Raw genomic sequence first — 72,089 nt, forward strand, 5'->3', positions numbered from 1 at the left:
GGTGAGCAGTCATTGAGAATAATACACTTCTACAATACATGTAGCGATGATATGTATAACTTCAAATGGCCTAATATAATGTTATTATTATTGGAAATGTTCTCTATACACATTGGAGCCACCATATAATATCCCTGTGGTAGGATTGTAATAAAGGATCAGATTCACAGATATCATTATTCACAATGTTCTATTCAGTGATCACCAAAGACCAAAACTCCAGCATTAAAAGACGCATTGCACAAACATTGACATATTTCGGTTGGAAACCTATTGGTATCTGAACTGTGGGGCTTTTAATCCGTGTGATCTGCAATGAAGACATATTATTTCACTTGTCCCAATGAAGTATGGGAGAATTTTTAGCTCCACAATTCTCATGCTGTCAAGAACACAGTTGAGAAAAAAGGATTGTAGACCTAAAAACTTCTTTTACGCTTTGAATGTGTCTATGATGATTTACAATAAATGTGAATTATAATTATTGTTTATTTCTATAGCACCATTAATTCCATGGTGCTTTACATTTGGGGGTTTACATACAGTACACAAAATATACAGATATAATACTAACAATGAATGACTGGTACAGTGGGATAGAGGGCCCTGCCCACAAGGGCTTACACTCTATGAGGTACAGTAATTGTAATATTTCATCACTTCCAAATAGGTTGAAGGACTACCGTATATATCACTATCACACCATAGTCCATTACTGTGAGTTATATGGAAAAAAGATGTCTAGCAATTGAAATTGTAAAAAGATGGTTTCTGGCAGGATTTTTGCTTTACAGCTTTGCTGTAAAATATTCTTGTTTATGTGGAAAGAAGCTTTTCTGCTCTGTCACAAATCCTTTACATTGTTAAAGGCCACATATTGGGAATGTAGATTAGTGTTTTGTGGCAAGTCATTGTTATTACACATTTCGCCAAGTAGAGAGTACATCCCCTTTTCATAACTAGTGTATATAGAAAGAATAACCTGGTACGCAAATAGGTAATAGTCAATCATAATTCTGGGAAACCATACGGTATGGAGATATCTGCGCTCCACGTGACAATAATGTAAAAAATATTGTCTTAGAAGCATAGATGCTAATTGTCACAACTGACTGTGATCATATGACTCCATACTTATTACCCCAAGGAAATATATTACTCCAAATGTATTCAAGGAAAAAATAACTGATGGAGACACTTTTTGTCTCGATCAGAATAATAAGGAAAACCGAAAAACTCTGCCCATTACCCTTGTTGACATGATCATTTAAGTGTCTATTCAGTTCCTTGCCCTTGTCATAACTTGAGAAGCTCTTAGTAGTTAATCCTTACAATGCAAGGCTTGTAAGGTGGAATCTACAACAGAAGAACCACTCAACCAATAAGATGAATAGAACAATTAAGGAGTCTTTAGTGTTGGATTTCCATAGATTCACTTGGGATCTATGCACACATTTATGTAAAAGATAAAAATATAAACTTCTTATGCTTTTTCTACTTGAACCTTTCCCAAACCTTTACATGACTTCACCCAATACTTGGCATTGTGATGTAAGGGTGGCATGCAGCTAGCAGCTGGTTAGCCTTGGAATCCCATGCTATACCCATGGTATATTTGTGCTGATGTTAACACCACACCGGAGTTCAGTGAACTCTTTAGACTGACCCATTCCCTCAGAAATGTTGGTAAAGGGAGGTTGCATGGCTATAGGTTCTGGGCTTTATACACCTGTGGTAATGGGTATGAATGAAACACCTGAATTCAATGATAACAGCCGGGGGCCAATACTTTTCTCCATATATTGTACAATCCATTGAAATACACAGACTGTCCAAATAATGCACAGACATGAGTGCTGGAAACTAGACAATCCTTTTGTTAACTTTTACATAGTAAAAATGGAGTGCGGACTGAATCTACTGGTCCAACCTGATCTTATTCCATTGAGAACACTAATTGTAGATTTTCTTGACTGAAGAAAAGGGCTACACTTAAAGGATTTGTGCCAAGTATAAAGCTTATCACCTATCTTATGGAAGTGTCTGATGGGTTGGGGTCTGACCCCTGGGGACCTCCACCAATAACAAGAACTGGGGTCCACTGTACCTCCCTATCAATGGAAAAGCGATCACACTGCTGCTCCATTCATCTTCATATGACTGAAAAAGACAAGACTTGTACAGTGCTTGGCTATCTAAGGCATTCCTATAGACTGAATGACTGTGTGACCTCTGCTCCATCCAAGGGACTGCCCCTCTCATGATCTTTAGGGGTTGTAGTGGCCAGATACTCAGTGGTCAGGCACACATCAAAGGCTACCTTTAATACATATTATATATTTGTATATTTTATGTACTTTTACGTTGTTGTCTTTTTTTCTATATATGAAATATTGGAGCAGATTCAAATAAGTACGGCTTAGAGATCCCCCCCCCCCTCATAAATCCTTGAGTAGTTCTATGGTTTATGAGATCAATGAATGGGGTGAAGTCTCTTTATGACAGACCACACATTGTGTTACTAATTCAGAACAGTAGATCTTTTCTATGGGTTCACACAATTGGGTTCATAGTCTTCAGAATCACTGTAAGATATTTGGTCATTGCAAAATCCCTAGCGGACAAAGTGACATATTTCTTAATACAACCTTTAAGCAGATATGAAAAGACAGACCTACAGGCTAAGGAAGACAGATAAACCTGTTTTGCCACTTTTCGTAACATTACAGTTTACTCATGCAGTAATTTATCTTACTTGTACTATGTACTATGGTAGATGAATACTGATCCTAAGAGGACGGAGGTGTCTACAGTCTGCATAGAGGAAGATGTACAAACCACAAACATGCTTCATTTACCTGAGTGCACATAACTGTTTGTCCAACACATTACAAGGTACATGTGCATTGCATTGTCCTTGTAACTTGTCTTGTACAAATTTTCCACCTGAATTTTCCCAATGCGTATGATATGAGGTGTGCTCCTCAATAATAAACTGGACTGGGCTGATCACCTGGATGTGCTGCATAGAAAGGGTCACAGCAGGCTCTACCTGCTCAGGAGGCTGAGGGCCTTTGGAGTCCAGGAGCCACTTCTTAGGGCCTTTTTCAACTCTGTGGTAGCATCAGCAATCTTCTTCGGAGTGGCCTGCTGGGGGAGTAGTATACCAGCCAGGGATAGAAATAGACTTGACAGGGTGGTTAGAAGGACCATCTCTGTCCTGGTGAGCCCCCTGGACCCAGTACAGGTGGTGGGTGACAGATGGATACTGTCCGTGGTGAGCTCCATGTTGGAGAACAACTCCTATCCCATGTATGAGACTGTCATAACACTGGGCAGTACCGTCAGTGAACGACTACTTCACCCCACAAGTGTGAGAAGGAGCACTATCAGAGGTTCTTCTTCCCAACTGTGGTCAGGCTGTATAATCAACATCAGGGCAAACGAAGATCACTCCGCACAGAGAACTAAATGAACAAAAGGAATTATATATGTACTTCTACTTCTCCCTTCTTCTCAATCCACTGCTGGTTTTGGCTTAAAAAACCACAGCAAAATGTGAAACAAAAAAAAAAGCTGCGTGTCCGCAACATAGGGTTTTAGCCATGGGGTTTTTGAAAACTGTGCCTACTTGGGGCATTTGGCCAGCTCATGCCCGTATCTCAGCTGCATGGCAGCCGCTACCTGGGATGTCACTGTGACTTCTGTGGCACAAAAATAAGTCCGCAGGTTGCTCTGTGACGCCTTCCCTAATGTTAGTGACTGGGGTAAAATTGTAATTCCCAACCTTAAGGCTAAACCCCACGTTGCATGAACACAGCTTTTATTGTTGCAGATTTTGTTGCATTTTTTTTTTGAGCCGAAGCCAAAAATGGCTACAAAAGGAATGGGAAGCCTATAAAAAGAATTTATATTTCTACCTTGTGCTCAATCCACTCTTAGCTTTGGCTCAAAAAAACCACAGCAAAATCTGCAACAACAAAAAAAGCTGCGTTTCCAGAACGTGGGACCTAAAGGTAAGTTTTGCAGCAAGCTGAGCACCTGTGTAAGCATCACAAGACCAGGACTGATTTTTTTAAGCATATGGAAGGACACAATAAGGATTCCTATTGAATGACAGCAAACAGAGGTCTTGAAAACAGTGAGAAATGGATTCAGAAAATATATGGGGAAAATTTTCATTATACAAATAGTGACCTTTACTGAACCCATGAGATGAATTCCTCATTCTCACCATAACTAGAGGAATTGATGGGACTACTTTACTTTGTACATTTCATTCTTGCATTCAACGCGAGTAAACTGCATATCATAAATGGCCTGCGCCCACCATCCCCCTCACCCCACCTCACTGGTAGAACGGGGGCAATTACTTACAACCTCATATAAAACAATCCTGAATATAGACTCTTACATATAACACAATGAAATCCGTAAGTAACCTCCTACACTACTTTATTCCATTTGTTAGGAAAGTGAAAAAGTAAGCTGCTAAGTGGGAAGAATGAAAAATCAATATTTTAATTTGTGAAAATGGCAAAGAAGCCTTGGATTCCGCAGCAAGACTCCGAGCTTATTACTAAGCACACTGTACCACAACAAACCTTTTAGCAGCTGCTACTTGTGCTGGTGACAGCCCATCTGTGTGTCCAGCAAAGCGCACACAATTCTGCTGTGCCCCTTAGCAATAGCAATGTGCAGTACTAATAGAACATGCTGCTTGTCTATGAGGACATATTGTACATGGAAAATCTATTTTCTAGCATTATATTCTATTTCATCGTACATAGAGACGATGCATTGTTTAGTCTCAGAAATTTCACAGAATTCCGCTGTAAAATAATTCTCATTTCCTTTCTGTGATCTGTTGTTCATTGGTGACATTTATGCACAATGATAGCGATTGTCAATGACCTCATAAGTAATATTTCATGCCATTGGCAGCAGGCAGGGGTCAGTTCCAAATTCACTGCTAAATGAATTTAGTTTTTGTACTTTGAAACATAGTATGAAAATAAAGCAATCCATCGTGGTTTTTACATCTTTTAACAGATCAGACTACTGGATGCAAATAATGGATGGAATTGGAAGCAAGTGGTTAGTCATTTGTTTACACAAAAAACTCAAATCCGTTTCTGCCTATTTATCAGATTTAACCCCTACATTAATGACTGAGTATTGACGAAGAAGTTGCTCATGGCTTGTTAGAACCAACAGCTAGTAAACTGTAGTACTTACCTCCAATCTTACGTCTATGAGGAATGAAATAGATTATCTTGGATCCCTATAACACAGACATTAGGTAAATAATAACCTTTATCGTTTCTGTTTAAGTGTCCTGAGCTGGTATATACCCTGTGTGCTATATACAGAATCCACCAGTGACCTTGTGTGTATGTGGACCTGCCAATTGTATAAAAAAGAGGGTTCAATATGTTAAATTTTAAAGCATCAGGGGGGACCACATGGTGGCTCAGTTGTTAGCACTGCAGCCTTGCAGTCCTGGTGTTCAAATCCCGCCAAGGGCAAAAAACCATCTGCAAGGAGTTTGTATGTTGTCCCCGTGTTTGCATGGATTTCCATCCCATATTCCAAAGACATACTGATAGGGAAAAATGTACATTGTGAGCTCTATGTGGGACTCTCAATCTACATTTAAATAAATAAAAAATGTAAAGCATCTAGTATTTTGTTCTTGTGGGAGATGAGCTGCTGACATAGGAGCCAGGCAGTGACGTATTCCTTCCTGCTTATTGAAATAAACATGCACGCTTGGTAAAGCCAAGCGTGCATGTTTACAGTCAAGTCACTAGAGACAGCTGTGGACCGAACAAGCTCATGTGTATGACCAGCAGTATACACAATATGGGTCCAGTCACCATAACAGAAAACATTGAATATCTGATTGAAATAATTTGAAATTTTTCAGTCAATGTGAATTTGTAAATGAACAAATACATGGTATATAGAGTAGTTCCCATTCATTCTGTCCCCTGACTGTAGTGCATTCAGCAGGGTCCACAGGCACTGACAGACGCTTACTTTTGTTTCATGAATTGTCCAAACGTTAAATGAGTCCATAGAAACAAAGAGATGAAAGACATTAGCAGACATCATTTCAATAGGCAGGATTCTGTTCTGAACCCTTCTGTTCTGCCTTTTTTCTGCAGTGTGCGGAGGCGACACAAGAAGCAAGTGCATTGACCTGTGCGGTGACTCCAGCAGCTGCACCAGGTTAAGTTTGTACAACTTCAGTTTTTCCTTCTCTGCAGGGGGTATAGAGCTGTATGGGTCATATTACACATGTAGTACTTCCATCTGCGAGACTATATTACCTGTAGTTAGCAGAACACCTCATTGACAGAAGCACTACATCCAAAATTATCAGAACTTCCTAAAATATTTTCTTATATTTTTCAGCGTGACTGAGTCTTTGGTAAAGAATATATTAGTGGGATTTCTGAACAATAAACATAACAATGTATAGCTGGGTTTATATATGTGTGGAAATCCAGCTTAGTTTCCATCTGGTGTGGTACAGAAACATTGGAGGGAATATACCTGCCAGAACTGATCCTGTTCTATTCTCAGGGACAGTTTCTAGCATCCACTACACTTGCTGTAATGGGGTATTTCTCCCTACACTGGAAAGAATACTCTGCATGCAACAAGCGGTTAGACACAACTGATATATCTGCCCTGGTATTATTACATGGCTGTGTCAAGCAGTTCCCTAGAGATGAATGGAGCACAATGGACTTGCGCCTCTGTCGCTCCATTCTTACAGTGATTCAGGTGACTCTAACATATCGATCATGTGGGTCTGGTTTCATTTGCTTGACACTGGTGACAGGCTTCCTTTAACATAGACGATACATTTTAGATTGTGAGATCTGACTTTCTGGACCACACATTTCAGCTCTTTGGCTGGGACAAAGCTGCATGCAATTTTTACATGCTTGGTGCTGCACTGCTCATTCACCATATTCTAAATAGTATATAGGGTATTGCAGTAGGGTCGCATACAAGTTGAAGGGACATTGCTGCAGTATGCACAACCTCCACTATCTGGAATACGATAAGTAAGCAGTGTATCAACCAGCATGTAAACAATGTCAGAAGCTGCTTATCTGGGAGAACAGCTGGTTTCTGGAGGATCCAAAAGTTGGACCCCCGCTGACCTAATATTGAAAGTTTATCTCTTTCACACAACACCAGAAGCATTATTCTACATTATATAGTGCCCTAGATGTAACTGTTTGAAGTAACCCCTCTCATTTTGTCTTCATTACACACCAGCCCGTACACCATACACACTGACAAGCAGGGGACAGTTCTCAATAAAGAAACAAGAGAAAGAATGAAAAAAAATCGAGATTTCACAGAAAAGAGCCATAATATGTTAATAACGTATATCACAAAATTTGTTAACAACCCAAATACAAAAAGTTGTCCAAAAGTTAGTTACACTTCAATGATAGGCCAACACTTTCAAACCATGGTTAACCCATTTAACAAATCATGGAAAGTTTGCTGAAATGAAATGTGCTGCAGATTTATACCACAAAATTACACTATTGCAATGCAGAGGCTGAAATCTGTGTCAAACCTGCAACATTTCCACTATGTAGTCCCAAAAGGGCACCATTTGGTGTTGTAGAATTCAGGCTAATCTGCTGATAATTTTCTATGACAGAAAAGACTCTAATCTTACAAAAAAGTAGAGCAACTTTAGAGCCAAGTATATTTATACTCATTATTACCAGTCTCTTTCACAAATTTAGCAAAGTTTTAACCTTTCTTTCCAAACTCATACAGCCTTCAAAATTATTGACAAATCTCACCTCAATATTGTCAAATGATACAAAGGAACACAGGGAGACATTCTGTACTCCTAAACATGACAGATAACCCACTCTATAAACTACTGGTGCCTCAAGGATGATATACCATGATAATCCAGAATTGCAGGTGCCTCAAGGATGGTACATCATAAACCAAGATTACAGGTGCCTCATGGATGATACATCATAAACCAAGATTACAGGCGCCTCATGGATGATACATCATAAACCAAGATTACAGGCGCCTCATGGATGATACATCATAAACCAGAATCACAGGTGCCTCAAGGATGATATACCATGATAACCCAGAATTACAGGTGCCTTATGGATGATACACCATGATAACCCAGAATTACTGGTGCCTCAAGGATGATACATCATAACCCAGGATTACAGGTGCCTCAAGGATGATACACCATCATTACCTAGAATTACTGTTGCCTCAAGGATGATACACCATGATATCCAGAATTACAGGTTCCTCAAGGATGATACATCATAACCCAGGATTACAGGTGCCTCAAGGATGATACACCATGATAACTCAGAATTACAGGTGCCTTATGGATGATATACCATGATAACCTAGAATTACAGGCGCCTTATGGATGATACACCCTGATAACCTAGAATTACAGATACCTTATGGATGATACACCATGATAACCAGAATTACAGGCGCCTTATGGATGATACACCATGATATCCAGAATTACAGGTGCCTTATGGATGATACATCATGATATCCAGAATTACAGGTGCCTTATGGATGATACACCATGATATCCAGAATTACAGGTGCCTTATGGATGATACACCATGATAACCAGAATTACAGGCGCCTTATGGATGATACATCATGATATCCAGAATTACAGGTGCCTTATGGATGATACACCATGATATCCAGAATTACAGATACCTTATGGATGATATACCATGATAACCTAGAATTACAGGCGCCTTATGGATGATACATCATGATATCCAGAATTACAGGTGCCTTATGGATGATACACCATGATATCCAGAATTACAGATACCTTATGGATGATATACCATGATAACCTAGAATTACAGGCGCCTTATGGATGATACACCCTGATAACCTAGAATTACAGATACCTTATGGATGATACACCATGATAACCAGAATTACAGGCGCCTTATGGATGATACACCATGATATCCAGAATTACAGGTGCCTTATGGATGATACACCATGATATCCAGAATTACAGGAGCCTTATGGATGATACACCATGATATCCAGAATTACAGGTGCCTTATGGATGATACACCATGATATCCAGAATTACAGGTGCCTTATGGATGATACACCATGATATCCAGAATTACAGGTGCCTTATGGATGATACACCATGATATCCAGAATTACAGGAGCCTTATGGATGATACACCATGATATCCAGAATTACAGGTGCCTTATGGATGGTACATGACATATCACACCATTATAGGTTCCTCACCATACATAGGCTTTAGGATTTCACATTACCTGGTAATGGGGTTACACTGTAGTTATCTCTACTGATGTCCTGCAGCTTATTCTCCTCTTTCTATGGTGACTGCCACAGATTAACTTGCTCAAGAACAAAAATGTCTCCTTGTTTTATGGAGCACCATCATAGAAAACAACTACACCACAGTCTATGTGTGCAATACAATTAATAGCATTGTGTGTCACCACAGCTGAGAAAGTAGAGCTCGCAGTACAGAGCTGGGAGGGGGCGGGGCGCAGGAGGGAGGAGAGCGCGCAGCAGCTTCTCGCCTGCTCTTAGTACATAGCTCAATCACATCACACACTGCTAAGGAGAGACTGGGGACTGCTGAGAGACTCCTAGCATCCTGGAGACTGGCAGGGGATGGAGCTGCTGCTGGAATAGACCCGGAATCTTACTTTCTGCCCTATGTGATAGAAGATTCAGCTGCTCTTCTCATCATGAGGCGTTTGGGGGTCATCCTGCTCTTTGTGAACACTGGTAAACGTCTTTTACAGTATTCCTAGTATGTATTCCTAGGGACAGAGTGGTTATAGCTAGTGGGTCCCATATACTGTATATACTGTATTAAGAAGTACTTAGTGCTGTACAGGTATTATGTGTTATGACAGCAGACATACAAAGGAGTCTATGGTGACAATGTGAAGACTAGATTATTGCACTTACTAGCATTGCTCCATAGACCTGCCAGTCATCACCTGCAGACTAGTGTCAGGGCACTCACCCAGCACATGGCTCCCTGTCACTCACTATTTGTCCAGGACTGACTACTGATGGACAGCTCCTTACATTAGCAGCTGCACTGGGAATACAATGGATTCTCCAACCAATACCCATCACCCATCTCCCACACGTTGCACTGGTTGTACTGGGGATCACTGGTTGGCAGGTCACTATCATCAGCACTAAGAACAAATGATGAAGTTTTTATAAAAGTAATTCTCTACTCTACAGATTCTTGCTCCGTCCAGCCCATATATTTAAGGCTAGCATTAGCTATTCTGTGGACTTGTCTTGTGTTTCATATATTCAGTGCTCTTGGAGTGAATAGGTGAATATAGAGCAGACTCTGGTGTAATTGGGAATTTTATAGGGGTCACAGACGCCATTGGTGTCTCTGTTATCTCATCAAATATGTCCCTGACAATGATTAACCTCCTTTTTATTATATTTCTGACTCTGTTTCAATAGACGATAGGTAGCAATCTGTTACTTGAAGTATTGGGAAGGGGCTACCAGCTGAAATCTAGTCCTGTAAAACCTCTGAGACAACAGAAAATTGCATTAAAAAGTGGTTTTCAAGGCTATGGGCCTCTGTAAAAGATATCCAGTCTGCATGCTAGATTGGACGAGGTTGAACTAAAGACTGTTATAGGAAACAAGGTCTCGGTAAGGGGTGATTTTCTTAAAGAGGTAGACTTTTGGAGTGGTTACATTGTATCATGCTTGTTTTGGGAAATCGAGGTGTCAGCTGGTAGCCAGTGTCAGCTGGTTGTCCATCATTACATTTGTCTAATCGGATTACAAACACGTACTGACAAAGTTGTCATAAAAAAATGGAACAACTCACAGATCATGATGCAGCTGTTCATAGCATAAGCTATAAAATCCTACATGGAAAACAGACCTACAGGCTGGTGATTGTTTCATGACTATAGCCAGATTCAGACTCGCTGTATACTATCTTAAGAGTTTCGCTCTTTACTGAATTCCTGCCTGAACCTTTGTTTCCCTAATGAAAAACATTGGGAACTACTTATCCCCTATAAACTTGAATGCTTGGCTGTTCTAAGCGAGCATATTGAGTCAACGGAGATTTGTCTGACAGCTGTCTTATGTGTATGATCTGCTTTAGAGACATACATTTGTTGGCTGGTATTATTAGTGTAATAGTAACTAGAGTATCATATTCATGAAACAGCATCAATACAATAGGAGAATGTATTGGAAAAACAATAAGTGGTCTTTTGATACTTATGTTTATTTTTGTGTAAATGTTGATTATATATTTTTGTTGTTTTAAAAATTGTTACGTAATATAATATCAAGATGTAACAAGTGTAAACTGGATTGTGCAAACAAAATATAGAGCAAACCACAATCTAAAATATATATATATATATATATATATATATATATATATATATATGCAGTTTAAACTGAACTGACATGCTTGTGTTTCTGCAAAGAGTAGGGTATAGGGGATCATAGCAAAAATGGAGTACTCCTTGTATTGGTCCATATACAGTACTTGCTCCATGTCCTTTTTGGGGTGTTTCATAATATACAATCTGTGTCACATATGTGACGTCTGACATATTATCTATAATACTGCTTTGTTGACAATGCTATGTTTGAAGTACTGAATGAAAGGGATCTGCTTGACCTTTATGGCAAATCAGGATGTGCCCCGGCTAGTTACTACAGAGTAGCAAACACATGCACGGTCAGCCTATCGTGGATCAGGTTACAATGGAGTAAGCATGCTTGGCTTTTTTCCATCTCACTCATTATTTTGTAATAGACGGCATACACTGGCAATTCTTTGCTTGGGATTGGGGTTAGGAACCTTTATTCTCAGTATTATTTGGGTCACTAAAATTTTCTTCATTGGAAAATTCTTTGGAAAAATGTGCAGAAGGGGCTTAGAATCTGTACAGAGCTCTTTGTCCTTTGTTGGGTTGGTGAGGGTTTAAGCAGATACATTTATACATGTTTGTATTAGATGAACATATCAGTGGAAAGATGAGTACTGATGGGAAATACAAGCCCCCCACTCCCTGACATTGTATTGCTACATTATGAAGGAAGAATTCATTTCACATAGTAAATGACATCACCAGCAATTAAATATGAAGGGCAGAGTGAATTCTACTTGGAAAAACCACTTTCCTTGCTCATAATGCTATATCATGTATTATTGATAGATCTCTCCAGTATATGAAGAAGCTGTGAACACACTACACAGGACAATGTTCACCTGTATTCATGGCAATATATCAGAGGTGTAATACAACTATTCCATAACCTTGTTATGTAATAGAATAATTAATGGTACCAATGTTAAGACTGTGTCCTTCCATTACTCCTTGTTGTAGCTGACAGTATATAGGAGCTTTTTGGATTTCTAAAATAAAGAGTTACATAAGATTATAGTTTTGTTAAAGAGGATCTTTAACAAAGAGGATTTGTTAAAGAGTTATCAGTGATATAAAGTTACTTGGATTGGAGATAACTGTTAGATTGTTAGGGGTTCGACCACTGGGCCTCCACCCATTGTATCCCTCGTCCTCCCACCAGCAAGACAATGGCTAGTAGAAGGTGAATGGAACGGTGGCTTTCGTCATTCCTCGAGATTTGAGCGAGCATATGTAACCATCACTCTATTCTACTCCTCCTGACCTTAGTCTTGCTACTGGTGGAAAACGAGGTTCCCTGTTGTGGCAATGAGTAGGGATCTCAGTGGTCAGACTAGCACAAATCTAGCAATTATTACCTATCCAGTGGAGTTATTGACTTGATGTCGCTTGACTGGCTTTCCTAGTCTCTAGTTAGATCCATGAAACATCAGAGGGGAAGACTTTTAAGAAAGACTCTACAGCCATCCTGCCATGTATACCAGCCTCATGAGGTGTAAGAGATCTGCTTAATAACGTATGCAGTTTATTCTCTTGCATTTAATTCTGTTCACATTGTGGGATTGAAATGAATAGAGATGTATTTTTGTTTTTTCCAACATTTCCTTTCTGGAAAATAGAGGAACACAACTTGAATAACCTGTGCCGCAGGTTTCCCAAAGCTGATCCTACCACTGCACAGGCTATTATGAAACTAGCTATAAAATTCCTTTTCCCCTCATGTTGTGGAATTTATAGCCAATACATAACTAAGACATCGTCTACAGAAAGGATATATAATTGAAGACTAGAGTGGTAATAGCCAGAGGTCATGTTGAACATGCCACGTGCAATGAAGACTAATTAAAGATTACAGTGATATGACATATAGATGGTGCTTTACATTATATCAGCAGGTACCCCCCCCCCCCCCCATTCTACTGGCATATTAATAGGCTGATTCTAACAAAATTATTATTCTATCATTTTTCCCTTAAATAGTTGAACAACAATCTTTGCATAAATGAACAAAACAATCCTTCCCTATCCTACTGAAACAACTTTCATTGTGAAAAATCCAGATCACACACTGACCTAGCACACGGTTGTCTGCAAGGGGGCTTAGACTGATGGTAGAGATGAATAGTTTCTATCACAACCAAATCACTTTCCTCATATCACGTCATGCCAGTACTTTCCTATGTATGTCTTGCATGGTCCTGGGCTGTTTGTGTGTGATACAGAGAGAGTTGCACAGCAGATTCTCAATTTTGTGTATGGCACCTCAGAAGCGACTTCAAACTCCAGAAACTGCTAAAAACTGCAGAATATAAGTAAAAAAACATGTCAGTTATAGTGTTACTTCTTACGTACACACATACAGCCGCTTATTCTGAATGTCAAATGAAATAACAGATACACTTTAAGGCCAAGGCCCCATGTAGCAGGCCACTTCAAAAAGGCACTGCGGGATAAAGAACAGCAAAAACGTGTCACGTTTTTTCCGGCAGTGCATCTCACAGAAACCGCCAGTGTCTCCTTAGATATAATTGACATGCTGTGCTGTAACGCTTTTTGAAAATTGCAGTGTTTCCATTGCGCATATTTTTCTGCAATGTGTTGATGGAATTTTCTAGAATCCCATCCACCTTGCAATGACTGAAAATCTCCACTTTTTGCGTTTACATCAAATGGGGTCCCAGGCTAAGCCAGCTGTAGTCTATGGAGGACTAAAACAAATGCTTAAAGAGGTTACTCAGTTTCTAACATTGACGGCATAACCTTAACATAGATCTGGGGTCTGACACCCCTGCAGATCACCGGTACCCAGACTGCGCGGCCCTCGGTATAGTTTACATGTCATGAACTGCGCTGCGCACTCACTGTGCAAACTGTAGTGGTGAGTATAGGCACTGCAATACTGACCCAATGAAATCTATGGGACAGCACTGCAATACTTACACTCACTGCTACAGTTTATATAGCAAGTAAGAACGTGTGGCTCATGGTTTGTAACCAATACTAAGAGGTTACCAGTGATCTGTGGGGTTCCCATGTGTTGGACCCAGGAGATCCAGTATTGATGGCCTTTCCTAAGAGTAGGATTTCACATCAATGTTAGAAACCAGGTAACCCCTTTACACTGCAGGTAAAATGGCAGCAGTCCCTGAAATGAATGGGAATTCAATGGACTGACTCACCACAGTACACAATTCTTTATTGGCTGTAGGTTTCAATGCAATAACACAATACACATACAAACATATAGAACATCATTTTACCACAATATAAATGTGTAGTTGTAAAATATGTACAGCTGACATTGTTACCTGCAGCATGGCCTTATCATGGTAACGCTTGTCCTCCAACCCAGGAACCGGCCACTATCCCAGAAGTCAGCATGATCAGGTTATTGTTACGGTTCTGTGTGTGTATATATTATATATATATATATAAATAATAATTAACACAAACAGAACCGCTAAACTGCAAAACACTGCAACGAGGTCCACAAGCCCAGATGGGCAGCCGTATGTCTGAACAAGGCCCAAGTCACAACTGCCAGTTGGCTGCACTGGACAGTCCGGAAGATTCAGTGTGAACAGACAGCAGACAAACATACACCAGTTAATAGCACTGGGAAGCAGAGTCTTGTGCCACAGTGTGAACATACTGCAAACAAACATACACCAGTTAGTTGCACTGGATAAACGCACCTATGAGTAGATGCTACATGTGCAGGCTGCCAGGGGTTAAATGTCACTCCTGGTCAGCCACACAAACAGAGGTCAACGGCTAACAGACCCCCAGTATTAGATCTTGGCAGGGTTAGAGGGCCAGGGCACAGGCTAACCTGAGACCAAACCTGCTGACAGCGCCACGGGCTGGAACAGAGACCACGGCTCCAAGCCCTAGTGTAGAGCTGCCAGTTCAGGAATTTACAGGTCTTATTAACAGAGGAACATAGCCTAGAACTACTGTCATAAACAATTCTAGATAAAGTGTGAGCACCAGGCGGGCGTCGGCTCACACAATTTAAAGGCAAGTCCCCGCCCAATAGGGCGGTGGTGATAACCTCACCACTCATGCTCAGTCTGGGCAACAAGGGACTTAGCTTCTGAGCGGTTCCAAAAAGTCTGAGCATGCTCAGTAGGCTGAAAGCTGGACTTACACTCCAGACACCTCACTTCCCGAGGCCGAGCGTTAGATTGACCCACAGGTGGCGCTGTGCGCTGGGAGAGAACCCTGTGGGACCCAATCCTAACAGTGATATACTGTATCAACACACAAAATAGATAGCTGACTAGAAAAGATTTATTGAGAGGGGATTGTTGATCAGTTGCCAAATCCAGACCATGGGTGTATTTTGCCAATGTAACAGATGTAAAACTTTAGCAATAGAAGTGTCACAGCGGATCACGACTCTTTATAACTAGAGATGAGCGAACACTGTTCGGATCAGCCGATGCGAACAGCACGCTCTCATAGAAATGAATGGAAGCAGCTGGCACGCAGACTTTGCCGGCGGCCGGCCGCTTAACCCCCCGCGAGCCGGCCACTTCCATTCATTTCTATGGGAGCGTGCTGTGAGCGTGCTCTTCGGAACAGCTGTTCCGAACAGTGTTCGCTCATCTCTATTTATAACACTTTGGTGAAAGAGAAATTATTTTACGTAATGAACACAGATATTGTGCAATACAAATAGTGGAATTAAAGTATATGCCAGATTACAGATAAATGCTAAAATATCTCATGTACCCTGTGTTACCACCAGAATTGTGTAGTCGGGAAAAAAAGTTACCCATTCTGAATCCAGCTTCAAAATAAAATTTTATATATACATTGTAAGCCGATGGCTGGTCAGGTAATGGAGGGGGTGTACATCTCACCCAGACTACTAAAGTGGGTGAGATGAGAAAACTCCAGAAGGAATGTTTATTCTATGTATTTTATGTGTGCTAAGCACACACATTCAGCACTGCTTCATCACGCCAATACAATGCATTAGCCAGTGCTGATTGGCCAGAGTACGGAATTCGGCCAATCAGCGCTGGCTCTGCTGGAGGAGGCGGAGTCTAAGATCGCTCCACACCAGTCTCCATTCAGGTCCGACCTTAGACTCCGCCTCCTCCGGCAGAGCCAGCGCTGATTGGCCGAAGGCTGGCCAATGCATTCCTATGCGAATGCAGACTTAGCAGTGCTGAGTCAGTTTTGCTCAACTACACATCTGATGCACACTCGGCACTGCTACATCAGATGTAGCAATCTGATGTAGCAGAGCCGAGGGTGCACTAGAACCCCTGTGCAAACTCAGTTCACGCTAATAGAATGCATTGGCCAGCGCTGATTGGCCAATGCATTCTATTAGCCCGATGAAGTAGAGCTGAATGTGTGTGCTAAGCACACTCATTCAGCACTGCTTCATCACGCCAATACAATGCATTAGCCAGTGCTGATTGGCCAGAGTACGGAATTCGGCCAATCAGCGCTGGCCAATGCATTCTATTAGCCCGATGAAGTAGAGCTGAATGTGTGTGCTAAGCACACACATTCAGCACTGCTTCATCACGCCAATACAATGCATTAGCCAGTGCTGATTGGCCAGAGTACGGAATTCGGCCAATCAGCGCTGGCTCTGCTGGAGGAGGCGGAGTCTAAGGTCGGACCTGAATGGAGACTGGTGTGGAGCGATCTTAGACTCCGCCTCCTCCAGCAGAGCCAGCGCTGATTGGCCGAATTCCGTACTCTGGCCAATCAGCGCTGGCCAATGCATTCTATTAGCCCGATGAAGTAGAGCTGAATGTGTGTGCTAAGCACACACATTCAGCACTGCTTCATCACGCCAATACAATGCATTAGCCAGTGCTGATTGGCCAGAGTACGGAATTCGGCCAATCAGCGCTGGCTCTGCTGGAGGAGGCGGAGTCTAAGATCGCTCCACACCAGTCTCCATTCAGGTCCGACCTTAGACTCCGCCTCCTCCGGCAGAGCCAGCGCTGATTGGCCGAAGGCTGGCCAATGCATTCCTATGCGAATGCAGACTTAGCAGTGCTGAGTCAGTTTTGCTCAACTACACATCTGATGCACACTCGGCACTGCTACATCAGATGTAGCAATCTGATGTAGCAGAGCCGAGGGTGCACTAGAACCCCTGTGCAAACTCAGTTCACGCTAATAGAATGCATTGGCCAGCGCTGATTGGCCAATGCATTCTATTAGCCCGATGAAGTAGAGCTGAATGTGTGTGCTAAGCACACACATTCAGCACTGCTTCATCACGCCAATACAATGCATTAGCCAGTGCTGATTGGCCAGAGTACGGAATTCGGCCAATCAGCGCTGGCTCTGCTGGAGGAGGCGGAGTCTAAGGTCGGACCTGAATGGAGACTGGTGTGGAGCGATCTTAGACTCCGCCTCCTCCAGCAGAGCCAGCGCTGATTGGCCGAATTCCGTACTCTGGCCAATCAGCGCTGGCCAATGCATTCTATTAGCTTGATGAAGCAGAGTGTGCACAAGGGTTCAAGCGCACCCTCGGCTCTGATGTAGCAGAGCTGAGGCTGCACAAGGGTTCAAGCGCACCCTCGGCTCTCCTACATCAGAGCCGAGGGTGCGCTTGAACCCTTGTGCACCCTCAGCTCTGCTACATCAGAGCCGAGGGTGCGCTTGAACCCTTGTGCACACTCTGCTTCATCAAGCTAATAGAATGCATTGGCCAGCGCTGATTGGCCAATGTATTCTATTAGCCTGATGAAGTAGAGCTGAATGTGTGTGCTAAGCACACACATTCAGCTCTACTTCATCGGGCTAATAGAATGCATTGGCCAGCGCTGATTGGCCAGAGTACGGAACTCGACCAATCAGCGCTGGCTCTGCTGGAGGAGGCGGAGTCTAAGATCGCTCCACACCAGTCTCCATTCAGGTCCGACATTAGACTCCGCCTCCTCCAGCAGAGCCAGCGCTGATTGGCCGAATTCCGTACTCTGGCCAATCAGCACTGGCTAATGCATTGTATTGGCGTGATGAAGCAGTGCTGAATGTGTGTGCTTAGCACACACATTCAGCTCTACTTCATCGGGCTAATAGAATGCATTGGCCAATCAGCGCTGGCCAATGAATTCTATTAGCGTGAACTGAGTTTGCACAGGGGTTCTAGTGCACCCTCGGCTCTGCTACATCAGATTGCTACATCTGATGTAGCAGTGCCGAGTGTGCATCAGATGTGTAGTTGAGCAAAACTGACTCAGCACTGCTAAGTCTGCATTCGCATAGGAATGCATTGGCCAGCCTTCGGCCAATCAGCGCTGGCTCTGCCGGAGGAGGCGGAGTCTAAGGTCGGACCTGAATGGAGACTGGTGTGGAGCGATCTTAGACTCCGCCTCCTCCAGCAGAGCCAGCGCTGATTGGTCGAGTTCCGTACTCTGGCCAATCAGCGCTGGCCAATGCATTCTATTAGCCCGATGAAGTAGAGCTGAATGTGTGTGCTTAGCACACACATTCAGCTCTACTTCATCAGGCTAATAGAATACATTGGCCAATCAGCGCTGGCCAATGCATTCTATTAGCTTGATGAAGCAGAGTGTGCACAAGGGTTCAAGCGCACCCTCGGCTCTGATGTAGCAGAGCTGAGGGTGCACAAGGGTTCAAGTGCACCCTCGGCTCTCCTACATCAGAGCCGAGGGTGCGCTTGAACCCTTGTGCAGCCTCGGCTCTGCTACATCAGAGCCGAGGGTGCGCTTGAACCCTTGTGCACACTCTGCTTCATCAAGCTAATAGAATGCATTGGCCAGCACTGATTGGCCAGAGTACGGAATTCGGCCAATCAGCGCTGGCCAATGCATCCCTATGGGAAAAAGTTTATCTCACAAAAATCACAATTACACACCCGATAGAGCCCCAAAAAGTTATTTTTAATAACATTCCCCCCTAAATAAAGGTTATCCCTAGCTATCCCTGCCTGTACAGCTATCCCTGTCTCATAGTCACAAAGTTCACATTCTCATATGACCCGGATTTGAAATCCACTATTCGTCTAAAATGGAGGTCATCTGATTTCGGCAGCCAATGACTTTTTCCAATTTTTTTCAATGCCCCCGGTGTCGTAGTTCCTGTCCCACCTCCCCTGCGCTGTTATTGGTGCAAAAAAGGCGCCAGGGAAGGTGGGAGGGGAATCGAATTTTGGCGCACTTTACCACGTGGTGTTCGATTCGATTCGAACATGGCGAACACCCTGATATCCGATCGAACATGTGTTCGATAGAACACTGTTCGCTCATCTCTAATGAATAATGACCTCTTGTATCTGGTTGCAAAAAGTAATGGGGAAATTGTGGAGCAGCTTCTTGTACCAAAGCCATACCGCCGTATGATACTTGATATGGCTCATAATCATGTGCTTGGGGGACACCTAGGGACGGAGAAAACACAGGAGAGGATTCTTCAAAGATTTTAATGGCCAGGTGTGTATAGGGAACTGAAGGACTACTGTGCGTCCTGTCCTACGTGTCAGGTACATGCTCCAGCCCCACATTTCCGTAGTCCCTTGGTTCCCCTGCCCATCATTGAAGTGCTTTTTAAAAGGATTGGTATAGACTTAGTCGGTCCAATAGTCAAGTCAGCTAGAGGTCACCAATATATTCTGGTTGTCTTAGATTACGCTACTCGCTATCCTGAGGCGGTACCCTTGCGTAATACGACATCAAAGAGTATTGCCCATGAGTTATTCTATATGTTTTCAAGAACAGGCATACCTAAAGAGATACTGACTGACCAAGACACACCGTTCATGTCAAAGGTGATGAAAGAGCTGGGTTAGTGGAGCGCTTTAATACGCTTTAAGCGTGTGCTTAAAAAGATGGTAGAAAAAGATGGTCGTGACAGGGATTGCCTGTTGACATTCCTGATGTTTCATATTAGAGAGGTTCCGCAAGCGTCTATAGGTTTTTCCCCTCTTGAATTAGTCTATGGTAGACACCCTAGGGCAGTGATGGCGAACCTATGGCACGCGTGCCAGAGAGGGCACGCAGAGCCCTCCATGCTGGCACGCGTGCGGTCGCCCGGATCGCTCACCAACAGGGAATCCGGTACAGGATTCCCCGTTGATGAGCGATCACTGCCTTCAGTTGTATGTGCAAATGCACATACAGCTGAAAGCTGTCAGGGTAGGCCGTGGATCGCGCGACCGCGGCCTACACTGGCTGCAGAGTTTGACCTCTGCCCCGACGCGGGCGCGATGACGTCATCAGCGCCGCCAGTGACAAGAAGGTGGATGCCGGCGGCTCTTCAGGGGTGAGTATGAGAGTGGCTCACTGTGTATATGATGTTGGGGGGAGCGCTTATAATACTTGGTGGGGTGTATGATACTGGGGGGGAGTGTATAATACTGGGGGGGCTTATAATACTGGGTGGGGTGTATAATACTGGGGGGAGTGTATAATACTGGGGGGAGTGTATAATACTGAGGGGGCTTATAATACTGGGGGGAGTGTATAATACTGGGGGGCTTATAATACTGGGTGGGGTGTATAATACTGGGGGGAGTGTATAATACTGAGGGGGCTTATAATACTGGGGGGAGTGTATAATACTGGCGGGGCTTATAATACTGGGGTGGCTTATAATACTGGGGGGTGTACTAAAGAGCATATAATACTGGGGGGGGGGGGCCTATTTATAAGCACACAATACCGTGTGTGGATGCCACTGTGGAGCATATAATCCTGTGGGGGGGGGGGGGACACCTACTGCGGAGCATATAACACTGGGGGGCTACTGTGGTACTGTGGAGAATATAATATTGTGTGGTGTGCCCACTGCAGAGCATATAATACTGTCTGGGGTCCCCTCACTATTTATATCACACAGTATCTGTTTTATAGCAGACGTGATATTAGTACAGGATGTAAGAATATTACACGGTAACTATAAAACAGATCCTGTGCGATGTAAATAGTGAAAATTAATTGTTCAAAGTACCAAATGCCGAGACCTTTACATTTCAGTACAACGTTGTTTGTATTATTGAAAGCTCTGTAAAGCCCCACATGACTGTAATTTTTGGTCAGTAACTGTCCGCAATTGTGGATCCGCATAGTATTAAGTCTATATTGTCGTGTTGGCACTCCGCAAAAATTTTGTGGGTTTTGGGTTGCAGTTTGGGCACTCGGTCTCTAAAAGGTTCGCCATCACTGCCCTAGGGGCTTACTTGATATAGCCAAAGAAACCTGGGAAATGGCGGCTTCCCCATACTCTAGTGTCATAGAGCATGTAGCTCAAATGCAGGACCGCATTTCAACAGTCATGCCAATTGTAAAAATAACATCTGCAAAGAGCACAAGAGGCCCAAAGCAGAATTTATAATCGTTCTGCCAGAGTCCGAGAATTTAACCCAGGGGACAGAGTCCTTATTTTGGTGCTTACTGTGGAGAGCAAGTTCTTAGCGAAATGGCAAGGCCCATATGAAATCGTGGAAAAAGTAGGGCCAGTCAACTATAAGGTTCATCAACCAGGGAAAACGAAGCCTTTTCAAATCTACCAAGTGAATTTGATTAAGCCCTGGAACCAGAGGGAATCCTTGGTGGCCTCAAATACAGAGCTGTGTGATTCGTTGCCACCAATCCCTCCAGTCCGTGTGAATGAGACCCTCTTAGTGCCCCAACAACAGGAGGCAAAAGAGTTCCTGCAGAAAATTAGACGCAAGTTCTCTAATCTACCAGGGCGTACACACCTGATAGAGCACCATGTAGAGACAGAACCTGGGAGGAAAGTAAACCTCAAACCCTACAGAATACCGGAGACACGTAGGGAGGTAGTGTCAGCTGAGGTTAAGCACATGCTGGAGTTGGGAGTGATTGATGAATCCAAAAGTGAGTGGTCTAACCCAATTGTATTGATACCAAAGCCCAATGTGGTCATTCATAGCCCAGACTGGGGAAGTCATCTCTGTAAGGTGCAGGCAGTACTGGACTCCATAAGTGAGGCAGGCCTTACTATCAACAGTGAGAAATGTGCTTTAGGGCTGGAGGAAGCCAAGTACCTGGGATATGTAATTGGAAAAGGGTAATAAAGCCCCAAATCAATAAGGTGGAGGTGATACAAAACTGGCTAAGACCACTGACCAAGAAGCAAGTCAGGGCATTTCTTGGCATTGCTGGCTACTACTGGAGGTTTGTGCCAAACTTTGCCTCTATTGCAGCTCCTCTCACTGACCTGACGAAAGGTGGGAAGTCAGTGATGATCCACTGGACACCAGAGGCAGATGAGGCGTTCCAGAGGCTAAAGCAAGCTCTATGCCAGCAGCCAGTGCTGATAGCCTCTGGCATTAGGAAGGAGTTGCTGGTGCAGACAGATGTTTCAAATGTATCCAGTAATGTACCTGAGCAGGAAGCTGTCCCCTGCAGAGAAAAACTACGCCATTGTGGAAAGGGAATGCTTGGCCATTAAGTGGACATTGGATGCCCTGAGGTATTACCACCTGGGCAGAAAATTTAAGTTAATAACTGACCATGCTCCTGTTACATTTGTGAAAATGAATAAAGACAGAAATGCTAGGGTTACCAGATGGTTCCTATCCTTGAAAATTTTGAGTTTGATGTAGAACACAGGCCAGGGAAATTATTGGGAAACGCTGATGCCCTGTCAAGGGTGCATTGTATGATGGCCACAAATGCCCAGCCCTCCGGTCTGGAGAAGAGGGGGGGGATATGTAAGCCGATGGCTGGTCAGGTAATGGAGGGGGTGTACATCTCACCCAGACTACTAAGGTGGGTGAGATGAGAAAACTCCAGAAGGAATGTTTGTTCTCAGCAGACAACTTTCATCTGCTGAATATTTTGGTAAATGCTCAGTATTGGGCTGGATTTGGTGTCATTTCACCCCCCTCCAGTCCACACTTTGGGGATATTCCAGCAGCGACTCAGCTGCAGAGAGTCTGCTCATCAAGGGAGCTTAAGAAGTCAGCTCCAACAGCAGACTCTGGGCAGAGCTTGGCTGGAGAGCCAAACAGAGAGGTGATATTTTTGGAGCTGTGTCCTGAATGATTCTACTGGCTGTTAGTTTCTGTTATTCTAAGTGAGGTAACCTATTCTATGTTTAGTTAGAGCCTAGACGGGCAGGTATTTATTTCTGTATTGTTTCCTTTAGTTGCTGCATTACCCTTTTGAGTGAAAATAAACTCTACCCTTCTTTTGAACTAAAGAAACTGGACTTTGTGTCTACGCCACCCCACATAGCAACCCCAGACCCTGACAACAATATATATATATATATATATATATATATATATATATATATATATATATATATTCATATGATATAATTAATTAGATGCATAGCTTTTTAAAAACCACAGCATTTTACAGTCCCTGTGGATCCCATCCACACATTGCAGAAAAATAGCCTCTGCCGTAGATGTGAACATAGTTTTAATACTTTTTTACTTTTTTTAATACATGTTTAATACCTATTACATTAGAGGTGCACACCTATGGTATTGACACTCCTATGATAAAAAGTGCTCTCTAGTCAGTGATCCTTTTTTGTGGTCATGTAGTGAGCGCTGCAGGAGCGGCGACATTAACCGGTTAAGGACCGCCGTACGTAAATTTACGGCCTGCGGTCCAGGTACCTAAAGACCGGACTATTGTAAAAATACGTCCTGTCTTTAGGTACCTATTTCGCGGGGGGAGGGGTGCGGGGAGGACGGGGGTTAGGTGTTACTAACACCTAACCCCTTCCTCAATAACGTCCAGTCGGAACTGAGTCCGACTGGACGTTTTAACCCTTTCGATCGCGCCGTGAAACATCACGGTGCGATCGAAAGGCATCCGCCGACAATTGAAGCTGATCGGCACCCCCCGCGGCGAGATCGGAGGGTGCCGATAGCAGTAAAAGGTAGTCTGGGGTCTGGCCAGTGACCCCAGACTGCCCGGAGCCCCCACATACCTGGTGATCCTGCCAGGACCTTCTGATGTCAGGCTGTGCGTCTACACAGCCTGACATCCTGCTACGGAATGCCATGTGGGACACCTGCATGCTGTGTCTCACATGGCATTCTATATCAGCAAAGTATTGCTGATTGAAGTGTCCTAAATGGACACATGAAAAAGTAAAAAAAAATGTAAAAAAAATAAAATGAAGTGTATGAAAAAAATTAATAAAGTTATAAAGCCCAAAAATCCCTTTTTCTCAATAGAAAATGAATTATATAAAAAAAGAACTAAAAAGACCCTAAAATTGCCCCTACAAAATGGGGTCACTTCTTGGTGAATTCCAGTTTACTGGAACCTCCAGGGCTCTGCAAAAACATCATGGCGCCCAGAGGGTCCCTCTAAATCTGTATCCCAAAAGCTAAAACGCACAGTGGTCCTTCCCTTCTGAGCCCTGCTGTGTGCCCAAGCAGCAGTTTACACCCACATATATAATTTTTTGACCCCCGGGATGGCCCACTTAATAGTTTTAGGAGTGCAGGTCTCTGACAACACAAAGTGGGTGCAACGTATTGGGCACCGAAATGGCATATTTTTAAAAATTTCAATTTTCATTTTGTACATTAATTTTTGGGAAGCATTTTAGGCTCAAAATGATAATACCCCTTGATACATTCCTTGACAGGTGTAGTTTCTAAAATGGGGTCACTTTTGAGGGGTTTCCATTGTATTGATACTTTAGGGGCTCTGCAAATGCGACATGGCACCTGAAAACTATTCCAGCAACATCTGCCCTCCAAAATCCAAATAGCGCTCTTTCCATTCTGAGCCCCAGCATGTACCCATACAGCAGATTTTGGCCACATATGGGGTATTGCCGTGTTCAGAAGAAATTGTGTAACAAACTGTGGGGGGCTTTTAATTCTTAAACTATTTGCAAAATTAAAACTATGGCGCTAAATGGACGATTTATTGGGAAAAAAAGTAATTTTTCATTTTCACGTCCCAATGTTAATAAAATCTGTGAAACACCTGTGAGCCCCAAATACTCACTCTACCCCTAGACAAATTCTATGAGGGGTGTAGTTTCCAAAATGGGGTCATTTATAGGGGGTTTCCACTGTATTGGTACTTTAGGGGCTCTGCAAATGCGACATGGGACCTGAAAAATATTCCAGCAAAATCTGCCCTCCAAAAGCCAAATAGCCCTCTTTCCATTCTGAGCCCCGCCATGTTCCCATACAGCAGATTATGACCACATATGGGGCATTTCTGTGTTCAGCAGAATTTGTGTAACGAACTTTATGGAGCTTTTTCTCCTTTATCCTCTTGTGAAAATTAAAAATTTGGGGCTAAATTGACAGTTTGTTGGAAAAAAAGTAATTTTTCATTTTCATGGCCCAATGTTAATAAAATCTGTGAAACAGCTGTAGGGTCAAAATGCTCACTCTACCCTTTAATATGTTCTGTGGGGGGTATAGTTTCCCAAATGGGGTCACTTTTAGGGGGTTTCCACTGTATTGGTATTCTAGGGGCTCTGCTAATGCGACATGGCACCTAAAATTATTCCAGCAAAATCTGCCATCCAAAAGCCAAATAGCGCTCCTTCCATTCTGAGCCCCGCCATGTTCCCATACAGCAGATTATAGCCACATATGGGGTATTGCCGTGTTCAGTAGAAATTGTTTAACAAACTGTGGGGGGCTTTTACTCCTTTAACCCCTTGTGAAAATGAAAACTTTGGAGATAAAGTGACATTTTAGTAATTTTTCATTTACACATCCCAATGTTAGTAAAATCTGTGAAACAACTGTAGGGTCTAAATGCTGACTATACCCCTTGATGAATTCTGTGAGGGGTGTGGATTCTAAAATGGGGTCACTTTTGGGGGGTTTCCATTGTTTTGGTACTCTAGGGTCTCTGCAAATAAGGCATGGCGCTGAAAATTATTCCAGCAAAATCTGCTGTTCAAACACCCAGTGTCGCTCCTTCCCTTCCATGCACTGCCGTGTGCCCAAAAATCAGTTTACACCCACATGTGGGGTATTTCTGTGCACGGGAGAAATTGCACAATAAACTGTCAGATGCATTTTCTCCTTCAACCCTTTGTGAATGTGTTAATTTTGGGTCTAAATGAATGTATTAGTGAAAAAAAATGAAATGTCTAAATTCCACTGCCATATTATTTTTATTCTTATGAAATGCTTAAAGGGTTAACAAACATCCCAAATGCTGTTTTGAATAATTTGAGGGGTGCAGTTTTGAAAATGGGGTAATTTATGGGGGTTTCTATTATACAGGCCTTTATAATTACTTTCAGAACTGAAGTGGTCCCTAAAAAATTGGTTTGGAGAATTTTCTTGTAAATCTGGAAAATTGCTGTTACACTTGTAAGCCTTGTGACGTCCAAAATAAATTAAAAGACAATCAAAAGATGATGCCAATATAAAGCAGAGATATGGGAGATAATATTTATTCATGTATTTGGATGGTATGACTATCCGCCTGAAAAGCAGAGAATTTCACATTTTGAAAATTGCAATTTTTTTCAAATTTCCTAGTTTTTTTATAAATAAATGCAAAAATATTGATTAGTGTTTACCACTAACATGAAGTATAATGTGTTACGAGAAAACCATCTCAAATTCATTTGTGTAAGTTAAAGCGTCTCAAAGTTATTGCCATTTAAAGTGACACATGTCAGTTTTGAAAAAAGAGGCCTGGTCTTTAACATACTTTTGGGCCTGGTCCTTAACCGGTTAATAGGGGATTGTTTTGTGATTGCATCTTATACTATACCGTATATAGCCCCATTTTTCACATTGTGAGAAAGCCCTCTGGAATTTTGGTTTCTCCAGGTCTTTTACCTTCATCACCCCTTTAGCACATACTAATATTATTTGGTAATATTATATGATAAAATAACTGGAATAAGTATGGTGGCTATTCTGTGACTATTGTCACGAGACCCATATAATTGCATGACATTACTTGCTGCAATGTGTCTGTCCCTATAATGGTGATTTTATTCCTAATATTTGGTGTTGTGTATACAGCAGTGACATCCGTCCTCTGTTCTTTCGTTCAGCATTACCCACACATATAGTGAGCAATGAAAGCACACAAATCCTATTATAGTCTACTTCAAGAACTACTTTCTTCTCTTCATGACTCGTGTGGACACTGCGTGGAAAACACACAGACCTCATTATAGTCTATGGGGTCCATGTGCTTTCATTGCTCACTGCTTTTTAATGCATTTGGCAATTCATTTGTGTGTGTGTGTGGGGGGGGGGGGTCCCAAGCGGACTCCCCAAACGGAATACCGAACGCAGATGTGAACCAGGCCTGAGATGGGAATATTTGCACTCGTGGTCCAAACTTACAGGGATAGCTGAACGTTGATGTTCTACTCTGTCTCTTTAACTTTCATGGAGATGAATGAAAGCTATGAAAATAGAAAGGCACCTTTAACTATGCTGTTTCTGTAACTGTTGAGCTACAGAAACAGTGTAGCTCATGTGTAGTACGCTGCATCCGTAGCTGTCATTCATTTCTATGGCAGAAAGGAAAACATCATAAAGCACCACTGCTTGGCTGTTACCGTAAGGTTTGGTGCACACAACAGAGTGGGAGGGATTTTATAGCAGTATGCACTCAGATAACATCCAAGTACCTTCCATTTCCCATTGACGTTAATGTCAATGTCAGAGCAGGATAGGATCTGTTCCATAATCATCAAAACGGAGTGGAGCATTGGACCCCCCATCTGAAGAGCATCACCTAGAGGCCTAACGCCTGGCTTGGTGGTTAAGAGCAGTTATCACCTCAACATTCGTTTCAGACATCTATTGGCAGTCCAAGCAGATTTACCAGGAAGAATAGTGCTGCATATAGAATTACTTTTCATGAGAAAATACCGAATTCCACATCAAAACTCAATTTATAGTCAGTGGGGTTCATCGTGAACCATGCTATCTATCATACAACAGACCTGGCAATGCGTCCTGTTTCTGCTATAAATGGAAACCTTAATGCAATTGGGAAGAGAGTCTGATTATTGGTTAGTCGAGGTAAAATAACTTCTGTATTTGACCACTCGTAGTTATTCACCAGGTCAACATTTTAGCCCGATACATTTTATGTAGAATGGGTTTCTTTATTCTTTGTTGTTTTATATGCATTTTCATAAATCTGCAAATCTTATAGATAAAAGTGTATTCTAAGGTCTCCATAATAGGCAATAGTACTATGCAAAGTTCACAAATAATCTTCAGATCACTCCCTGGTCCATTTCTGACATATCTATATCTGAGGAACTATTATTCTCACATAATGAATAGACTTCAGTCATCTTCAAAGAAGCTGAACTTGGGCGGCAGCCAGACAATCTGACATAGGCTAAACATCACCGCAAAATTCAGAGAAATGCAAGAATTCTAACCATGCCAAACAATCTTGTCTTATGTGCCAGGAAGTAGGTTTCTGGATGAACAGTTATAGCAAAAATAGAGTAAAGGAATGATCATATTGTAATGGAGTGATGTGTATTCCATAAACTCAATAAACTTATTCCAACAACCTCTGGGCAAGCTCTCCCAACTGAGAATACTACGGTAAATTCAGTGGTGTCCGGCAGGTATAGGATATACAAGAAGTGTTATCAAGCTTCAAACCTTCAAAACCAGAAAGGTCTTCCCAAATAAATTTGGGACAGGAGCAAAAACCTACTATTTACTATATGACCTCTGAGAGCCGGATTACTGGAAGAGAAGAATGGTCTACATCAGTGGCTTCTAAAGAATCCCCAAAACCATTAAGCAGAAAGTGTAATGTAAAAAACTGACAGATGAGAAAAACATAGGTGGCAAGTGAGGGCGGTAAAATACAGGAGGGAAACAATATGCTTGAAAATAAAATAACAAAGTATTCAGCATTTTCTCCTTTATATTTTGTTCCATGTTACAGTAATAACTGAGAAATTTGTAAAGAAACTTCTGTGTGTGTCAGAGGATCAGTCGTGTCCTCTGTAACGACTCTAGCTGTTCGGATCTCTGCGCCACCCTCTGCTCACACAATGCGGCGCAGGAGCCGTGTTCAGTTTGATTTCTTGCTTAGAATTTTTTGTTTCTCTGTCTGAACACTGCTCTATTACCTCTCCTCTGGAATTGAATTGCCACCAGATCCTTCTCCTGGACCTTGTTTCCCTCTGTTCCTCAAATAATTTAATCTTATTCTTGCCTTTGTGATTGACAGCCTGTCAACCAGTCAAGTCCTGGGCTTCCTATATACTGGTCATCAGCCCATACAGGTTTGCTGGCTATTTTGATTGTCCTGTGAATTTGTCCTCACTAGCTTCCTACTTGCTCTTACTATTGAATTATTGACTTCTGACCTTTGGCTGTCCTTGTGACTACTCTTTTGGATTACAATTTTGTACTGCTTTGTCTCTCTGGCTTTTGATCCGTGCTTGCTGACTTTGCTTTTGTGTCGTTTTATCCTGTCTTGTTCTGTGTGACACTTATTTCTAGGAAGGGATTTGCCACTCAGTTGTCGTCTGTCTCCAAGTAGGCAGGGACAGTGGTTGGGACAAGTTTAGGGTTCACTGTCTCTGTCTTTCCTGTCTGGCCTCCACTATTCCAGCAGCAGCACTAGGGAATTGCACAACTAGCAATTCCCTTACATCCTCCCCCATCCTCCTCATTAGCCAGTGTCTAGCTGTAAGACAATTGGCTAGAGCAGTCCCACCACCCCCATCTGCAGTTGGACATGAAATCATTAAACCCTGCTGTAAGTGATCACTCCCCTACATGGAAAATGGAGGGATTGGATGATAATATGGCAATCTGGGATCCTTTGACCAAACTATCAGCAGCTCTTCACAATTTTTGGAGAATTAGTAAATGTAGCTCTTAAAATACAATCTGAGAGAGAAAACGCAACTATACGTAATACTGTGTCTATCAGTCTTCCTCACTCACCATCAGATACATTCTTAAAGAGGACCTTTCATCACTTGGGGCACATGCGCACTGTTGGCTTTCATGATCTGTGCCCCAGGTGAAGAGCTCTTGATGCCGGTACCGTGGCTCTTCACCATCAGAAGGGCGTTCCTGACAGTCAGTTAGGGACGCCCTTCTTCACAGCAGCGCCTATAGTGCTGTACTGTGAGAGCGGGGAGGAACGCCTCCTCCCCTTCTGATAGTGAAGGGCATTCCTGACAGATGGTGAAGAGCTATGGTACCGGCACCGATAGCTCTTCACCTAGGGCACAGATCATGAAAGCTAACAGTGCGCTGAATTCAGCACACTGTCGGCTTTCTAGCGGTATATAAAACCTCATGTGCCCCAACTGATGAAAGGTCCTCTTTAAGGGGCTGTTCACATCACATTCTGACCATTCATTTAATTCTTAAGTTTTATAGATACAAAAAACTAATGCTAATAATATATGAAAACTGGGGCAGCATGGTGATTCAGTGGTTAGCACTATAGCCTTTCAGCGCTGGAGTCCTAGGTGCGAATCTGACCAAAAGAAAACATCTGGAAGGCGTTTGTATGTTCTCCCTGTGTTTGCGTGAGTTTCCTCCCACACTCCAAAGACATAATGATAGCGAATGTAGATTGTGAGCTCTATATGGCACTCAGTAGCATTGCAGAATATGATGGCGCTATATAAATAAGTAAAATAACAATAAAATTGATGATAATCTGTTTACATAAATTCCATGTTAAAAGGGAGTCTATTGCCTCACCACGCATATTCAGCTGCCTCCACCATATTACCGAGCACATTAGTGATAGACATAATATCTCTTATGTATGTCACTTTTGTAGATTTGGAGAAAAGCTTTGAAGTCTTATACAAATGAGGGTTTTGGTGCACTGGGGGTGGGGATTTCTTCTCAAGTATGATGGGTGATGTCATAACAGTGGGAGAATCAACTCTTATTGCGTGGGTTGGCACAGAGGGGAGATAGTAGGGGTCTGAGTGTCAAGAGCAATGGTCCAGGGAGCCGCAGGCCCACTCCAGTGTACAACTGACATATATGTATAAAACTTCTCCAAATCCACAAAAGTGACATACATATCAGATGTATGTTGTTGTTTTTTTTATCACAATAATGTTCTCTGTAACATGGGGGGTGGCAGCAGTTGTATATGCTTGGGGAAGGTGATAGCCTCTCTAAAAGTGACAATGGATCAGTTTCTTTCATACTACACTTTTGTGTCCCACAAAAAGACTATGGACAGGTATGTTCCTCAGTTTACACCCATTTTGATCATAAGTTGTTTTTTTTATGTAAAACTGTAAAACTGATCAGTTAAACTCATGGAAAATGTGATGTCAATGGTGCTTAAGGTGGAAGACGGAGTTCTTATGTGCATAGTCATATAGTCATTGCTCAAGAGATACAGCTATGACGCTAGTGTCTTTCAGATCCTTGGAACTGGGAGCCATCTTGCAGGCCTTGTCATGCACATCCCATCATTTAGTAACTGGATATTACCCAGAACATTTTTATGAACAGCTGCTGTCAAATATATGCAAACTAGAGAAATACCACAGAATACACAATACCTTCTGCCTAACCAGATAGATAAAAAGTTCCATAAAAAGATGAACAATCTCTGCACCTCGCCACAGTAACCCTTTCACAACAGAAGACTTTTGGATCAGAAAATGCAGATTCTCACCTGGTGCTTAAAGTGTCATATCAGGAAAGGTCAGTTCTTAGAGCGCAGGGCAAATATGCACAAGGCTCTGATCACAGGTTATAAATTAACCCTATTGTTTTCCTGATAAGAGCAGTTTAACCAATATATTCTAACATAACAGCTGATTCGTGCTTAAGTAAACATACGCTTTTCCATCTGGAGGGATGTGGTGAACGATCCTTCCATCTGGTCCTGTGTGCAAGAGGTGGGTGGGAGGTGGAGAAGGTACAGTATAGATTACTGTAAAACAGAGGCTATGGGAGATATTGGTGTCATGCCCCAATTGGAATACAGAGCTATACATGTATCTGTGTACTAATACAGCATTTCAGAGGTTTGGGACTATGAGAAAATCAGAGAGTTGCAACATTACCTGTCGGTGGGGGCTTTAAAATACAATAGGAATTCTTCATCTCCAAACCTAAACCTGTACTAAGGGGATAACCTTAATACCACAAATGTAATTCATTGTGTTGCCATCTAATACATTATTGCTGATAAATAATGATTATAATTCCAAAATTGGTGACGAACAATGGTTTCCAAGCCTCATAGGGAACCAAGACACAAGAGAAAACTGATGCCTAAGTGGCTCAATGAACAAAACCGACATTTTGGGTTAATGGAAAGAAAACTACCCAGATCTCAATCCCAATGAGAACCCTTGGTCAAAAAAAAAGTGGGTGGAAAATAAAAACACAGAAAGGGTGCATTCACACTGAGTAAACGCTAGCTTATTCTGAACGTAAAACACGTTCAGAATAAGCGGCGTCTAAAGCAGCTCCATTCATCTCTATGGGAGCCGGCATACGAGCGCTCCCCATAGAAATGAATGGGCTGCTTCTTTCACTCCGAGCAGTCCCATTGAAGTGAATGGGGAGTGCCGGCGTGTACACTCCGGCATGAGCAGAGCTTACCGTATACGCCGGCACTCCCCATTCACTTCAATGGGACTACTCGGAGTGAAAGAAGCAGCCCATTCATTTCTATGGGGAGAGCTCGTATCCCCGCTCCCATAGAAATGAATGGAGCTGCTTTATACGCCGCTTATTCTGAACGTGTTTTACGTTTAGAATAAGCTAGCGTTTACTCAGTGTGAATGCACCCAAATTGTGATAAACTCCGAGCACTAAATATACCAGAGTGGGCTGTCATCTGTCAGGATTTGGCCTAGTAGCCGATATACAGCATGTCAGGGAGAATTGTAGATTAATAAATAAGGGTCAACGCTGGAAATGGGAGTCTTTACATAAACTTGATGTAATTGTCAATAAAAGTGTAAAACGTATAAAATGCTTATAATTGTACTTCAGTAGCCGTAGAAACATCTGACTAAGGGGGCGTTCACACTACCGTCAGTGTCCGATAGCTAGTGTCCGCTGCTAGTGTCCGTTCAAAATCTTGCACGGACATTAGGAGCGGACACTAGCTGTGTCCGTGACATTTTTCATTCATCTAAATAGCGATCGGGTGCGTTCGTAAAGATGTCCGACTTTTCAAGCGGACAGAAAAAACCTACATGTCGGGTTTTGCTGTCCGCTTGAAAAGTCGGACATCTTTACGAACGGACAGTTAAGGAAGGGCACGGAGTGCAAAAGAACGCACCTTATCGCCATTTAAATGAATGAAAAATGTCACGGACACAGCTAGTGACCGCTCTTAATGTCCGTGCAAGATTTTGAACGGACATTAGCAGCGGACACTACCTGTCGGACAATGACTGTAGTGTGAACGCTCCCTAAAAGATCGGAATCGCTGAAACAGCAAACTTTGTGAGTAGTCAGTCTCAAACCTTTTGGCTGAGGTTGTAGCTTTTCATGCATCATTAGCAGGTGGTTCTCAGTTTGCCGTCTCTGCTGTCAGTGGTCATGCTTCCACTAGTTCTGAATATCGCTATGTACACTGCATGAAGACCACTAAACATCTAGGTCACACTTGATGTGAATGCTGCTAGATGACATGAGCGTTCATTTTAGGAGGTTAATTTAGACAAAGCAATCCCCACTGCAGAGAGTAACCATGTCTACAGTGACTCAGTTTAGTAGAAATGCACCTCTGAAGCTCTTCCTGGCATTGACTGTGTACATTCTCCTGGAGCCATTGGCTCAGATTTACTAATACTGTATAAAAGCTAGACTAGACATAAATCAGAGAGAGATAAATCAGATGTATTCTTACACGAGGTTCACACCTGCGTTGGGATTTCCATTCTTGGGGATACGAACAACGTCTGGTATTACAGTTTTGCTCCAGTGAAGTCAATGGAGTTGAACTATACTACTGCACACAGTCTGGGGACATTTGTGGTGAGGTGTTTGGTTAAAAGGAGCTAAGCTTCTCGTCTAATATTCAATCACCTTCTATTCAGAAATCCTTTCCATCCAGTGGACCTTGACTGTACTATGTAGCAGGTCTGAGTTATAGACTTTATTGTGTTCTTGTTAGGAAATACTCTCCCAAGTAAACTCTTAGAATGTTTTGTGATGTTTCTGTTTTTGTGAGTATTTTACGAGATAGAAATTCTCACAAATTCAGCATTTAGTTCATGATGTGGCCATACTTTTTTTTTGACTAGAGCCTTTATCATACAAAAGATGGCACATTCCCAATGTATTTTTTGGGAAAAAAATAATATTTTCATATTTTACATTTTCAAAATATCAAAAAATGAAAATGGCCCAATGCTAAAGTTTGGACACCCTGCACAGTTAGTACCTAGTAGCACCCTGTTTGGTAAGTATCACATCTTGTAAACACTTTTTGTAGCCAGCCAAGAGTCTTTCAGTTCTTGTTTGAGGGATTTTCGTCCATTCTTCCTTGGAAAAGTCTTCCAGTTCTGTAAGATTCCTGTGTTGTCTTGCTTACACTACTCTTCTGAGGTCTAGCCACAGATTTTCAATGATGTTCAGATCAGGTGACTATGAGGACCATGGTAAAACCTTCAGCTTGCGCCTTTTTAGGTAGTCTATGGTGGATTTTGATGTGTTTAGATGTGCCAATGTCTGCTGTTTTTTGGCACAAGGTTAGAGGAGGCTGGGTATTAATGAAGCTGTAAAATTTCCATCACTTGGTGTTTCCTAACAATGATAGTGAACAAGCCATAACTCTAACTGGCTAATTCAGGTCTGAGACCTTGGTCAAAGTTATCTGAGCACACAAATCTACAAGGATTCCCAAACTTTAGTACTCCTTTTCCTTTTACACTCTAAAATTGTACTGAAACATAATAATACACTGATATTGCTTAAAATTACAGACAAGTGTGTTTAATCTGATTTTAAAAGATCATTTCATCTTCAATTTGCTTTACTGCTCACAATAACAGTCATTTTAACCAACTTTTGCACTTCACTGTATATATCCATCATCTACACCAATCCGCTGTTCTCAGAAGCCATTGGTGCCAAACTCAACACTAAGAAGCATGGCTGAGCCAAGTCGCTGCAGCTCAGCTCCTATTCAAGTGAATGGGAATGAAGGTGCAGTAAACTGATATGGTCACTAAATGGGCAGTGGTGCTATAATAACTATTATTCCATTTTGCACTGCAGTGTCATACCCTACAAACAGCACCTAGTTGGAGCCATCCTCATGCTCCAGCAGGACAGTGATACTAAGCCTTACTCCCAATTACTTAGGAAAAAGCATTGAGCTGGTTTATGACCTGTAATGGATTAGCCAGTACAATTACCAAATTTAAACCCTATTAAGCATACATTATGAAAATTGACAGCTAGAAAGCCAATATGGTGCGAGACTGGATCTCCTACAGATGGGCAGCTCTTTGGAGATTGTAAAATGATGTCAAAACTTTTGACTGGTATTACATATATATTTATTATGGAAATGTATTACAGACGGTAGGAATATTGTTTAGTTACCAGATAGTCTAACTTTAAATTGCTGTTACCTTTTTTATTTGTTTCATCTGGAAGGGTCTTAAAAGATTTCAGGAAGTGCAAATAAATTTTAATAGAAGGTCAAAAGGCATGTCAAAGGTTTACTGGTAGTCAAGCAAGTAGCAGGGAAAAGTCAGCAATAATGACATAGTATAGCTCAGCGCTTTTCACATAAACATTGGAGGCTTTGATGCATATTCCGTCAAATATGTGGGACAAAATTGCAAAGCATGTATTGCTAATTTGTCTGGTAAAATGAGGGATATTATGACAGAAGCCCAACAGCCCCAATTATAGTCAATGGGGACTCTGCGGCCAGTGTTGTCCATTATGTAACAGTTACATACCTTGCTTGCTTTCCATTTTTCTAGTTCTATGCCAGCATGCAGGCTCATCTATTCATGTTATAGGAGTGGTACTGTATAGGATGGGTCTTGGGAAGTGCAGCGCCTCTACTATTACTTGAATAGGAGAACCTGCACATGCTCCCTGTCCACTGCCGTAACTTTAACAGCCCAGGCAGAAAACGGATTATTTGTACAAGAGAGCAAATATATATCCTTGTACCGTGTTAGCCAGTGGATATGAAATGAAAGAAATTTTCTGAGAGAAGCTCGATATGTCATCAAAAAACTTTTTGAGTTAGCCATTAAAAAAGGTATCAACTACTGAGGACTTCTCTCAGAAAATTTCTTTCATTACAAGAGAGCAGACATGGAAGTTCCTGTTGGTGGGAGTAGTTGAGAATTGTTTTGTCTATGAAGTATATCAAGTTAATCTACTCAGCATCAATCGTATTCATAAACGTATTGGGCAGATTTACTAAACTAAGTGCACCACAATCCCAAAAAGTGCCAAAAATGGTGGTAGAAACTGAGACTAGGTAGTCTAGACGTACCAAATTTATCATCCAATTCAGCTACTATGAAGCTTGCATTGCTTAAGAATTAGACAGGATTAGTAAATCTGCTGCACTGATTTTATTTGTCAGCATGGCTTCATTGGAATACAAAAATACACATTATAGTGTGGACCACAAATGGGACATTATAGTGTGTTGGTGCCACAAAGGGGACATTTTCGTATGTGGACCCACAAGTGAACATTATGCTGTGTGGGAGTCACTTATGGGATGTTATACTGTGGGGCTTCCTCAAGGGGGCATTATATTGTATGGATGCACAAATGGGGCATTATGCCATAATGGGGGACACTAAAGGGACATTATACTGTGTGAAGACACAAGTAGACTAGATGGGATTGGATAAAGTGAAAGTGGGCATTGGGGGGTTGGAGGCATGGCTCATCACACGTAAATGTGTTGCTGTGTGCAGATTTCGTTTCTCTTTCTGTCCTTGAACAGTTATGGAGGCTTGTACTACTGTAAAGCTGAGCTGCTGTATCTAAGCTTCAATATTAGAAAAAAATTATTATTATCCCAGGGCATCTAAAATGAAAAATAAGGCAACTTCACAAATTGTACTAATTAAAAACTTCCTGTCGTTTTGTGTCTACAGCTCCTTTGCAGATCAATATCTTTCTATGGAACTAGACTATAAAAAACCTCTATATACCGTATTTTTCGGACTATAAGACGCACCTAGGTTTTAGAGGAGGAAAATAGGGAAAAAAAATTTTGAAGCAAAAACTGGTAAAATATTTAATATATGGGAGTTGTAGTTTTGCAACAGCTGCAAGGCCACATTGACAGGTGACCCTGCAGCTGTACGGGGACGCATAGAGTGTTTTTTTTTGCGGGGCCAGAAGTACTTTTTAGTTTACCATTTTGGGGAATGTCTATTGCTTAGATCACCTTTTATTGAAAAAAAACCGGTGGTTTATGACATATGATCTTCTACTTTTATATATATATATTCTAGGGACAGGAGGTGATTTAGAACTTTTATTTATTTCATATTTTTATTATATATTTTTAAAGCTTTTTTTTTTTTTTTTTTTTTTTTACTATTTCCCCCCCCCCCCCCCCCGGGGCTTGAGCCTGCGGTCGCTTGATTGCAAGTCCCATAGACGGCAATACAACTGTATTGCCGTCTATGGGACATTCTGTCTATTAGTATTACGGCTGGTCATAGACCCAGCCGCAATACTAATATAGCAGTGACAGGCCTGGGAGCCTCATTAGGCTCCCGGCTGTCACCCGAACAGGTCGGCTCCTGCGATATCGTCGCGCAGGAGCCGGCCTGCAACTTTACAGGTACGGGGCTGGTGGGGACCGGCCCCGGGGGAGAAGGGGCCACCGATACTGACCCGGCATCCGCTGTACTAGAGAGGCGGATGCCGGGGAGGGATAGACGCCGGAGCCTGAGACATCGCTGCCCTGCCCTGCATGAAGCCAGCTCCCGCTGCTGGCTTCATGTAGGGCAGAGAAGCGCAGCGATGTCGCAGGCCCCGGCACCTGTAATGGCGTCTATCACTTGCCGGCTTCCGCCTCTCTATTACAGCGGATGCCAGGCGCCACAATCGGCCTATAAGACGCACCCTTCTTTTCCCCCCAAATTTGGGGGAAAAAAGTGCGTCTTATAGTCCGAAAAATACGGTAAGCAGATCCTATAGGCTGCCTTCCATTGGTGCCCTTATTTTAGTTCTTATAAAAGCATACATATTGTACACAGGGTTTGTTGGTGGTTTATTGCCATGAAAACATATAGTTCTGCATAGGATTTTTTGCAGAGTTGAACATTTGATACATTGAAGCAACAGAATAAAATTGGTGTATGAAGATAGATATAGCCTCTAAGGCCTCATGTATACGAATGTACTTTTTATCCACAATTGTGGATTCGCAGTTGTGGATAAAAGTACGGACCAATACATTTCAATGAACCCATACACACAGTCATACTTTTTGCGGCTCTGAGTCTGGGCTGAATTGAAAAACCACAAAATATGGCGTAGGTTCTATATCTGTCCTTACTTGCATGCATGCATGACCCATGGATACCAATGCATGTGTCATCCATGCCATTTTTACTGACCCATAGACTGCACATGATCATGTGCATGTAGGATTTTACTGATGCTCCATGTTAGCAGTAATAGCCGCTTCATATGATCTTATCTGTGTTTTTCTTCTCTTCAGCTTTCACCTTGTCTGTTAACTCTTCGGAACTGAATGACTGCATATCTGCAGAAGTGCTGTGTAAGAATGATGCCTTCTGCAATGATAGTTACCTTGTATTGAAGAACTGCTCTAATGCAGACGCCATGTATCCATTAAGTGCTGCAGATTGTCAACAGGCAGCTAAGCAAATATTTCAGACTCCCATGATCCACTGCAAATGTCGCCATCGTATGAGGAAAGAAGAACATTGTCTAAACATTTATTGGACTGTACATTCTGACTATATACCCGGTGAGCACTTTACACAACTTTCTATCTCATGTGAAAACATAACACGTAGTAACTCATAGTCTTTGTATGGCCTGGTGGAGGCGTCACATCATTCATGAGCAGGCATGTGCACCTGCGACTCCTGGGTTATGAAGGATGGCATTCAGTCGTCATAAATGTTCCCCAATATTTATATACTTTTAATGCTCTCTTGTCATGTAAACCTTAAAGGGGTTTTCCAGGTTTTTCATATTGATGACAATATCAGATTGGTGGGGTCCAGAATCCAGCACAAGTGATTGGTAGCTAAGGTGCAGTAGTGTCACTATACAAGTGGATTAAGGTTGGCAAAAAGCCCCAATCTGAATAAATTGGCCCCAACATGCTGTCCATGACCGTGCTCTAATAGGACATGTGAAACTGGACTTTCCAAATCTGACAACTGCCTTAAGTGGCACAAATTTGTTTTAGATATCCAAAAAAGGATTGTAAGATTGTAAAGGTTTCAGCATAAAAATTGTGATGGATTAGATTTCCCTATGTCTCAAAATTCTACTAGGCTTGGTTATTATCCAGAAGATCAGATAGCAGAAATCGTGTGAGCTGCGATAGGGAGAATACTTTGGCTCACTTCCTAATGTTCACAAGACTCCGGGGTTTTTGAACTAGAGGTCAATAATATTATACTTGTTGATTTAAAGAGGTTGATTGCAATACTAGACTCAGCCAATGGATAAGAGTGGCGCTGTTTCCACACTCACTGTTTTCTTCTCCTTTAAGGGTCTATTCACACTGAGTTTTTTGGCGAGATTTTGGTGAGGAAAAAATCAGGAATTAGGAAATTGTTTTTTGATGCAATTTTTGGAGCGTTTTTTTGAGGCTTTTTTTAGTTTTTTTTTTCCTCCAGCACAGTGTAAGGACCTTGAAAAAACTGCTAACAGTTTTTCCAATTGCGCACCCAAATCAGCAGCCTGGATTTTCTGCCTTCCATTGACTGTGTTGGTTTTTGCAGGTTGAATCCGCCTAAAGCAAGCTTTTATTTCCGCTAGCGGAAATATTCCGCGAGTGGAAAAATAAAGTGAGATGAACCCATAGAACTGTATGGGGAGGTGTTTTTTCCACATAGATTCTGCGTCAAAATCAGCGCCAAAAAACTCTGTTAATGGACCTTAAGGGTTCACGCAGAACTATAAGCCTTCATTTGAAAAATCAGACTACAACTGCTGCCATATCCTATAAATTCACTGTGTACTGTTCTCGTAGGTTCCCTGGCTTCTTCCAGCTCTCCATATGCAGATGAGTTAGAAATCAAGGAGCCTCCCATTTTCGCTTATGGTAATTATTTCTTATGTGTTTCTGTCTAGGTAGATATTGCATTGTTACATGGAAATGGTACTTTACTAAAGTGTACAATAAATATTTTTTGTGTATTTGGGTGGAGTCATTTAAATGGTGAATGAAAAATGAAAAGACAAAGAGTTTACGCCAGGACTCCATTTGGCATGAACACCACAATTTGGCCGTGGTGGAAAATGCAGCATGTCAATTATACGCACAGAAACGCCGGCGATTATAGGTGTAATTGAAGCAGAAAGACTTTCTGTTAAAAGTACTGCGGAAAAAAATGTGATGCGATGCATTCAGCCTTTCCACGGTGAAGCCGTTTTTTTTGGCCACACACAAATTTGGACATGCAAGAGTTTGTGTCTGGCCCAAAAAAATGGTTTGCAGGCTGCATACGGACATATGGACACCGGCGGTTTGCTTTAAAAACCCATTAAAGTGAATGGGGTTTAAAACTGACCACTAGAAAGCCATCCCCAATGCAGTTTTGCAGGGGCTTAGGACGGAAACCTGGCAGACTGACACAGGGCGCACAGTGGCGTATCACATAGAAGGCAATAGGTAAAAAAGCCTCCTATTGATTTCAATGGGTAGCGCGCGTATGCCGGCACCCATAGAAATCAATGGGATCTGTTTTTACGTCGCTCATTCTCAATGCGTTTACGTTCAGAATCAGTGGAGCGTAAACTCTATGTGAAGGCTCCCTAATACTGGATTCTTGTGCAGGAGACGCAGCTGCTGAAAAATTTGCTTCACTCACACGCTACTGCCTGAGCTGTGTTTGATATAGTCAGTAGGGGATTATATAATTTTTAGGCTAAGGCCCTACATAGTAAACCACAGCCAAAAAGTGCTGAGGAAAGACCACGACAGAAACGCATTGCATTTTTTACCTCAGCGCTTTTCACAGAAAGTCTGCAAAGGTTTCCTCTGCAGAATTTTTGCCTCTATTACAACTATATGGAAGCCATCACCGTTTCCGTAGGTATAATTGACTTGCTGCAATTTACTAAAACACAATGTTAAATATGTAAGGAAAATGCACGCAATTTCTCCGCTAAAATTACCATCCTGCTTTTTTCTAAAACACTTTAGTTTTTGAAAACACAGCTTTTCCTCAACTGTTTTTTTTCTGCAATGTATGTATGAGATTAATGAAATCTCATTCAAGCAAAGGTCCCAAGTTGTGGAAATTCAGTGTTATATATATATATATATATATATATATATATATATATATATATATATATATATATATATATATACACTGTATATATAATGTAGATTGTGAGCCCCATACAGGGATCACAGTGCACATTTTTTTTCCCTGTCAGTATGTCTTTGTAGAATGGGAGGAAATCCACACAAACACGGGGGGGAACATACAAACTCCTTGCAGATAGTGTTCCTGGTGGGATTTGAACTCAGGACTCCATTGCTGCAGTGCTAACCACTGAGCCACAGTGTTGCCCCAACTTTTTTTTTTAATATTTTCCATTCCTTTTGGAGTCCTCTGGACTTTGGCTCAAAATAACACAGCAAAAAACAGCTGCATTTCCGCAACCAAGATACAACCATCATGCTCACTAAAAATCTTACCAAACAAACTCCAGCGGACCAAATATATTTTTACCTATAGCTGGAGCTCAAATCTTTTTACAGGTCAACTCCTCTTATTGGTAAATGCATGGTAAGCGGGGAAGCAGATGAGAACACTCTACAGTATCAGAATATGATACCGTGAACAATGTAAAAAACACATTGCAATACAGAGACCAGTTCTTAGCTTAGAGACTTAATTAAGACATTTTCCGTATACACCCAGCCCAGGACCTTGTGAATTTGTTACATACTTTGACAGCTATATATCTACATACTCAGAGACTATTTTGACTAATAACATCTGTATCCATTACATGGCCAGGTGTTGGCCTTGTCTTGTGTGTTTTCACACATGGTAGTATTCCACTAGGATTATTTATTCAGGATTTCTTGATCTGGGTCACTCTACTTAAATTCCACATACAAGATGTTACGCATTGGAGTGAAAGACACATGGAAACCACATGTCTGTATTACCTTTCCCTAACTGAACTTGAAGAACCTCAGAAAGTACTCAATCTTTTCTTATGTACATTCTAATTATATATTATGTTATATATGATAAGATAGCCTTAAAGGTCTCTACAACAGTAAACAATAGAATCTATCAGGGGACACACAGTATACAGTTCCCTATGTGGGGCTTCTGGTGTATAACAACAGCACATGGTATATAAGACATCTCGCCAACAACAAGACCTTACCATCATGTTAGTCCATTGAAGGGCTTATTTAGAATTTATTAACACAATAGTCAATAATGGCTCTATGACGGACATTTTAAAACCCATGTATGTCTGTGGGTCTATTCACATGTCTATTTCTGTATCCATCAAAACTGACAAAGGTAGAGGATGTCAGGTTTTTTTGACAGCCATGTGAAATGTTCTGTCAAAAAAACCAACATGTAAATCGATAGACATTCATATAAATTTCTCATGGGTTTTAAAGGAACACCGAAAAAACTGCAAGGCAAAGGTCTGTTTTCCTTGCTGACAAGAGGTGTGGCTGTAAGGGGTGCAGAGATGGCAATCACTCCTAAGACTAGGAACCTCAGGGGACCTAAAAGTCTCTCTATAACATGAGAAGACACCAGTATTATAAATAGTACAATGTAAAGGGGGGCCCCATACATATTTTACATTAAGCCTACAAGCTTCCAGTTATGCCTCTATCCATGACTATAGTTGGTTAGGGGCTCATTTTCCCTTTCTGAGAATCAAATATCTTAGCTTAATATCAGCAATACACATGATATGCCCTGTTCAGTCGACAGCTATCTAGTAGCGTTCTCTGATACATACACACTCAGCACATCCGAGTAACGTTCTGCATGGGAAGAAAGAACTGCTGCAAGACAACTCTGGTCCTGGCATATCTCCCTAAGAACCACAGGAGCCGCAGCTGCAATCTACACCTTTTCTACAATTCCAGTGTACAGACATGTGCAGTGCATTGTATTACCCAAGATCTAGACCAGGGGTCCTCAAACTTTTTAAACAGTGGGCTGGAGGCAGAGCAGGTCGCACAGACATCGGGAATGGTGCCCTCCAATAGGTAAAGTGAAGTGCGCTCCATGGCCTGGCCCGAGCTCCCCAGGAGCTTCATTATAAATGCACGCCTGCCGGTGTTGTCGGCGAGGCCAGACAGAAGTGCTTGGCGGGCCGCATGTGGCCCTCGGGCCGCAGTTTGAGGACTCCTGATCTAGACGAATACAGCGCATGCTACACTCTTTAACCTACCATAGAGCTCTGTGATATATCAGATTTGATATATGTCTTATTCGTGACAATTTAAGCCGACATCGGAGTGGTTGACAATAGCAATTAGAGCCCAACCTTTCATCTTTCTATTGCTTGTATTATAAGAAGTGATTTCATTGGTTACTGTACTGCCTTTTTTACTGCTATATATAGGTGTATGTGTGTGTATATATATATATATATATATATATATATATATATTTATATGTACATATCAATATAATCATACAGTCGCTATATTGTCAGTGTTTGTCCTTTACCCGATCAATAAAAAATGATTGTAATCTTTCATTCCAGAGCGTGACATGGATCTTGGACCTAACGCTTGTGTAAATCAAGCGACAATTTGTGGCTCCCATGAGAAGTGTAGTCATCTGAAGAGTGACTATGTTAGACACTGTGCCACAAAAGCTGACGGTTCCTGCGATCGACACAAGTGTCACAGTCACCTCCGGAACTTTATTAAAAAAGTCCCTATAGAATTTATAAAGCAGCTCCTATTTTGTCCTTGCGATCATGATAAATATTGCGGAGAACGTCGACGCCAGAATATCGTCCCCAAGTGCTCTTTTGAGGAAAAGAAAAAGAAAAACTGCCTGCAGCTTTATGACACCTGCATGGAGGACAACTTGTGCAAGTGAGTACTGTGGGAATAGTCAGTCTGTTATTGTAGGGGAATCCTGAATATCTAGACAATGCTACACAAGGCCATGTTGAAATCCAGTCCTCCCCATCATCTGAGGTTCCTTGGAGATCAACAAGTAACAGAGCTGCCACCAGTAGTAACTGAGCCCCTTAGATTCCCCTCCCCCATGCTTTGTGTTTGATTAAAATGTCATTGGGACACTTAGGGGAGTATAGATCCATGTTCCCACAGTGGGCATGGTTTTGTGGGGTCCCTACCATACAACTGGTGGGAACAGGGAAATATGAGGCTAAATGGATATTGCTACAAGCAGTAACTCATGGCTGCTAGGTTCTGAGAAATATACATGTAAAATGAACTAATAGCTTATAATAGTCATAGAGAGCTTTAGCAAAGCCTTTTAATGTTTCTGTCAAACCACTAAAGATAACATTCTGTTGAACCAAAATTGGTTCTGCTGACATCACAAAATCCCATTAGTGTAGTATTTAGCAATGCTGAACACTATATACTGGAGAACAGGCTGTAGTTTTCCCATGAAAACCAAAGCCCGTCAGAAAAAAAAATCAGCTGCCAAATGTTAGGGAATAGGTTAGATAAAGTCTATCATGCATAATGCTGTGTTCCCATATGTTATAAGCTTATAGGAGTTTATTCCCATTGAAAAAAACATGTACACATAGTTAAGCCTCCAAGTTATGGTGGTCCAAACACCTGCTGAATGAAGTGGCTTAAAGATAAACGTTCACCACCTCCACCAATTCTACTCCTTAGCATCTGTTAATAGGCTCCACTTGACTCATTCCAGCACAGTTACAATTTTCTTTCTAGCCCCCACCTTTCCTGAGTAACAAGAGCAGGTAGTTTTGGTGACTGATGTGCTATTTAAGCTCTGTAATTTCAGAAGGGCATTGTCAGGCAGGGGGTGTGACTCATAGCTCCAATCAGAGGCAGCCAGTGTCAGAGCTCAGAATCACACCCCTTACTTGACAGTAAAGAACATAAATAGCATATCAGACACCAAAACTAACAGGATTAATTGCTTGGGAATGGTGGAGAAAAAAACTGTGCCAGAATCAATGGAGCAGCAGCTATAAATTGATGTAAAGAGTTTGACTTGTTGGAGGTGGTGAAAGATCCTTTTGAAGTGTATAGCCACCTTTAGGCTGGTGTCATACAGGGCATACTTGCAATGGGTTAACCATATGGACTCGATGCCCAAGCCATTGCACTGTACTTTTACTAAATCTCAACCTCATGCTGCAAAGATCACTTTGTTCAGCAGGTTTTTGCCCACAGCATGTCAATTATTCCTGGGGGTTTTACCAGTGACTTCCAACCTGTGCACTGCAAACGCTGAGAGCTGCAGCTAAACTGATATGGCAACAAAGGAAAAATCTACTTTGAGCGGCCATACAGCAAGGGTTACATACACTGTCACATACAGTAAGGGTCCTTTATAGAGCCAAGAATCAGCTGGTATAAAGGCCCTTAAGTTGCAACTATAATTTAATGTCTTTCAGATCTCGTCTTTTGGACTATCAGAAAAAGTGCCACCTGCTTGAGAAAAATAAAGGCTGTACTCCAAGCCAACATGACCTTTGCATAAAGTCCTACATCAGGATGATTGGTGAGAACTAAATACTCTTATAGTGGGGGTCTAACCTCTGGGAATCCAGGGAATCCTGAGAAGAATGGGGTCTAAATTCTCAGAAGAGAAAAGAGGAGATATCATGTAGTTTAATATTGAAGAAGGAATATAATAAAAGATAATTGAGGAGGCTGAGAGGTAGTTGTGTATATATATATATATATATATACCGTATTTTTCGGACTATAAGACGCACCTAGGTTTTAGAGGAGGAAAATAGGGGAAAAATATTTTGAAGCAAAAACTGGTAAAATATTTAATATATGGGAGTTGTAGTTTTGCAACAGCTGCAAGGCCACATTGACAGGTGACCCTGCAGCTGTACGGGGATGCATAGAGCGTTTTTTTTTGCGGGGCCAGCTGTAATTTTTAGTTATACCATTTTGGGGGATATCTATTGCTTAGATCACCTTGTATTGAAAAAAAACAGGAGGTGATTTAGAACTTTTATTTATTTCATATTTTTAAAGCTTTTTTTTTTATTATTATTTTATTACTAAAATACTAATATATAGCCGTGACAGGCCTGGGAGCCTCATTAGGCTCCCGGCTGTCACCCGAACAGGTCGGCTCCTGCGATATCGCCGCGCAGGAGCCGGCCTGCAACTTTACAGGTATGGGGCCGGTGGGGACCGGCCCCGGGGGAGAAGGGGACACCGATACTGACCCAGCATCCGCTGTACTAGAGAGGTGGATGCCGGGGAGGGATAGACGCCGGGGCCTGAGACATCGCTACGATCCTCTGCCCTGCATGAAGCCAGCGGCGGGGGCACGGAGGAGCCCCTGCCGCTGCTGGCTTCATGCATGGCAGAGGAGCGCAGCGATGTCGCAGGCCCCGGCACCTGTAATGGCGTCTATCACTTGCCGGCTTCCGCCTCTCTATTACAGTGGATGCCAGGCGCCACCTTCAGACTATAATACGCACCCTTCTTTTCCCCCAAAATTTTGGGGAAAAAAAGTGCATCTTATAGTCCGAAAAATACGGTATATATATTATATATATATATATATATATATATATATATATATATATATTGTTATCTGTTATGTTACTACTGTGGATATTGGTCATGAATTCTGTTATACTCAGCAGTGGTAACACTAGTACTGTGCTGTATAGCTTATATATCATTCATATGCATAATTTTTGATCCCCCAAACAGGTACTGCAGTCACCCCAAACTTCATTAACAACACAAGCATGGACACATCATTGTGGTGCACTTGTGAAGGGAGTGCTAACAAGTTGGAGGAGTGCAACGCCTTCCTTGAGATGTTCACTTCCAACAAATGTCTCCGTAAGTAGAAACGCCAATATTTACAGTGCTATGGTCTTATTATATAGTGCTCCTTACACTTTTATCTACGATCATAAGTCTCTCCAGACCTTGGCATATGTAAGTTGTGTAATGTTTTCCTCTATTACTATGCCTGCTTAGGAGCAAGCACAATAGAATAGATGATCAGCGAGATGATATAGGTTATTTGCAGATACTGAGCAATGGATAATGCATTCTTATAAGTTTTGTGACCTATCATTTCCTCTATACAGCATCTCCCATTGAGGCACTGAACTCCAGTACACTCTACTAATAGATAAGGGGAGAAGAAAAGTGACAATTTTTTGGAGGATTTTTATGAATACAGACGTCACTTGTTTCCCCTACAAAATATCAAAGAGGAACAGAATCATCCTAATTTTTTAATCCTTTAAAGCTTCTCTGGCTTTAAAGAGGCCAATGAAGCCGTCATACTCTTATTAACGTGGAGTATATATAGGGAACTGCTAGTTGTTAGATTTCAGCATGGCTAATCCTTAGTTGAGGACCAGCAGGACTAGCGGGTTCAGGTACAAGCTTTACCCTCTCCTCCTATACTAGTAAACACTGACTTATCTGTTGGCCTGCTTTAGTTTCAAGAACTATAGAACCATTATCTACAGTAGAAAAATCAGCAACCAATCTAAGGTTAGGTTCATATCTACGTTTGTAGGGTCCGCTTGGGGACCCCCCGAATGGAAACATAATCCATTTAAAAAAGAGGTTACCCGCAGAAACCCGCAGACCCCATAGACTATAATTGGATCCGTGTGGTTTGCACTTGGTTTCTCTCCTCATTTTTCATGCAGAAAGGGGAACAGAATCCCTGAACATAGTACAAGTGCTGGTGTGAACTTAGCCTCAGGGGGTAAAAGTAGGTAATACAACAATAAATGCTTAACAATGCAGTGATGCTGGGCTTGAGATGTAGACTTCAGCTGTATTCACATCTATTTGCTTCAGTTTATTCAGAAACTAACTAGCAGATCCATTGTAACTCTATTGAGCTTTGATACCTAAGAATCACATAATTAATAATGTATCTTTCTGCAGAGGAAGCGTTTAGTCCAGAGCTGGACCAGAGCCTGCCATTGACAATACACGATGACAAGAGAAGTCGTACTGATGATAAAAGTGGTACTAATTTGCCCATCATCCGAGGCCAAGAGGTAGGGCACAATGTCTTGTTCTTGAGATCAAAGGAACACTATGGATGTTTGGGTTTTCATGACAATTCCTAACTTTTATTCTTTCTGTAAGTTAGAAAGATCAGGATTGCAGAGATTGTATGGGAGGTGGTTGGTTGATATGGTACAAAAGACCTCTGTAAACTGACCACCCAAAATTACATGGAGTAGTGGCCTTCTAGGACTCTGGTGTATTCAAAGAAGATAGCTAGTATGAGCGAACACTATTCGGAACAGCCGTTCCGAATAGCACGCTCCCATAGAAATGAATGGAAGCGGCCGGCACGCAGACTTTGCTGGCGGCCGGTCGCTTAACCCCCCGCTACGTCCATTCATTTCTATGGGAGCGTGCTATTCGGAACGGCTGTTCCGAATAGTGTTAGCTCATCTCTATGGTAGTATATTTGTTGGAACTAAAAACCTATCATAGTAAATCTGGCCTGAATATGAGGGCAGTCTTCTAAAGAGATGGTCTTTTGAAGATGTATCACTGTACGTTAGTCAATCCATTGTGCACAACAGATAAGCACCATTAATCCTTAAAGGGTTATTCCCAATTCATCAAATTGCAGGTGAGATGGGACTATCTGCTCCCTATCCCGACCCCTACTGCTGGAATAGTGCTGCCTAACAGAGTTGAGGAGCCTATAGCAGAGTATATGGCCCATGGAAACAGCGTAGCATAGCTGAGCTACAAGATTTCCATAGATTCCCAGTTACGGAATCAGCGTAGCTAGATGTACCATGCTGTTTCCGTAGCTCCCATTCTGCTTTATGGGGGTTGTGGGAGTAGAATAGAGTAGCACTACTTGGCTATTCCTGTAAGTAGCTCCATAGGAACCAGGACTTGGAAGTTGTTGTTCCCATCATGGCAGCAATTTGCCAAAATGGGAATAACCCTTTAAGAAATTACTATCTGAACGAACATCAGGTGAACAATGAGGGTGATTTTAACTTACAGTACTCTGCAAAATTTTTGGGCATGCATGTAAAAAATGCTGTAAAGTAAGAATACTGTCAAAAATAGAAGTTCTAATAGTTTATTTTTGTCAATTTCCAAAATGCAAAGCGAATAAAAGATAAATCTAAATCAGAACAATACTTGGTGTGACCTCACTTTGCCTTCAAAACAGCATCAATTTCACCAAGTACACTTGCAGGCAGTTTTTGAAGGACCTTGCCATGGAGGTTGTTCCAGATGTCTTGGAGAATTAACCATAGATCTTCTATGCTCAAATCCTTCTGTTTCTTCATGTAATCCCAGACAGACTGGATTATGTTGAGTTAGGACCATATTATCCCTTGCAGGACTCCTACTCCAAGGGAGGTCACACCAAATATTAATCTGATTTAGATTTCTGTTTTGTTTCATTAATTTAATTTTACTAATTGATAGAAATAAAGTATTAATGTTTTTATTTTTGAAAGCATCCTTTTTGACACCTGCCTAAAACTTTTACACAAGTCTTAGACTTAAATAAAAGCAGGGAGCAGGAATGATTAATGTGTCTATGTTTCCTTCCAAGCAGAGAATATCTCCTTCTACAGGGTCGGGGGCTTCACTTCCATATTTCACACTGCTAAATCCAGCACTGCTTATGTGGCTGTTAAATTTGGTGTCATTTATGTGACAGAAGACTTGGAAGGCCTATAAAGGAACATGATAGCACAATAATCATGGACATGCCTGGCCTAGGAAAAGACAGCTGGAAAACACACCGGTGTGTGAATTGTTATTTTCAATCTTGAACTTAAAAGCTGAAGATAATTCACAAGGCAATAAGACTAGGTGGTGTCAACGCACAAAGCCCACCCAGTGCAAAGACTTACAAAAATCAGCGAATATCTGGAGAGGACCTGGGCTGACGTATGTAAAGTACTACGCGTGACATGTTCATCGAGGCTGTAGCTCTTGGAGAGTTCCTCCACAAAGAGTATCTACAGTGTTGGCCAAAAGTATTGGCTCCCCTGCAATTCTGTCAGATAATACTCAGTTTCTTCCAGAAAATGATTGCAAGTACAAACTCTTTGGTATTAATATCTTCATTTATTTTGCTTGCAATGAAAAAAACACAAAAGAGAATGCAAAAAAAAGTCAAATCATTGATCATTTTACACAAAACTCCAAAAATGGGCCGGACAAAAGTATTGGCCCCTGCAGCCTAATACTTGGTAGCACAACCTTTAGACAAAATAACTGCGAACAACCGCTTCCGGTAACCATCAATGAGTTTCTTACAATGCTCTGCTGGAATTTTAGACCGTTCTTCTTTGGCAAACTGCTCCAGGTCCCTGAGGTTTGAAGGGGGCCTTCTCCAAACTGCCATCAAGAGATCTTTTCACAGGTGTTCTATGGGATTCAGGTCTGGACTCATTGCTGCCACTTTAGAAGTCTCCAGTGCTTTCTCTCAAACCATTTTCTAGTGCTTTTTGAAGTGTGTTTTGGGTCATTGTCCTGTTGGAAGACACATGACCTCTGAGGGAGACCCAGCTTTCTCACACTGGGCCCTACATTATGCTGCACAATGTGTTGGTAGTCTTCAGACTTCATAATGCCATGCACATGGTCAAGTAGTCCAGTGGCAGCAAAGCAACCCCAAAACATCAGGGAACCTCCGCCATGTTTGACTGTAGGGACCGTGTTCTTTTCTTTGAAGGCCTCTTTTTTTTCCTGTAAACTCTATGTTGATGCCTTTTCCCAAAAAGCTCTACTTTTGTCTCATCTGACCAGAGAATATTCTTCCAAAACGTTTTTGGCTTTCTCAGGTAAGTTTTGGCAAACTCCAGCCTGGCTTTTTTATGTCTCTGGGTAAGAAGTGGGGTCTTCCTGGGTCTCCTACCATACAGTCCCTTTTCATTCAGACGCTGACGGATAGTACGGGTTGACACTGTTGTACCCTCGGACTGCAGGGCAGCTTGAACTTGTTTGGATGTTAGTCGAGGTTCTTTATCCACCATCCGCACAATCTTGCGTTGAAATTTCTCGTAAATTTTTCTTTTCCGTCCACATCTAGGGAGGTTAGCCACAGTGCCATGGGCTTTAAACTTCTTGATGACACTGCACACGGTAGACACAGGAACATTCAGGTCTTTGGAGATGGACTTGTAGCCTTGAGATTGCTCATGCTTCCTCACAATTTTGCTTCTCAAGTCCTCAGACAGTTCTTTGGTCTTCCTTCTTTTCTCCATGCTCAATGTGGTACACACAAGGACACAGGACAGAGGTTGAGTCAACTTTAATGCATTTCAACTGGCTGCAAGTGTGATTTAGTTATTGCCACCACCTGTTAGGTGCCTCAGGTAAGTAGCAGGTGCTATTAATTACACAAATTAGAGAAGCATCACATGATTTTTCAAACAGTGCCGATACTTTTGTCCACCCCCTTTTTTATGTTTGGTGTGGAATTATATCCAATTTGGCTTTTTGACAATTCTTTTTGTGGTTTTCCATTGAAGAAAAATTACATGAAGATAATAATACCAAAGAATTTCTGATTGCAATCATTTTCTGGAAGAAAATGAGTATTATCTGACAGAATTGCAGGGGTGCCAATACTTTTGGCCAACACTGTACAACCAAAGGTAACTGAAGTGTTTCACCAGATGCCAAGAAAGTAAACAGGACACAGTCTTGAAGACATTCTGAATAGGATAATGTGACTACAAGCTGTGCTCACTGACAATACCGATATTAGATTTATATGAGACTATATTTGTATATTATAGTCAATAGAAGAGATGATGGGGCTATGTTTATAGCGTTCTCCTCAGCACCCAAAACAAGAAGTGCTAAGAACTTTTCTTAAGAATACAATTCTCTAAAGAAGGTGAGTTGGCCAATAATGACCAATAATAAGATACATACAATAGATGGTTCTCTCCTTGGATTGTCATATGAAAGTTATTCATTTTATGAACTTTCCTCTACTATACTTCTTTTATCTGTGACTTCCAGCATTTGCATTGCTTCCTATACGTGTGTCCTGACTTATTAATACCTAGACACCTGCAAGACGCTGTAGATGTCTAGCTCTGAAGGTGGAAATGTTTGGCTGTTATTAGGTAACATACATTTAGGAAGATATTCTACATTCCATGAAGCTGAAAATCTGCTTTCAGTGGTTAGTGGTGACATCTAGAAAGGTCAGTTCTGTGTCATAGCTCAAGGGTGTTGCCGCACCAAAGCACTTAAAGTGACAGAAAGGATCATTAGCCATATACTAGTGAAAGTGCATTTACACTTTTCACGTATCATTATAATTCCTTTGTCTCAGAGCGGCTATAGGCTATTGACATTTCCATAAGGCATTGCTACCTAGTGCATGTCTATTATAGAAGCCATTACTAGGCAACAATGGCACAACTTTCCCAGTGGGAAGAATTTTATTATATTACTCTAAATTATTTGTAAATCCATCAATCATTCATATATGACATCATAAGTAATTCCATGTAAGGCTGAGGTCCCACGTTGCGAAAACGCTGCCTTTTTTGTTGCAGTTTTTGGTGCGTTTTTTTGAGCCAAAGCCAGTAGTGGATTGAGCAGAAGTATAAGAGCTTCCATGTACTTCCCATTCCTTTTGTAGCCATTCTTGGCATTGGCTGAAAAAAATGCAACAAAATCTGCAACAAAAAAGCTGCGTTTTCACAATGTGGGGCCTCAGGGAGCCTGCACATGGAGTAAAACTCGTTCAGAATGAGTGCGTAAAAAACAGTTCCCATTGATTTCTATGGGTGCCGGCATACATGCACTACCCATTGAAATCAGTGGGAGGATTCTTTCCCTATTGCTTTCAATGTGATACGCACATATACCGGCACCCATAGAAATCAATGGGATCTGTTTTTTTACGTGCTCATTCTGAATGAGTTTTACGTTCAGAATGAGCAGAGTGTAACTCCGTGTGCAGACTTAAAGAGGTTGTCTGATAAAGACCACATCTCTCCATGTGTTCCTCTGTGAGCCATTGTTGAGAGCTGCTTAGAAAAGTGGTTTGTCCCCAATTAATCCTATATTTCCTCTGCAAAATATCTGGACAGATGCAGCGTTCCTCAGTGATAATAGCTAATCTCTAGGTTAGTGGGGGTTGTAGAGCATTCTAACCCAGATAACTCTGAGCTGGATTCCGTTTATAAAGGAGTTTCTGTTCACAAGACAAATTCTTTCAGGCTGAGGCCCCACGTTGCACAAATTCACCTTTTTTGTTGCAGACTTTGCTGTAATTTTTTAAGCCAAAGCCAGGATTGGACAGCGCAGAAGGGAAAAGTATAAGAGCTTCCTATATATTACCTATTCCTTTTGTAGCCATTGTTGGATTTGGCTAAAAAAAAACACAGCAAAATTTCAACAACAAAAGCTGTGTTTCCACAACGTGGGGCCTCAGCCTAAGGATGTTGCCCCACGTTGCGAATATGCAGCATTTTGACCAAAGTGTAAATCACGGCATGTCAGTTATACCTACAGAAACGCTGGCGTTTTCCATATAGGTATAATGGAAGCATAATGTTCAGGAGGACTTTTTGTAAAAGTCACGCCACAATGTGCTTCCACTGCAGATTTTGTCTGCAACGCTTTTTGGCTGTGGCTTGCTACATGGGGCCTTAGCCTAAAGGTGCCTTCACAAGATGAATATTGATGATCTGTATTGATCATAGTGCATCAATATTAGATCAGCAGGTGAGGCAAAGCCGAGCAATCCCACCGATTAGCACTCCGGCAAGCGCTGCGACCTCCAGATTTGCCTCACGTTGCAGTTCAGTTGCATTTAGGGTGCATTCACAGGGAGGAAAATGGAGCTGAATTTAGTGTGGAATCCGCGTCAGATTCAGCGCTGAAAAAAAGCCTCCCTTTGACTTCAATGGGTTCCCTTTTCTGCTACCCATTGAAGTCACTGGGAGGCTTTTTTTTCAGCGCTGAATCTGACGCTGATTCCACACCAAATTCAGCGGCATTTTCCCCCATGTGAATGCACCCTTGCATTCAAACAGCTGATCACCAGATCGCCGGAGTTATAGGGATAGGTCATTGGTAATAAAATCTCAGAAAAACCCACTTGGGCATGTATAGTGTATACTAAATATATCCCTCTACATATAGGTCTCATTTATGAATTATGGGATCATCTGAGCACTGCATTTACCAAAATAGTTTGCTAGGAAGAAAACTTAGCAAGCTGAATGTTTGAGTTTCTCATGAATTGGATGAAATGGTGATTGGATCGGACATTTCCTAGGATCAGAGATTATTATTATGGTCATCACTTTGCAGATATACAGTCATAAGCAATTTATTTGGGTTTCAGGGTCACAGAATGTAAAGATTTGTTTTCTGTTTCTAATACATAAAAATAACAGGATGCCAAATCTACATCTACAATAACTGTATCTGGTTCATAACCTAACATATTACTACAGGACTATAGGCACATATGGTAATAACTACTCAGCGCTATATGGATTAACCTGTGCAATGATATATCTGTGTAAATTATTATATATGTGTAAAATAAAAATAACAATTGATGTTACCCTGCAGTAAAGTGTCTATTGTGCAATTTGTCTACAAAATAAACCCAATAAATGTACAGTACATAAAATGAGAGTCTCAGAGCACCTTTTATATATTATGCCTCACTATGTTGTATGAATGCTACAATATTTGCAGAAAAAAAGCAGTCTTAACAATATAATGTATGATGTTTTGAAGAAACAGCTCGACTCATGGTACAAAGCAAGATTATGAGACATGGTTTCATGGTTTTGATGTGAACACATAGAGCCCTGACCTCAATCTCGTCAAACATCTTTGGGGTAAATTGGATAGGAGGATTGTAAGTCAGGTCTTCTTGTCCAAAATCAAACCTCACAAATGCTTTTTTGGCTAAATGGCCACAAATTTCCCGACACTATACAACATCTTTTAAAACGCTTTTCCAGGAGAATGGTGACTGTCATAGCTGCAAAAGAAAGATGATGGCCAACAAGGCTCTACAATGTCACCATGTTTTTTGATTGTGAGGCCTCAGAAGAGAACACTTAAAAAGCCTTGTCTCAGGCACTTTTCCACTGTATGGTACAGTTTGGTTCATCTCAACTCGGTTTGGGCACTATGTATTTTGTATTTCACTGTAGAAAGTACCCGCCTTATGTAGTGATGCCCAATCTCCTGAGCAGTATTCGGCTCTCTTGGTACCTAGTCTAAACCAGGTACTTTCTGGTACTTTTATAATGGAGCCTTCACACGGAGTTTACTCTCCGCTCATTCTGAACGTAAACTCGTTCAGAATGAGCGGCGTAATGCGCGTATCACATTGAAAGCAATAGGTAAAAATGCCTCCAATTGATTTCAATGGGTAGCGCGTGTATGCCGACACCCATAGAAATCAATGGGATCTGTTTTTACGCCGCTCATTCTGAACGAGTTTATGTTCAGAATGAGCGGAGCGTAAACTCCTTGTGAAGGCTCCCTTACTGTGGAAAAAAACAAAGTGGGCTAAGATGAGCTGAAGGAATCTGGTGCTGTGCAGTGGACGGCTGAGGCCCCACCTGGCGGAAACGCAACTTTTTTTTCTTTGCAGAACTTGCTGCGTTTTTTTGAGCAAAGCCAGGAGTGGATTGAGCAGAAGATCGAAGTATAAAAACTTTCTATATAATTCATATTACTTTTGTAGCCATTTTTGGGGCCTCAGCCAAAAAGGAGCTTTACACTAAACCTTCTCAAATTGTGCAACCTATACCAGGGGTATATATACTCAGATTATGAATGGAATATTGTATTTGGAATTATAATACATCAGAGTGCATGTTATTTATGAGCAGCGCAGTCTGAACCACAAATCTTATCAGCATTGATAACAATATGACTGTAATTCATCACGAGCCAAGGTGCCCTTTCTTCTATGTGCTATGAATAATGAAATCTGAAGGTACCGTAGAGACAGCCCTAGGTGGCTTTGATGGACATACAGTATCTTTAGAGACAGATGTACAGTACATATGTTATTTAAGCTTTTTACAAGGAACTTTTCACAGTTTGTCCATCTGTTACACAAAAGGTCAGTACCCAATCACAAAGGTTGTTGAAATAATGTAGTCTAGTGTGATAATGTAAAAAATATAAAGCCTTAGAACAATGTGGCAAATTTACTATACTACATGGGGCCTTAGCCTTAAAGGATTATTTATATCTAATACACTTATGGCATAAATCCCACCTGAGCAGACAGCCTTGGCTATTTTCAATACAGAAAGCTCTGCACATATTCGGCAAACTCTCCACCCACAGACTAATAATAGCTGTAGGTTCCAGTGGTGGAATCTGTATTTATTGCACATTTATAAATAAATATGTTATATGTGTTAGTGACTCTTTAAGTCTCTTAAACCTTACTATATTAGTGTCAATGCTATGTAAAGTGATAAGAAGTAATAGAAACTATACTAGAATGAATTTACAATATATGATGTCAATTGTTGAGAACCGACCACCTGTTCCTCAATAGCTGGAAATGGTGTATTTGGATATCATTTATAAAGATTACCCATTGAGTACAGAATAGACATGAACTACTGCCAATGGCACAGTACTGTCAGCACACTAGCTGCACAGTATGAACAGTTACCCTTGGTTCACATCTGCGTTCAGTAATCCATTTGGGTAGTCCGCATGGGGACCCCCCTGAACGGACTACCGAACGCATTTGCAAGCGGTGTGCAGTGAAAACATACGGACCCCCTAGACTATAAGGGGGTCTGTGTGCTTGCCGCAAGTTCTCCGCAGGGAACATGCGGACAGGAAAGTACATCACAATCTACTTTCCTGTTCAAATGACTCGTGCGGAGATCTCGCGGCAAGCAGACGGACCCCATTATAGTCTATGGGTTCCATGTGCTTTCACTGCACACCGCTTGCCAATGCGTTTGGTATTCCGTTCGGGGGTCCCCATGCGGACTCCTCCGAACGGATTACCAACGCAGATGTGAACGAGGACTTAGTTGGAGTGACTGCAGATGGGTTCTCTTACTTTTGCCCAAGCTCTGCAAACTTGTGTTTGTTAATACTGTTAATATGAATAATTTAATAGTTATATTTTCATGTTTCATTTATTAGAATGCTAGGCTAATTGAACAAAGGTACATAAAACAACATTACATGACTTCTAATAGACGGGAAGCCTGGGCCTAATGTATTTTATTATTCTTCTGTTAATTCCAGTATTTGCCAATACAAACCTGTTATACAAGCTTACAGTGATACTGGAGTAATTGGTGAAAATGGTTTTCAGTATCAGCAGAGGAATTGTCAGTAGATAATGAAAAAATTATTTTCTCCTCTTTATTAAAATTTAATATTTTCAATATGTGTCTATGTAGTTGAGTGGCAATGTCTAGCTCCTCTAATGCTAGGCTGTAGTTCCAGATTCAGCTCATTCTGCACATGTTGGATTAATTTTCCATCCTTGTGGTTTTTTCTCGATGAATCTCAGCAAGTTTCCTAATGGAATCTCTACTGATTGTCAGTCCCGGAAATGATTTCCTTGTCGCTTTGTATTTACTGGTGATAGACTGAGATCCACACATGTCGGTCACTCCTCCATCCCTTCCAATCCACTTGCCTGTATTGTGACCCAGCACCCTTACCACTTACAGCTGGTACCCATACATTATCTCCCACCAGGAGGAGGGGGAGCTCACGAATAGTTAAGTGCATTAATCAGACTAACAGCTCACAGCTAATTCCCTTTGTAATGTACTCCTATATTCCCGGTAAACAACTGCTTGCTTTCCCCTCAAAGGGATCCAAGCCAAAAGCTGTCCATTAGTGATGCAGAGATAAGGCTCTTAGAGAAATTGTGTCCTTTGGAAGATCTTAATGACATTAAAGTGTGCGCTAAATAATGAGAAGATGAGAGCACCTATTAAATTAATGACATATTTGATAATTAAAGGAGAAGAGACAAGAATGGACAACTGTATTTAGTAGATTGTGTCTCGGCCAGTCCTGTTTCCTCATAGTCCTAGATCAGAGGTATTTACCTTCCCCACATTATCACTGTACTTGTATTTATAGGATTGTATTTCAGACATGGTATCTAGAAAAAACAATAAGTGGCAGTGGTACTTGTAAAAACACCTGGAGGTACCTTGGGCTCTGTAAGTAGCAGAAGTGCGCTTTGCTAATGGAAAATGTGGCCCTAGGAAGGGAATGGTTATCCAGAAGCTGGTATCTTTATCCAGAAACTGGTATATTGCTTAACCCTGATATTACAAATTTGCTGCATCTTATAGCATATCTGTAACTAAAAGAACATTCTGCCATAACATGATCAGTTACTATATCGCCACCATATGTCAGACAGTTAATATAGTAGTGACCAGGAACAGGTAGGGAATAAGCAACAGTTAAAGAGGACCTTTCATCAGATTGAGCACAGGCAGTTCTATATACTGCTGGAAAGCCGACAGTGCGCTGAATTCAGCGCACTATCGACTTTCCTGATCTGTTCCCCGGGTAAAGCGCTATCGGTCCAGGTACCGTAGCGCTTTACAGTCAGAAGGGCGTTCCTGACAGTCTGTCAGGAACGTCCTTCTCCACAGCAGTGCCTATCGCGCTGTACAGTGTGAGCGGGGAGGAACGCCCCCTCCCTCTGCTCACAGTGCTTGTCCATAGATGAGTATTATCAGGAGGGAGGGGGCGTTCCTCCCCACTCACACTGTGCAGCGCGATAGGCTCTGCTGTGAAGAAGGACATACCTGACAGACTGAAACGCCCTTCTGACTGTAAAGCGCTATGGTACCCGGACCGATAGCGCTTTACCCAGGGCACAGATCGGGAAAGCCTCCCCGCTCACACTGTACAGCACGATAGGCACTGCTGTGGAGAAGGACGTTCCTGACAGACTGTCAGGAACGCCCTTCTGACTGTAAAGCGCTATGGTACCGGGACCGATAGCGCTTTACCCGGGGAACAGATCAGGAAAGCCGATAGTGCGCTGAATTCAGCGCACTGTTGGCTTTCCAGCAGTATATAGAACTGCCTGTGCCCAATCTGATGAAAGGTCCTCTTTAAAGGCTATTCAGGCACATATTTATCTAAAATAGCGAAAATCCAGTGATAGAGCCCCTTTAAATTCAATGGCTTAATTGCTCAGACTGTAGTTGTTCGCTTCCTTCATCTTTTCATTTGGTCCAGTCTGGCATGAAGGCATCTACTAGCTATGATGCACCGTTGCAATGTTTGTTGCCTGACAATCTTTGGCTCCTTACTTTTATACTACTTGTCTCCCATGGTAGGCACAGATTGTCCTCATGAAAGCCCATGCCCCCTGTGATAGCCACATTGTCCACTATGGAAGTAATAATGCACCCCTACAAACCACAATGCCCCATGACAGCCACAATGTCCCCATATCAGGTACAGATTCCCACTGACAACCACTATTCCCTAATATTTCTTTTGGCCTCTAGTTTGTCCTTCATACTGGTCAGAAAGTTCACTTTCCTTCATAAATAGAGTCTGTGCTTAAATTTTGCAGTCATGTTTCTCTATGGCAAAATGATTGCACACTGGAATAATAAACATGAGCTTATTGGATCGAAACTCATGTCTGTGATGAAGGCAATTCATGTCCATTAATGGCCTTTTCAAGGAAAATTTTGTATTCTTACTTAAGAGTTTCCTTATCTCCCACTGATTTCAATTGTGAGTGACGTGGTAACACAGGGAGCCTCTTGTCTTCAGAATTGGTTACGGTGTAAACTTCTGAGAGACATGCACCAATCTCTACTTTTACTTTTTTTTTCACAACACTCATTCTTCCAAAAGTAAATTACTAGATTAAATAAAAAGCTTTTAGAAATTGTAATGAAAATTGAAACAGAAATATATATTTTGTTTTGTAATCTGGAGCCTTCAAAATATACTTAGTATGATGTGTAGTCTTGACCCTGCCTCTTGTTAAACTACTAAATGTATCTTAGCAAGATCTAAGGAACAAATATAAGAGAGATCAGACCACACAGGGATTGTTTGGACTCTGCAATAATGGAGACCAACAGGTCTGCATAGGAGCTGTAGACACAAAATGGTAAAAATATATTAAGGGTGTATATAAAGTTCATTAAAGATGCATTGAAGCAATGTGATGAAAAATCAAATATAAATTTATAACTAAATGGAATCCTACTAATACTATAAAAGTAAAAGTTTGTGTGTTTGGATGTTTGTTCACATAGATAGTTTGTAACCTCAATTAAAACATAGGCTTCACGACTGTTATGAATTTATGTTCACATACTATATTACACAGCTCTTGCAGCAGCTTATCTCAAGTTCTGATAAAGCCAGGTCTGTTATCTCTCTATGTAAACACTCAGCTAACCCTAAGTGCATTCTGTACATGCATTTGCATATTATCTGATCTGCTCCAGGCAACACGGTGACACACTGGATGGGAAAACACCTTTAAACCAAATTGGCAGTTTGCTACTTTTAGGCTGGTTTTACACGACCGTATTGACTGTACGGTCCACAAGTTGCTGATCAGCAACACTAGTTGCTGATTGGCAACATAGGCTTGGCAGATGTCCGTGACCTGCCGCACTCACCCATAGAATTCTATGGGTGAGTCCATGCTGTGCCGCAATTCGCAGCCATTACAGACATGTCCTATAAATTGCGGACCACGGTTGCGGCCCGGCCACACCACGGATAAAATATCCGGTGGTGTAAGAGGCCACATTGAATATAATGTGTCCGCAAATGGTCCGCAATTGAAAACCCTCAATTGCAGACCATTTGCAGATTTACATTACGGTCGTGTAAGACCAGCGTTAAACATGCAATTCACTGAGGAGACAAAAATTCCCAAAATAGGAAGCAAATAATGAATAAAACCACCTCTATTAACTCGCTTTAAAACAGCTATTTAAAGGTTAAAAATATTTGTGAGACCACTACTGCCGATACTTATGGCTAAGAAAAAATATCTGTGCTGTGTATTCACACCTCAATCCACAGTATGGGAAGACAGTAGGGTTTAACCTGCTAGATGTCCCTAAACATAGAACCCTCTCTCCCTCTATCATTTACATCAATATGTCGCGGTGTCAATTCAGACAGACCAGGAGCTGTAACAGGAGCTATTTATGTTTAGGTGCTTTGGACTGAGCCTCCTCCGACCTTTGGCAGTGTTAATCTGAACCTTTACTCCCTGTTGGTGTGGCGTTAGGCCAGTAGCTTCAGGGAGGGGGGAAGGCACCTGCCTTATGAATGTTTGGGTGTGTGGAGTACAATCATGCTCTGTCCGAATTGAATACCCAGCACAGATATCTTTTTCTTGGCCATAAGTATCGGCAGTAGTGGTCTGACAAATATTTTAACCTTTAAATAACTGTTTTAAAGTGAGTTCATAAAGGTGAAGTTTTATTCATTATTTGCTTCCTATTTTGGGAATTTTTGTCCCCTCAGTGAATTGGTTACAAAAAATAGGTTGTTATATCTTTTTCCCAGTGATACTTTTAAACATGCCGGGAAAAAGAAAATCTAATTTGTCGCAAAATTCTAAAACAACGAGAGCTATGAAGGTAGCCAGAAGTCAACAGAGTTCTCCTCAAGTGGAGCTGAGGGGATCATCGACACCAACAACACGCTCATTATATGGCATCTCAGCGAGCTGCTGAGATGCCGGAACAATCACAGGCACAGCACACGGAACGAGTTTAGCAGCAGACCAGCTTGACAGCTGCCAAAACGCCAGAGCAGGCGGATTATCAACGTCAACAACACACTCATTAGATGGCATCCCAGCGAGCTGCTTAGATGCCGGAACAATCACAGGCATGGCGTGAGAAACAAGTTCAGCAACAGGACAGCTTAAGAGCTGCCAAAACGCCGGAGCAGGCAAACCATCGATGGCAGCAATTTGCTGAATATAAGCGGATCATCAACACCAACAACCCGCAGACGAAGTCGCAGGCAGAGGCTAGTAATTACTATAAAAGTAATTGCAGAAATGAAGTTGGTTACACCTATACATTAATATCATGGTTGAAGGCATTATTATTCCATTGCTACCTATATAGTGGATGACGATTTTGCTTTGGTTGCCGTGCACACTGTTGATAAAAACAACATGCTAAAATATACTGGAGATCTGCTCACTATCAAACGTGTCTTCCCACTAATGACTCCAACACATTTAGGAACGGCCTCTCAGAAAACCACATCAGCCTTTCCAATCCATTAAATGGTTGCAAGCAAAGTAGAAAACAAACCAATTATACCAATATGATTCCAGTGGCCAAACTGGGAAGAAATAATTAGGCTAGTTATTGAAATGAAGCTAAACCTGAATATACATTTTTAATTAGGATCTTAGTGATTATTATTTCATTTCTTTCCCTTCTTTGTGGTCCTAGAGTACTGCAGTAACCATGCAGTTAGTGTTAATCTGGCCTGACACACTGGGGCAAATGTATTATGACTGCCATATCATATACCAGTCTTGATAAACGATCCGACTGGTGCAGGGAAATGGGAGATTTATGAAAAAAGGGCATAGATTTCCATTATTTCCATTGGCAAGTAGTACTGGATAACAGGTCAGACAAAAAGAGCAATTGTGCAGGGCTCTCCAACACTTTCTTCCCAACAGTTCTTCCTAGAGACTCCTTGGAGCACAACACGGTGGTTTCAATTTACACTCACATTCCTGCTTGCCAAAATTACAGTACCAAGAAGGACAAGCCACTAGTGCTATGACTAAAGGACTGCCGGTGCCAAAACGCGGAAGCCTATCTAGATTCAGTATTTAGTGTGTTTTTGTGCATAATTTTTGTGTTTTGTTGTTTTTAAAATTTCTTTCCGTTTGGCATTTTTGTGATGTTTTTCATAATTTATGTGTTTTCTAATTGAAGGTTACGTTTTAATATATTTCTACTGACAAGAAATTTTTTTTGGTGCTGGAACTTTTTTACTTGTAGGTGGAAATCACTCCGCACAGAGGATTAAATGATCCTGAATTTTTTTTTTTCTTCCTAGTTGCCATGACTCCTAGTATCTTTTCTATCTGCTATGAGCTTGTGTGTGTTCTTTCTTCAATTATATTACTGTATTATCCATGCTGCTGTAACACACTGAATTTCTCCATGTTGGGTCTATTAAAAGATTAACTTATCTTATCTTAATTTGTAAACATATACATAGAAGAGCTTCATAAATGTGGAGTTTTGTCCAAATGGTGTTAAATTATTTCCCAGGTAATCTCCTCATGTCTTTATGCTGTTTGCTATTGTGCACATATCCTATACTAGATGATTAGTATTGCAGGCAAATAACTACACTGGAAGTCAGATGTTATTCTGAAACAAATGTCTCTGGTGACCTCGGACTGCCACCAGAGGTTACTGCTGTCTGGGGCAAAGTTTATTGCTGTTTTCCTATTACTTTATTCCTATTGTACAGCAGAGCACTAAGAAACTGCAAGACTTGAAGACAGATTTATGTTGGAAGCGTTGACCCCTCTAAAACTATAATTCATGTATATGATCATGTTGTCCTTTTAAAAGGTGAACCTTTACTTCCAGAATGGGGAAACTAAAAGTCTATATTCAGTACATTCACTGGTAGCTCATCTGCATACATCTCTAGCTAAATAGAATAGAATCTATCAATGTATCAATATATATATAGTATAAATCAATCTAGTCCCAACATCTTCCTTTTACCATCCTGACATATTGTAACAGAAACTATTTTCATTTCATGGGAATCATCTACACAAATACAGTATATTCAATATAGTCCACAGCACTTTACAACTAGAAAGTAACAATAAGTAGAATGAAAAGCAATGATAGCAAATGAGCAAACAATGAGACATAAAAAGAGGGGTCCTAGCCCACAGAGGCTCACAGTTTAAATGATAATGTGAAGTAACTGGCAAGGGATGATGTGACCAATATTGAGAGTTATGGTCTGGGGCTAGGTCAATGGAGTGTGTGTGACATGAGTGATGTGTGTGGTCCTGCATCCAGCATGTTCTGTCTATGTGTGAAGTGTTTGGCTGGGGGGGGGGGGGGTAATGTGTGATGTGTCATCGGACCTCATGGGATGTCAAAATGAATGTGCTTGGACTAAGGACTAAAGTAAATAATTCTGAAAATATACACATAAACAATACAGACAGCAGAGTTTTGTGTAGCTGAATACCCTAGTATAGGTACCAGTTTACATGCCCAAATTAGTTTGTGCAGTAACCACTAACATTTAGTTTTGTGCCTTGAAAATCATCTGAGGATTGAAATATTATCATTACGTTAAATCTAAAGTGAAAACATAAGCAACCTAGATAAACAAGTCTTTATTAAAGTGAGTCTACCACCTCCCCCCAACATATACCACTGCCACCAGCATGTTACAAATATCATAGCTTTGTTATGTATGTCACTTATGTAGATTTGGAGAAACACAAATTTGAAGTCTTAATGGATTTAGGCAGTTGGTGCAATGGGGGCGGGGCTTCAGTCCTCCGCTTTCACTGCTAAAGTAGAATGGGTGGTCTCAATGGGCAGAGCAGCACATGTAGAGGACGGCACGGGGCAGGAGTGAGAAAAGCAGTGTCCAGGGATCTGGAGGATCAACCCGGCCTCACTTGCATAATACTTCAAAGTTGTATTTCAGCAAATCTACAGACGAGACATACAAAATAGAGGTATGCTGTCTTTCACTGTAATGTGTTCCGTAATATGATGGTGGCAGATAAATAAATTAGGGGGAGGTGGTAGCTTCCCTGTAATGAAGACTAGAGATGAGCAAGTAGTGAAATATTCGAGATTTGATATTAGTTTCGAGTAGAGCCTCAATATTTGACTACTCGATTGAATATCGAATCCCTTTATAGCCTATGGGAAAAAATGCTCGTTTCAGGGGAAACCACTATTCGACTAAAGAAGAGTCACCAAGTCCACGCGTAGCAGGAAGAGAGTGTTTAGGAGGAGCGAAGGGCAGTTAAAGTGCACGGACCCCATAGACTATAACGGGGTCTGTGTGCTTGCAGCGCACTGCCCGCACGAATGATTTGGACCACATTATAGTCTATGGGGTCTGTGTGCTTTAACTGCACAGCGCTTGCAGTTGCGCTGATATTCCGTTCGGGAGGGTCCTCCTGCGGATTCCTTCCAGACAGGAGGCAAGCACTAATGTGAACTGGCCCTAAAAGCAAAGTGGAAGGAGTAGGACACAGCACGGGGAGAATGATAGACCCACAATATAGTATTGCAGCATCTCTCCTGCAGAACCAGCGTTGATTGGCTGAATGCTATACACTGTATAGCATTCGACCAATCAATGCTGGTTCTGTAGAAGGCTTGTCTTTGCTAGTCGGGAGAGCTGGCAGCTTGTGGTTATGCGGGAGCTATTTCTCATAGGAATGCATTGACCAGCATTGATTGGCTGAATGCTATACAGTGTACAGCATTCGGCCAATCAACGCTGGTTCTGCTGGAGGCTCGTCTGTGCAGAGGCGGAGTCTAAGATCGGACCACAATGGAGACTGCTGTGGTCCAATCTTAGACTCTGCCTTGTCACAGACAAGCCTCCGGCAGAACCAGCATTGATTGGCCGATCTTAGACTCCGCCTCGTCACAGACAAGCCTCCGGCAGAACCAGCGTTGATTGGCCAAATGCTGTACACTGGCCAATCAACGCTGGTCAATTCATTCCTATGAGAAATAGTCAGCTCCCGCATAACAGCAAGCTGCCAGCTCTCCTGACTAGCAAGGACAAGCCTGCTGCAGAACCAGCCTTGATTTGCCGAATGTTATAGACTGTATAGCATTTGGCCAATCAATGCTGGTTCTGAATCGAATCTTTACTGCGAATAGGAGTACTATTCAATCGAGTACAGGTATTTTGAATACCGTAGTATTCGTTCGAATACCTCCTCGATCCAATACTATTCACTCATCTATAATCAAGACTTTTTTCATCAAAGTTAATTATTTATTTCATTTTAGATATATTTAACCTCTACCATTTAATTCAATGTTAATATTTCAAATCTGCCATGATTTTCAAGACACAAAATGAAATATGATGTGGACGTATGGAAGGAGGACTAATTATTTACTAAGGAAAATAAACAGCACCCCCACTGATCAGCTGTTCTCGGCTCTGGGGCCAGGATTATACATTGTAAGGACCTAGAAGCAGAAGACCCTGTGTAATGGCCCTATTTACATGGTCAGTGTTTGGTTAGTGATTTGCATCAGTGCTTGTATGCCAAAGCCAGGTGCAGGAGTAAAACACAGAACAGGTGTAAATGTTTCCACTATACTTTACCTCTGTGTAGTCTCCCGGTTTTGGCACACAATCATTGATGCAAATCACTGACCAAACTGACTGTGTGAATAAGGCCTAACACTACAGCTCAGGTCCCATTCACTTGAATGGGAGCATTAAATCAGTAACTATAAATATGATTTACTTATTCAAATAAATTCAGTACTATTAAAATGTATTTAATTATAATCAAAATCATGGCAGCCTAAAAGGTCGATTGGAAAACAGCACCTGTGCCTACCAAATGAATGTACCAACACAAAATTACTAATGCTATAATACATAGGAGGTCATAAGTCTTTCTGACAAACATTAATACCTGCACAAATTATTGTTTAGAATGGGCATACAATTTCTACAGTTCAGTGGAAATGATATATTGAATCTACTTTAGCAAGAGTAAATTAAATAAAATGAATGCACAGTGGTGTAAAACAACACTATATAAGTAATACTATTACAACTATGGATTGCCAATTGATAGAGGAATCTATGGTAAATAATCCTGACAAAATCAGGTTTAATGTATGTAAGAGGATCACGGACCAACACTGGGTTGCAGAATGATATAGAGCACATAAACCCCTTCGGCGTTGCTCCAAACTTCTATTGTAAGCAAAGGCCATTTGAGCCAATAACAATAAGCCCTGATCAATAGCAGAGGGGTTTCAGCACCAGCAAGTATGTTCATTATGGAAGATCGCAGTTATACAGTCTCAGATATACAGCACTAGGCAAAAGATTTAGGCAGGTATGGGAAAGAAGACTGCAAAATTAGAATGTAGAGAAGACGAGCAGTGAAATATTCAAAAATTTGTTTAGAGTAGACCTCAATATTCGACTATTCATTTAAATATCGAATCCCATTATAGTCTATGGGAAAAACATGCTCGTATCAGGGAAACCAAAATTCGACCAATTGGAGTCACCAACTCCACGACGACACCTCAGGAAATGATGCCAACACCTCTGGAATGCAACTGGGGCAGCAGGGGAAGCATGCCTGGGGGAATCTAACATGCCCAAGTCCCAGTATCATTATTATTATTATTATTATTGCTACTGCAACTACTGTTTAGCCAGCTAATGACTGTATACGTGTTTTATCAAATGCCTACGTTGTCCTCCTTCCTGTCCCACCTCCCCTGCATAGTTATTGGTGCAAAAAAGCAGCAGGGAAGGTGGGAGGGCAATCAAATTTTTACTGCGTTTACCACGTGATATTCAACCAAGTACGAGTATTTCGAATACCGTAGTATTCGATCGAATACCTACTCGATCGAATACTACTCGCTCAGCTCTATTATAATGCTTTTCTAAATGGAAGCCTTGATGTCTCTTCACAAAAATTAAGCGAATGAACAAAAGAGAAATCTAAATCACATCAATATTTGTCTGTGACCGCCCCTCAGAGGATTCCTGGAAGCCATGATATGGCCCCTGGATCTCAAAATCACCAAGTCTGTCTGGGGTTACATGAAGAAACAGAAGGACTTGAGCAATCCTACATCCACAGAAGATCAGTTAGTGGTTAGTTTTTCAAGATGTTTGGTACTTATTTCCTTCAAAAACTGTGGTCAGGGGATAATCATACACATTAGGGAGAGTGTGTGCCTACATAGGCGTACTTACAAGTCATTCCTGCTCCGCTAGGGATTCTGGGTAAAGAATATGCAAATCTATTCTCCAGGATGTAATTAGGAGAACAGTGCCTCTGTATGCTGCCCTCTAGGGGCAGCCCCCTTAACCAGCGCCGCACCTCCCATGAGGCGACCTGAAGCAACCGCTTCAGGCGGCGCTATACCGGGCCCCCGGGGGGGGGGGGAGGGGGGGCGGCATTTTTGCTGACCTAAGCCAGTCCAGTTCAAGCTGTCCTGGACTGGCTTAGCGACACCGTCTCGGCAGCCCGGCACGGGAAGCGAGCGGTGAATTGGGGAGGCCCTGTGGACGCAGCACTGCTCCACCGGCCTCCCCTCACGTTCAGACAGAGAGCAGGTCCTCTCCCTGCTCTCTGCCTGCTAACGCTGCCCCGTCCGCCCTGCCCCTCCGCCCCACCCCCTCCGGGGGAGGGGCGGCTTTCTGTCGTCTGCTTCAGGTGGCATAAAAGCTAGGTTCACCCCTGCCCTTAGCATCATGCATGACTCAGTAGGCTTATTAACTGAGTCGTGCATGATGTTAAGGGGGCTGCCCCTAGAGGGCAGCATACAGAGGCACTGTTCTCCTAATTACATCCTGGAGAATAGATTCAAAAACTGTGTCAAAGGTTACCTAGAAGAATTGATGCTGTATTACAGGCAAAGGGCGATCACCAAATATTGATTTGATTTATATTTCTTCTTGTTTATTCATAAAATTTAGTTAATTGACAGAAATAAACACTTCTATTTTTGAAAGAACTGATATATTGCAGTATTTTTTAGTGTAAACTTTAAAAGACTGTTACATTTATACAGCGACAAGTCTGATATTGTTTCATGATCAGACAACAAGAACTCCCATTAGATCTCAGAATGTTAGGTGTCTTTGGTAAACTGCAATGGTTACCGTGATGTTGGGATTTGTCCATCCCTGGTGTATGACAAGACTATCAGATCATTTTGGAATGGAGTAGCCCTTTAAATCTAAGAAAAAAATAAACAAATGTATCTTTATCCATCATGTTCTTTTCCTTGTTTTGCAACCTCTAGGATTGGATAGTGTTCAGGAGCTGTTACATTGTTAATGTTCTGTACTTACTCTGATATACTTTTAGTCTGTTGCAATGTTGAATGTTGTAATTAAATCCGATTAAATACAGGCCGACAAGTCATATAATATTTATTTTGGTCACACCTAACAGACTAGGAAGAATAGAGTTGAGATTGAAATGAGATGTGCCCATGCATGTTCCTTGAAACTTCACTCAAAGTCTATGGTGCTCATAGACACAGCCATGTGCAGGGCTGGGTTCTTTCTGTTAGCCCCTATAGACATATACATAAAAAAGGGGGTGGACAAAAGTATTGGTACTGTTTGAAAAATTATGTGATGCTTCTCTAATTTGTGTAATTAACAACACCTGTTACTTACCTGAGGCATCTAACAGGTGGTGGCAATAACTAAATCACACTTGCAGCCAGTTGAAATGGATTAATGTTGACTCAACCTCTGTCCTGTGTCCTTGTGTGTACCACATTGAGCATGAAGAAAAGAAAGAAGACCAAAGAACTGTCTGAGGACTTGAGAAGCAAAATTGTGAGGAAGCATGAGCAATCTCAAGGCTACAAGTCCATCTCCAAAGACCTGAATGTTCCTGTGTCTACTGTGCGCAGATTCATCAAGAAGTTTAAAGCCCATGGCACTGTGGCTAACCTCCCTAGATGTGGACGGAAAAGAAAAATTGCCGAGAGATTTCAACACAAGATTGTGTGGATGGTGGATAAAGAACCTCGACTAACATCCAAACAAGTTCAAGCTGCCCTGCAGTCCGAGGGTACAACAGTGTCAGCCCGTACTATCCATCGGCGTCTGAATGAAAAAGGACTGTATGGTAGGAGACCCAGGAAGACCCCACTTCTTACCCAGAGACATAAAAAAGCCAGGCTGGAGTTTGCCAAAACTTACCTGAGAAAGCCAAAAACGTTTTGGAAGAATGTTCTCTGGTCAGATGAGACAAAAGTAGAGCTTTTTGGGAAAAGGCATCAACATAGAGTTTACAGAAAAAAAAGAGGCCTTCAAAGAAAAGAACATGGTCCCTACAGTCAAACATGGCGGAGGTTCCCTGATGTTTTGGGGTTGCTTTGCTGCCTCTGGCACTGGACTGCTTGACCATGTGCATGGCATTATGAAGTCTGAAGACTACCAACAAATTTTGCAGCATAATATAGGGCCCAGTGTGAGAAAGCTGGGTCTTCCTCAAAGGTCATGGGTCTTCCAGCAGGACAATAACCCAAAACACACTTCAAAAAGCACTAGAAAATGGTTTGAGAGAAAGCACTGGAGACTTCTAAAGTGGCCAGCAATGAGTCCAGACCTGAATCCCATAGAACACCTGTAGAGAGATCTCAAAATGGAAGTTTGGAGAAGGCCCCCTTCACATCTCAGGGACCGGAGCAGTTTGCCAAAGAAGAACGGTCTAAAATTCCAGCAGATCATTGTAAGAAACTCATTGATGGTTAGCGGAAGCTGTTGTTTGCAGTTATTTTGTCTAAAGGTTGTGCTACCAAGTATTAGGCTGAGGGTGACAATACTTTTGTCTGGCCCATTTTTGGAGTTTTGTGTAAAATGATCAATGATTTGACTTTTTTTTCATTCTGTGTTTTTTCATTGCAAGCAAAATAAATGAAGATATTAATACCAAAGAGTTTGTGCTTGCAATCATTTTCTGGAAGAAAACGAGTATTATCTGACAGAATGGCAGGGGTGCCAATACTTTTGGCCAACACTGTATGTGTGACAAGTACTCCATTCTAATTCCTCCTCACTGTCATCATGTAGTGTGGAGGAATGGAAGGCTTGGGATTCCCGTTGTAGTGATCTGTGGGGTCTCAGTGGTGGGACCCTCAGCAATCATATATTTATCACCTGTCATATATAAATGATTTCTTTTGGATAAACCCTTTAAATGATCTAATACTTTGTAATAGATTACAACCATTGTACTGTGTGTACATAGGCCTCAAAAAGTATCTTTCATCATGGTGAGGATGTCTGATTTCAATTGAGATCAAAAGGATCAGTATACAGTGCATATGGTTAAGACTCCTACCTGTGGGACTCCGGAGGAAAAAGTGATTGGACTCCCATATCAAACATACAAATAAAACTCTGACAAATTCAGAAATAAAAATAACTGGATTTAAAAAAAACCCAAAATGC

The 72,089-nt window shown here is 41.7% G+C and overlaps 1 protein-coding gene across 2 annotated transcripts; it reads left to right on the forward strand.

Annotated features, from left to right (window-relative positions):
• Positions 1–9,727: 9,727 nt before the first annotated feature.
• Positions 9,728–50,829, forward strand: LOC142205007 (GDNF family receptor alpha-4-like). Of its 2 annotated transcripts, none has more exons than XM_075276352.1 (8): positions 9,728–9,850; positions 39,129–39,401; positions 40,644–40,715; positions 44,387–44,726; positions 46,259–46,365; positions 47,550–47,684; positions 48,759–48,874; positions 50,419–50,829. In XM_075276352.1, the coding sequence occupies exons 1-8, from the start codon at positions 9,811–9,813 to the stop codon at positions 50,521–50,523; spliced, it is 1,188 nt and encodes a 395-aa protein (XP_075132453.1). In that variant the 5' UTR covers positions 9,728–9,810; the 3' UTR covers positions 50,524–50,829. The 2 variants fall into 2 exon arrangements, with proteins under 2 accessions (XP_075132453.1, XP_075132454.1); XM_075276353.1 differs by having other exon boundaries at positions 50,422–50,829.
• The last annotated feature ends 21,260 nt before the right edge of the window (positions 50,830–72,089 follow it).

Source organism: Leptodactylus fuscus, chromosome 5 (assembly GCF_031893055.1).
Source record: "Leptodactylus fuscus isolate aLepFus1 chromosome 5, aLepFus1.hap2, whole genome shotgun sequence".
In the NCBI taxonomy this organism is placed as follows: domain Eukaryota; kingdom Metazoa; phylum Chordata; class Amphibia; order Anura; family Leptodactylidae; genus Leptodactylus; species Leptodactylus fuscus.

Bases quoted from the DNA above. Each gene is read 5' to 3' on its own strand.
- LOC142205007 (XM_075276352.1), top strand. From the start codon at position 9,811: ATGAGGCGTTTGGGGGTCATCCTGCTCTTTGTGAACACTG. The intron at 39,402-40,643 runs GTGAGCACTTTA...CTGTTCTCGTAG, and splicing joins ACATTCTGACTATATACCCG to GTTCCCTGGCTTCTTCCAGC. The intron at 46,366-47,549 runs GTGAGAACTAAA...TCCCCCAAACAG, and splicing joins GTCCTACATCAGGATGATTG to GTACTGCAGTCACCCCAAAC.